The sequence below is a fragment of the Callorhinchus milii genome, unplaced genomic scaffold (assembly GCF_018977255.1).
Source record: "Callorhinchus milii isolate IMCB2004 unplaced genomic scaffold, IMCB_Cmil_1.0 Scaffold9, whole genome shotgun sequence".
NCBI classification, from domain to species: Eukaryota; Metazoa; Chordata; class Chondrichthyes; order Chimaeriformes; family Callorhinchidae; genus Callorhinchus; species Callorhinchus milii.
This window is the reverse complement of record NW_024704750.1, coordinates 13,792,713-13,864,801: the sequence shown is the minus strand read 5'-3', so window position 1 is coordinate 13,864,801 and position 72,089 is coordinate 13,792,713. Positions and strand designations below refer to the sequence as shown.

Sequence of the window (72,089 nt, the reverse complement as noted above, 5' to 3'; positions counted from 1 at the left end):
TGCTGAATCTTTTGAAGAGCAATCCTTTCCATTGTAGCCATTTAGCACGTCTATTCAGCCAGACAAATTGCTGGAAATCAAAAGAATTTGGAATTGTTAAGTGATGAAATACATGCATCCCAGGAATTATTTCAGATATGTTGGGCCGACCACTTTTAATCTACTTTTTAGTCGACCAATCGTCAACTCTTGTGTAAAATTATTACTGTGTGACATCTTGTGTTTGATTTCTGTTGTAATCCTGCTCCTTTCTAACAACTGATTTTCTCTCTCCCTCACCGTCTATTTTTATAAAAATTAATAATAGTAATAATAATCCTTGCATTTGATATAGCGCTTTTCACATCTTCTCAATGTCTCAAAGCGCTTCACAGAATAGACTGTAAAGTGAATTGACCGCATATTTGTGGGCGAAACGCGGCAGCCAATTGCACACAGCAGTGTCCCACAAACAGTCGTAGATTGAAAATGACCAATTTATTATTGTTTTTTGTTTTTTTTGTTTTTGGAAGGATTATTATTAGGTGTGTGAAGTAAGGAAACTTGCCCAAGGTTTTGCCCTGCCTGGAATTGAACTCAGGTGTCTCGCTTGCAAGGCAAATGCTCTAACCACTGAGCTACAGGATTCCATTCGTGCGTTTTATTTTATTATTTCTCCAGTGCTTCCCCCTCATGCTTCCACCTTCAAGTCGGACCAGGCGGTCAGCGTTTGCAGAGCTGCTATCAACACAGCTCCATATCCATCAACGGGAAGGGGGTGGGATGGTGTTTCAGTGGGACAGAGCGAGTTTTACTGAATTTTTTTCTGTTCAGCAGTATGGTTCCTGCTGCATTTGCAGTAGATACAGCAGAAAACTAAAGTGCACAGTATCACACACACCTTTGCTCATTTACACACACCCTTGGCCTTCGACATCAGCTTACATGCTTACAGCAAACATAAGAAGTGTAAATGAAATCACTGAGCAAAATTAGTCATTACCAAATATGGTCCAATCAAAGTTGTTTTTAGAGAGACTGTTGTAATTTATACTCCCAAAAAAGGGCTTGGGAATCTTACACGTTCAATAACAGGACTTTCTTTTCTGCACATCCCCCTGCCCCCCCCCCCCCTCCCTCCTAAATTATACCAATTTTAATCAACGTGAGTCATAGACTGTACCGAAATTCAACTTCTAGGACTAAACAAAATGTCAGGCCTCTTATGGGTAGGACTACGATGATGCAACTTTAAAGCAAAATACCTCTTCAGAAAGTCTGGTAGCCTTTATAATTATTCACTGGGATGTTATATCTTTAACCAAGGACATTATTCAAGCATATGTTTCTACAGACTGTTTACTGCCTAACCAATTGGCAAATCAATTACATTGCAAGTACCGTTGATCAGACCACTGCACAGAACAAACTGATCAAACAGTTCTCAGTAGTAAACAAATATGGATTTCAATAGCGTATTGATGCATCAATTAGCAATTGTGAGCTTTGATACTCATTCTACTATTATTCCTATACTGCAACATTGATTCAGCCTCATTGGATGGTTTCATCTCTATTCTGCGCTGTATAGTTTATTGAAGAATTGCTACTGTGTCAGTCTTGGTCTAGAAAATAAATCACTATCATTCACTGATCAGAAACGTTATTATTTAATGCTAGTGCTTTATATTTATTTCATTAAGTTATCATCCTGGCTCAGTTGGTAGCATTCTTGCCTCTGGGTCAGAAGGTTGACGGTTTAAGGCCCATATCAGGATGTTGAACTCACACAGGTTTGGCAAAGTGTGGGAGAGGGGAAAACGGAACACAAATTCAATTAATGTCAGCCCCTTGTTGCCATTTTTGATCACTCAAGTGGGGCTGAGTAATTTGCTCACAGCAATGTCCGCAAACAACCATGAAATTATCAATTTTATTTGGGGGATTGTTGGCCAGACGCCGGGAGAAACTTCTCTTTTCAAATAAAGCCGTGGGATCTTTAATGCCCACCAGGCAGGCAGACTGGACCTTGGTTTAAGATCAAATCCAAAATCTGGCACCTACAACAATGTAACACACCCCCAGCACTGCATTGGGGTGTTAGTGTAGACTATGAGTTCCAAATCAACAACCTTCTGCTCGGAGACGAGAGTGCTACCGACTGAGTCAGACTGTCGTGCAATGATTTACCAGGCAACGTTTGAGAGGATGACTCTAAGAAACATAAAAGAACTGCAGAAGACATGGAATTGCATGAATATTGTCAGCAAGGATTTACAAAGAGATTGCAAACAAATGCATGAAATGTATAATCCCTTGCAAACTGTTCTGTGCCTCTTCCCTCGCATCCCATCCCAGTAGGATTTAAATCTTTTTGTGAATGAGACTAGAAAAAGCAAATTAAGCTTGTTAAGGTCCTGTTAAAACCTACAGCAGCAATTCTGCACTGATGCGATAGCAAATCTGAATGTGCATTGTTTACTCTTGGGATGACCTGGGGAAAATGAGTTTCACAGAGGTTAATTCTGTGGTTTAAGCAGGATGAGGTTGGAGTTTTAAACTGAGAAGACAGCGATAAACGCTAGGGCTCTGTCCTCGGTCCCCTCCTCTTCAACTTCTACATGCTCCCCCTTGGTGACGTCATCCGCAGACATTGGGTAAATTTCCACATGTATGCGGATGACACCCAACTCTACCTCTCTGCCTCCACCCTGAACTCCAGGACTACTGAAGTCCTGACCGACTGCCTGTCTGACATCAAGTCCTGGATGCGGGCCAACTTTCTCCAACTCAACATCAGCAAGACTGAGGCCCTCCTGATTGGCTCGCGCCAGTGCCTCCTCACCTCAGGCGCTGGCAACATCAGCCTCTATGGCTGCACACTCAACCTCACTAAGCCAGTCAGGAACCTGGGTGTCTTGTTTGACCCTGAACTGTCTTTTTTCCCCCACATCTGCGCCATGACCGGCACTGACTACTTCCACCTCCGCAACATTGCCAGACTCTGCCACTGCCTCAACCCTCAGGCTGCCGAAACCATCACCCATGCATTTGTCACCTCAAGGCTCGATTACGGGAACTCATCGGCCTTCCCAACTCTTCCCTTCCCAGGCTGCAGAGCATCCAAACATCTGCAGCTTGTGTACTCTCAGGCACCAAGCTCCACGACCCCATCACTCCCAACCCTCACCCGGCTCCACTGGCTCCCCATCCCCCAGAGGATCGAGTTCAAGATCCTCGTCCTCACCTTTAAGCCCATCAAGCCCATCCATGGCCTTCCCCCTCCTACCTCTCTGACCTGCTGACTTCCTACCAACCTGCCCGCTCCCTCCGTTCATCGGGCTCCGGTCTGCTGCATGTCTCCCTCCCGACTTGCCCTACCATCGGTGGCCGGGCTTTCAGCCTCTCTGCCCCCACACTCTGGAACTCCATCCCACGGTCCCTTCACCTCGCTTTCTCCCTTGCCTCCTTCAAGACCGGTCTCAAGACTCTTCTCTTCGACTGTGCCTTTGGTCACCCTCCCGCCTCTCTGCCTTCCCTCACCCCTACCGCACCCCTCCCCCATGCTCGACCCTGACATCTGACTGTTCAGCGTTTTGGGACGTCCTCCTGATGTGAAAGGTGCTCTATAAATGTAANTTTTTTCTTGTTGTAATGTTCTGGTGCCCAGAAGTGGCTTGTATTAAAGTGCGGGCTTTTCTTTTTAAAAAAAACTAAGCATGGAATCATAAGGGCAACAGATCCATCTGCTCTGTCAACATAAGCCTTCAATACATCAGCAAGTTTTGTGATTCAGAAACTAGAGGAAGGGTAGACTATACACAGATCAAACAGACCCTTATTTTTTTCTCCTTGTATCTATAGGCAAGTTCCCTTATTCCACATGCCCCTCTTTACCTAGCAGTAAGTAGGAACCTGGTTGTTCGTCAATTGACTGATCACTAATCGGGGGTAATAATTCAAAAAAAAAGTTTTTTAAATAATAATTTGGTCACTCAATCCACAACTGTTTGTGGGACACCACTGTGCGCAATTGACTGCCGCATTTCACCCACACATTATACAGTCAATTAATTTTACAGTATATTCTGTGTAGGGTTTTGAGACATCTCAATGACTTGAAAAGCCGCTATATCAAATGCAAGGATTATTATTATAGCATGGAGAACTTTAGACTTTATTAGTTTTCAACAAAGGGTATTAGTTCATCTGTTCCACATCTTGGAGAGATTTGGATTCGGCTAACAGCTCAGTTAGTATGCGCAGCTCTGGAATACTTGATGGAACCAAAGATCACTATCAATGGAAATGATATACTATTGCTGGCAAACCTTTAAATAAGAAGCTTCCCATGTACATTGACATATCCTTGCTTGGATGGGATACAGATTAATCGGAAGCTGTTTTTTCTCAAAGTACTATAAATGACACTGATGGAGGATGTTATCTTTCTTTGTGTGAAATATGGGAGAACTGCTCATGCCCCAGTTACACCTCAGTTTCAAGGGCGTTGCTTAAAGTTCATTTCAGCCATATACTAAGAATGAGCTACTGAATAAGTCCAGTCTGTAAAATAGGGCTGAGCAAATTTCAAAGGACTGGATTCTGTTCCATCGTTCTGCCATTGTCTGTGCGCTAAACAAAATGGTTAATACCTGCCTGTGGCAAAATAACAAAGTGAGCATAGTACAAATAATATATTTAAATAGAAAGAAAAGGAAGGCTGCATCCATTCAACAAGTTGCTCTTATATATAATGCCTTTCAAAGAGAATGATATGTCTCGAAGCACTTCACAACAACAATGGGGATAACCGAACAGAAAGGAAAGAAGATTGTCCAGGTATCTGAGAATATTACCAGTTTTGGTTCATAAATCCACCACAGAGTTGATTTTAATGTGGGAAATACAGATTGGGCAACCCATAATAATTTACAGTCTAATGGAAACATCAAAGAGTATTCTACAGTTTATCGTTCAGGCAGATTACAACTTGCATTTGATATAGCGCCGTATCACGTCTGAAAGCACTTCACAGAATGTAATGTAAAGTGGATTGACCTTGTATTTTGCAGGCAAAACTCAGCAGTACACAGCAGTATCCCACAAACAGTTGTGGATTGAGTGAAATGTTTCCTCAACTCTGTTCTAAAAGGCTGACCCTTAATTTTAAGACTGTGACCCCTAGTTATAGATTCTCCTACCAGGGGAAACAATCCCTCAGTGTCTACTTTATCCAGCTCTTTAAGAATCTTATACGTTTCAATAGGATCTCCCCTAATTCTTCTGTACTCTAGAGAATACAGCCCTAGTTTATTGGAGTCCTGTAGCTCAGTGGTTAGAGCACTCGCTTTGCAAGCGAGAGACCTGAGTTCAATTCCAGGCAGGGCGAAACCTTGGGCAAGTTTCCTTACTCCACACGCCTAATAATAATCCCTCCAAAACCAAAAACAATAATAAATTGGTCATTTTTAATCTACGACTGTTTGTGGGACATTGCTGTGCGCAATTGGCTGCCGCGTTCGCCCACAAATATAGTCAATTCACTTTACAGTGTCTTCTGTGAAGCGCTTTGGGACGTCCTCCCGACGTGAAAAGCGCTATATCAAATGCAAGGATTATTATTATTATTATTCAGCCTATCTTCATAGGTCAGTCCCGTCATCCCAGAAACTAACCTAGTGAATCTATGCTGCACCCCCTCTAAGTTGCCTTTAAGTATGTCCCTCTAAGTATGTCCTTTTTTAAATAAAGAGACCAATACTGCACACAATACTCTAGGTGCTCTAGGTATATTTCAGATATAATAAATCAACAAGCCTACTGGTTTTGTGTTAGAAATTACTATTGTGTTGGAAATGAGTAAATATTGACCCAACTTCAGTACTATTTAGTCATTGATACAAGGTTATATGTCCTTACTCTCCTATTACATCCAGAAGATGATATAAAGTTTTGTTGTGCAAGATGTTGTACATTTGCCTAAAAAATACAGTCACTGCACTTCATCAAATGAAAAGGATTATTGTTATAATTTATTTTATGTAGGATGTATCATTTGCATACAGAGTCAATACATATTATTAATCATCAATGTTGATTCCAGAGATTGCAGGCAAAACAGTAGCAGCCACAGCAACAGTTCTGTAGCTAAAACAAGGATGAGCAAAAAAGGTGCACTGAGCATATATGGCAAGCATTTCCCAAAAGAGTAGTAGCGACCCCAGCATACTCCAGAAAGGTTAAACAAATATTACCTAAGCTTATCTTACAAGGTAACAGTTTAAACTGGGTTGAATACATGTTCTTCAAACAGAACCCTTTAACATGAAAGCATCACATGTTATTAAATAATGTAGTTCTTTCATTTTAGAAAGAAGAGGATGTCAGTATTCAGTATCAGTACTGAAGTGGTTGCTGGCTACACATTATTTGCTGCACATTTCTCACATATCAAATGGTTACTGAATTTGTCGAATAATCTGAATGTGGACTGAAAATATAACCTATCCCTAATATTAGTTGGCAAGGAAACCACAGCTTTCAGAAACAATATCATGCAAAGTGCATTAACGGGTTAGGAGAGCCAGTTTAAATACATTGTTCAGAAGAAAGCGCCTTTGTTTACTGGTTAAACAACCTGTTCAGAATTACCAGGAGTAAACAACGAGAGGAATATTGCAGGCCAAGGGCCAGGCTAAAAAACCTGTATCTGTTGTTTCCAATAAAGACGTGACAATGGGATTTCCCATTATAAACAGGTAGGGAAAACATTACTGCTTTTAGCAGCCAGCAAGTGGTAGACCTCATTGTATGCATTGGAATACATCAATGCATGTAATAAGGCAATGCTTTGATATGTTTCTAATGTATTTGAAAACAACAGAAATTCATCAAAGTTGAACCTTGGGAATATCAGCAGGGGAAGACATATGGTTGACTGTAATGGTTGATCTGTACAATGATAAGTCACAAGCAACTACAGATACAATAGTTAGTTTTCTGAGGTCATCCTGGCTCTCAGCTGTCATGCATTATTGTTCTGCGTGCATAAATATGAGGAGTGGCTCAAGAGGGAGCGGTTACAGCGGTGAAGCTTTGGATAATTGCAGTAAGCTACAAAGGGCTGGTAGATGTACAGTAAACTCATAAGGATTAATTTTGCTTAATGCTCTTTTACTTTGTTCATGTCCAACAGAGCTCTTCTGCAGACCGCAGTGCCAGGAGCTGCGGTTGAAGCAGAATACATCAACATATTTAAGAGGAAACCTAATGCGTACATGAGGAAGAAGGAAATAGGAAGATATGGATGGGGGAATATAAGGGTTGGAGGCTTATTTGGGTTACAAATACCAGCATTGACTAGTTGAGCCGAATGCCTGTTTCCATGCTGTAATTAGCCTTCCATTCATTCCATACCAAGTATTGACAATGATGTTAAAATGTATTTTGTTTATCACTTCTCATAATCCCTTACGTGATCTTGAAATGCAATTTTAGATTTGTTTCTACAGCTAATCTCAGAAAAGTACTTTTACAAACAGGCAAATAAATGCTCCAAGATGTCTTCCCGACGTGAAAGGCACCATATAAACGTAAATTGTATTGTATAAGACGCTCGATCGAGTTATTGCAAATCTATCAGCAATAACTTTTGTGCATTTACACTTGCTGCTAAATTAAGGAGACTCCAATTTATAAAACTGTTTTCATCTCTTTATTTAAATTTCTGTCATCTGCAATCAGAATTGCAAACTATCTGTTGAAAGGGATCTTGTTGCTAATTATAGCTACAGATTAGACAGAAACCCCGTCCCACTGTTGGCAGGTTTTACATATGTCAAGTTGCGCATTGCCACTTCTGCAGAAAAAAATGCACAAGGGTTTCATTGACTATTTTGAACGCAAGAGAACAACCATGTTCACCTCGCCTTGAGTTTGAATTTTATTTGTGGAGTTATCAGTCTTCACATCCCACCAACTGAATGCCGGAGTGAGAGGACAGAATGGGTTTGCCAAGCTTTCCCAGAGCTGCATGGTTGGCATGCAGTTCACAGTTGCCTTGTAGCTCTCCAAGCCTGGACACAAACATAAACTGACTGTAAGTGTAAGAGGGCTTCAGGCTCGGCAGTGACGATAACTGAGGCTGATTTTGTTTATAACAACAAAGGCACCAGATAGTGTGTGATGGTAAGAGGGAGTTACAAGACAGTAACAGTTCAAATGATGCAGTGAACTTTAAAGGTGAAGGAACTGTGCTTTACATAAGGTGTCGCAACCCACAAATTGTTTTATTTTTAACGCTATCTTTAGCTATACCTTTTCGTGCAATATGTTTAAATATCCCGTGGCTTCTAATTGAGGCATGTGACAGATCACAAGAGAGGTTTGGATGAAAAGGGTTTTTGGATCATTTGATCTCATCCATCCTTCTCACCTGATCATCTTCCCATTGCAGCATCAAGCTGTTTCTTAATTGAGTCCAGGCACCTAACAGTTTTCTTTGTAAACTCTATCCTATTTCACATTAAATTACCCCCATAAGCACTCCGAGATGTTGTTCTATTTGACACTGTATATAAATGTAAGTTGTTGTTGTTGGCTCCGCCACTGTCAGACCCCACCACTGTTAAGCGCTCTGAGACACTACCCTGCGTGGAGGGCGCTATATAAGTGCAAGTTGTTGTTGTTGAAGTTGTTGTTGCATAAAGCCTCGTCAGAGCCAGCTCTTTTCAAGCCTTATATTTGAAATTCGTTTTCAGTGACGTCAGTGAAAACCTATTACAAATACAGTATGTTCCTTGGCATATCACAAAGCTGCTAGATAGTTCTCAATTACTTAGCTTATGTGTCTTAATGAGATTCCAGGTTATTCATCACCTTGTGTACTGCAAGGTACATTTTAGTCACTGCATAAAATTAACACGAGTTTGGTTTTCCGACAACATGAACTCATTAGTTGTCATGCCACTTACATTAAAAGTCGCGGGACAATAGCAAGAACATTCAGCATTTATAGATGTCTCTTATGCTGGCATCTGAGATAACGAATTGCATTGGGAGGTTAGTTAAAATGATGAAGAAATCTATGCATTTGCAAAATGAAAGAGGTTGGAATACCTCGGTTAGTTTGATAAAGGGAACCTGAACCGAATGTTAATTCTGAGGAAACGTCACAGCCAAAACACAAGCTCATCTTGCTCTTTCAGGTGCTGTCCGACCTGCTGTCCAGCAATTTTTGCTTCTGCAAGGCTCTGGCAGCTAACAGGAGTCAGTATTCCGTTCACGTATCATTCCGCATTATTCTCACTGCTTGAGTTGCAGATGAAAATCACTTGAATTGCCAGCCCAGCCAGTGTTTGCACTTCATCCAATTGAACCGCATTTTCAGAGAGAGAGAAAAAAATACTTGCATTTGCTCCTGCATCTTATTGTGTGAATAGATCCATCTGACGATATTCAGCAGCTTGTTTCATTGCCTTTACAGAAACGTTCATTCTACATCAGATTATAATAGCTTTATATTTGCATTTCATATACCAGTATTTTAGTTCCTAAAGTGCAAGGCACGAATTGTACAGTAACCTGCAATTTACATATCAAAAATTTAATTCACAAATACCAGTACTGACAACCCATTTATCAAAGAGAGTGATCCAATGTGACCTTTCATCTAAGATTTTATCCCCTTTCCCTCCCCAAAAGTCAAGATCAAGACGCTTTGTTTAATCCTTAGATGCTGTAGTCTTTTACACCCATCCTTTTCACTGAGAGGAATAAATACTTTAATCAGCTGTGACTCATGCCTTATGTAAGCATGTGGGTGGTGATAAGTGTAGTGAACTTGTTTGCTCTGCNAAAAATCAATCCATTCCTCCATCTCTCCACAAGCAGCTTGTAGCTGAACAATGTCCCTGAAATTATCCGACTTCTAAAATGGAACTTGTATTATTAATAATAACCCTGTCCAACATTTCCATTCTCGCCCAGCACGTATTGTGTTATGTTACTTCCTATCCAATAAAACATATGCACCATCCAATGGGGTTGTGTGTCACATGCTAACACTTTAAAGGCATGGAATTGTTAGTCAATTGGGAGTCTAAAATAAAATAAAAATTTAAATTTATGTAGTGCCTTTGATGTCCCAAGGCACTTAACACTCCTGGCTTGACACTCGAGCTGCGGGTGGGAGCCGAGGAAGGTGGGGAAGGAAAAAATGACCGAAAGCGCAGTCAAAGTGGTAGGACTTGAGATGGACTTTGAACGAAGTGAAGGAGGGAACGAGACAGAAGGACTCCAGGAAGGAGTTCCAGAGAATGTGGGCAGAAAGGCTGAAAGCCCACCCGCCAGTGGTGGGGTAAGTAGGGCAAGGGACATGAAGCAGTAAATACCGTTTCCAGCTGGTATCCGTATGTCCATGCCTCTGTCACCTCTCGGCTGGACTACTCTAACGCCCTCCTCACCGGTCTCCCATCCACTACCATCCATAAAATCCAAATCATTAAAAACTCTGCCGCTCGCTTTCTAACCCGCACAAAATTCTGCTCCTCGCTCACCCCAGTCCTTGCCAGACTGCACTGGCTGCCTATCCCAGAGAGGATCGATTTCAAGATCTTCACCCTTGTATTCAAGTCCCTGCATTTCTCTGCACCCCCCTACCTCTCTGACCTCTCTCCTCACAAAAGTACCCGTTGCCTTCGTTCCTCCGGGTCTGGCCTCCTCCTCGTCCCCCGAGACCTCTGCTCCACCCGCGGCGGCCGTGCCTTCAGCCACTATGCCCCGAGGCTCTGGAACTGCCTTCCTCACTCCTTTCATCTCGTTCCCTCCCTTCCCATTTTCAGGTCTCTGCTGAAGACCTTTCTTTTCGACCACACCTTTGGTCACCTTCCCCCCCCCCCCCCCCCGGCTCGGTCCTGGGATCTGTTACTGTAAAGCGCTCTGAGACGCCGTCCGACGTGGAGGGCGCTATATAAATCCAAGTTGTTGTTGTTATGTCCCTTTGACCCATGGGAACTCTACTCTGAAGCAATCTATTGCTAGTGTGAAGTTCCTGAGGGTTGGGGGAACCTGTACATGGTTTCTAGCAGGCATTACTATTTGAGGCTTTCTATTCAGGATACCACATTTTCAACCCCTGTACCGCTTTTTAATTTGCATGATTTCAGAATATCTATCCATTTATTTATATCTACTAGTCGAGATGATAAGGCTGTATAAAAATGCAGGTTCCTTCCTTTTTATATCACCCACAAAATATACAGTCAATTCACTTTATAGTTTGTTCTATGAAGTGCTTTTAGACGTCGCAAAGACATGATAAGGACCTGTATCAAATGTAAGGATCTTTATTATTATTATGGTTGTATAGGCAGATCTCCCATCTCTAGTCTCATTTCACATCTTAATCCAGAACAAAAGGATCTTAATTTTAAAATTGGAGTTAGGCCATTTTGGAATGAAATCAGGAAGCACTTTTTCACACAAAGTGAAAATCTGGAACTCTCTACCCCAAAAGACTGTGGATGCTGGATCCATTCACATTTTCGAGACCGAGGTAGATTTTTTTTGTTAGGTAAGGGTATCAAGCGATATGGAGCAAAGGCGGATAAGTGGAGTTGAGGCACAGATCAGCCATAATCTAATAGAGGGGCTGAATGACCTGTTTCTGTTCTTATGTTCTTTGCAGTTTGGGTAGCAGTTCTAAATTCCAAGAGCTTTGGTTTACAATATCATCTGAAGTCTTCAATAAGATTGAAAAGAAAATATGTGGACAATGGAAATATGAAATGAAAACAGCAACTGTTTTGAAATCTTAAGCCTTTTTTTAAGCACCTGAAACAGAAAGATAGGTTAACATTTCAGGCATAAACTTCACCAGATCTACTAAGTTTGCTGCCTGGTGATCACTTCCAAGTATCTATTATTCTCTGTGTAAAGTGCAATTCAAGATCACTTATGTATTGCCATTTAAAACTTGCTCTGGATCACCTGTTCCTCTGCAGGACTTTAACCAATCACTCATGAAGATTTCATCTTACTAATAATAATATATGTCTTTTATCTCCTGTCAAAGGCATGTTCTCACTTCCTTTAAGGTATCCATTAACTATCCTTCTACCATATCAATTGTCTAAGACTTTTGTGACTGTGTGAAATGATGAATAGTCAGATACCAGCAGCAATCCCATCGGCTGTCAATGAGAGATTCTATCTGGGTGTTAACTCCATTGTGGCTAAGATAAATTTTCACTTTGTCACTATTTAGGAGCACTGAATTTCACTGCACATAGAGCTCCTCAAAGTTTTCCAAGTCAACCTTTGTTGACCTAGAAAATACACAGCTTTTCATTTTAGTCAGTCTGTCCCATACGGAAAGCCATCACCATGCTTAAGAGTCTCCAAACTATACCTTTGAATAGGTGCCTTCCAAGTTTTTACCGTGTTTACTTGCCACTTTCACATGCACAGGGTACCAACAATCAATTTTGCATAGGATTTTGCCTTGAAAAATATTTTCTAATCTAATGAACATTTCAATTTGATCTCCATCATCATTGTGAAGCAATTTGAGCCATTCATCCAACGTGAAAGGTGCTATCATAAATTTCTGTTCTAGCTTATGTTGCTCAGCTTAATCCAATTGAAACTTAAAATGATAGTCTAAAGCTTTCTATTTGGTTTCCATACAGTAAGTTACCCATTCATTTGTGAAATTGTCAGCTGTCCAATTTGCAGAAACAAAATATGTTAATGTAATATTTAACTCGTATTATTGGACAGTAATGAGAATGAAAATGTTACCTGATCAGATTAGAAACTGGAAATGGCAATCAGTCCATTTAGTGCAGTTCATTACAGACTCCTGTTCAACAAATCTACACCCATCATTCCTAAGGTAAAAGCTTAGCAATTCATTAAAAAAATTTACTACTGTATGGATAAATGGGAGCACTTATATAAAAGCTAGGCATTTCAGAGGACAACAATACAAAACTACTGATCAAATGCTTACAATAGTTTAAGTTTATATAATGCCTTCACACCGGGAAGACATTTCAAAGCACAGCTGACTGGGTGTGCGAGCTGGGGATGGGGGAGTTAAGGAAGGAGAAGGGAAAGGTGCCTGAAAGCATGATCAAGAAGGAAGGCCTTAAAAAGAAAGACTTTTTAAGTGAGGAAGGAGGGACCAAGGAAGAGTTCCAGAGAGTGGGGGCAGAATGCTACCTCATGTGAAGGATGCTATATAAATTCTAGTTGTGGTTGTAATCAACTGAAAACTTAACCGCAGATGGTGGGACAGATTGACAGGGAATGCATTCACAGCTGGAACAGTAGGTTGGCAGGAGTTCACAAAGACAGGGTGGAGTAAAACACTGTAGGGATTTGAATTTGAGGATCTTGAATTGAAGATGGGATGCCAGTGAAGCCAAGCGAGGGTAGGGATGATGGGCTTACAGAGTCTACCATCCAGGAGAGGACATGAGCTGCAGAGTTGCAGGATTGATACACATTACAAAGTAAAATCTTGTTAATGTAAATCTCTCATTATTATTCCTTTCCAATGTAAACCCAGCAGGAGCTCTGTTCAAGCCCACAATGGCTTGGTTGAAAGTTCACTAAGATTGAATTCCCTGGTAAGATAATGTATTTGTGGTGTAAAAATCTGACTACTGGTAAAAGCTAAGGTCAAACATTTGTCGGCAGTCATTCTATCCAAATCTAGACCTGCATTATTATCATTTTAGAGCATGCCGAATTGACAATTTAAGACTTTGTTAAATTCTGAACACTGAAATGTTAAGAAAAGTTTAGACCCAGGTGGAATTTCTTCTCCTTGAAGAGAAATTCCATCTGGGTCTAGATTTACTCCGCGCCTTGGGACATCCTTCTCATGTGAAAGGCGCTATATAAATGCAAATTGTTGTTGTACACTATTTTCTTAGCTTTTTAGTGCATCCAAATTATTGAATTTAGTCTTAGCATTTGGCCCAGTGCCCATTGGCAAAAGAGTGAATGCTTAGACCCAGTTTCTTATGTTGATCATGATCCACTGTCTTTGACAAGGCTTGAAGATATCCAAGGCGATAACAAATGAGTTGCCAAAGTGTTTAAAAATAGAATTCCAGAGTATGTAACATTGACAAAATGATCACTACAAAAGGGAAGGCTCATTGATTAATAAAATACATTGATCACAGACTAGTCCAGAGTTTTCAAGGCCATGGATGATTTGAGTTGACATCAACTTCCATGATTCTGGAGGGTACAAAAGACAGGCAGCTTGATAGGTACAGTGGATTGTCGTCTAAATGTAAATGATGGAATCAAAGGGACAAAACAGCTCAATTATATAATGGTTCATATTTCAATAAATTTTCATTTTAAATGTTGAAACAGCTTTACTTCTTGAAGTGGAAATCGAATTTGACCACGTTGAGTGGACTTTGCTAGCATTATGCACAGTGCATGTCCCTTGTTCTCGAGTATTGCCAGTCTTTTATAATAAATATTAATTGCCTCAGTTCAATTTTTAATCATAAATTCATATTTATATTTTACAAGGTTTTACTTTTTAAAACTGTATATTCAACAGATACCTTGGCTAAATCGTACCATTAATTGCACTTATTTGAGACTATGAATTAATAATGTTTCATACGCACTCTTTCAAGTAAATGAGAAGAAAAAAAAATCTGCTATCTCTTGATTTCTCCTTTCAAGGTCAATGTTCATTATATTTTTATGGTGAAAGATTTCCTCTTTTGTTTGTTTTGTACGTGAAATGAGTGAGGAAGTCGTTTTGATTAATACAAATCTGGCTTTCAATTAAAACTGGCGTAGAGTAGAAGCTGCAAGTTCATCTCAAGGCCATACAGAGTCTATTGTTTATTGGCATTGCAGCCTTTTGAGACCCAGTTTCTTTCTCGGGCAGTTGAAACAAGTGGTTGTCAAGGGAAAAGGGATTATTTTTCAACCCGATTTGTAAATGAGTCATTCACTGATAATCATCCTGCTATATGTTTTGCTGACAGAAACACATTCTCCTCTCAGACAACGTGGTTTACAAATTACTTACGTGACTTGAGACCAAGTGCTCTTTGTAACGCGCATTGATTTACAGTGCAGTGGATGATAATAATAAGAATTGACCACAGCTTCCTTTATAAAACTGCAGTAATGCACCAGTAAAATTGTTGTGCTTAGTTTGCATGAAAAAAAGGGAATATATCATTGCAGCAATAATAATTGTTATTGGATGGAATGTAATTCACACATACCATCCCTTTGCGATTTTTTAAAAACCTGCTGTTGAAAGTGTAAACTGTTTATTTCATTTTTTGTGAAAAAAAGAGAATATAAATACAGTCTACAAATTTTTTTGGTGTCTGAACCTGGAACATTTTGAAGACAGTCAAATGCAGGCAGGTTATGTGAGCAAAGCAGACATTCTACAAAGCTGTTGCCTTGTACAGAACACCTTCAATCAACATAATTCAGAAGGCAGTGAAGATAGTGGCAATCTGTCTGTCTTTTTTCTTTAGCACATTAAATTCTGGGTAAAACAAGCCAATCACCAAAAAAAAATGTACTTATGCATTTTGAACTTTGACATCAATTACAATTCATGCTCTCAGTGAAATAATCATAGTGTATTTTTAGTAACACTTACATCCATAGAGCAATTTTAATTAAAAAAAACATTTTATAAACAAGCCACTGTCTGGGCCTTTCTGAAAAAATATTTAATTATCAAATTCAGAACATCTGTGGCAAGCTCTCCACAATTAGTTAGTTAATTTGCTGTACTCATGACTTAACAGTGTGCGACAAGGCTAATTGACCAATGACTGGTAAATGGAGTGACTTTGCTAGGCGAGTGCATTTTATTCACTGCCGGTCAGTGAATTTACCAGCCTCGGGAATCTGAGCTTCCAATGATAGATCATTCTGGGCTCACACCACCAATGTAATGCAATCAGCAGAGAATGCACTTTACCCACCAGAGCTGGTGTGTTGACTGTCCATCCTGTCTTTGGAAGAAAAAAATAACTTGCATTTTTATAGTGCAGAAGAAAAACTTCTCAAAGAGTTTCATAAGTAATTACTGTCAAGTGCAGGTAAATGGTAAGAATCCAATTAAAATTTAGCCCTTGACTTTAACTAATGCTATTTTTACTTTGGACACATAAAAATAACATAACATTTTTTAAGGTTACATTTTTTTTGCACTGTTCTGTACAGTCTCGCAACTGTTCTATACAGTCTCCATTGAATATCTTCCAGCCGTCCAGCGCAAAGTTCCTCAAATAACCTGCACAGCATTGCTCAGATGTCCCAGGCAAACGCCCAGTACAGTGTCTCTTACACATCTCATATATTCTTCCAGTGCAATGTATCTTGCACATCAGATGGGCAAAGATGTAAAGGCAAGTTACTTTTTGTTTTACACAAAAAAATAATTATTGTCATGGGAAATAATGAGAATGGCCAGGGAAAGAAAATTGATGAAAACACATAAAAATTTTAAGACCACATTAGCAATACTAATAAAAAAAACTACATTTGAGAAGTAAATATCCAAAGTCTGCACATTTATTATTCATAGATGATGAATTCAGGTCACTCGTGCAATATATTTCAGTTTGACTGGATGGCAAACTTCAAGGTAACAGTGAAAAATAACTATGACTAATTGTATCAGTCATTTGTATCTGTCTTTTCAGTCCATTACAGGTAGATGCTGAGAGTCATCACATAAGCCTCAGGTTTATTATTAACCCCATAAGAGTGGTACATGGCATTGACTATATATTTATATGGTTGTGATATGCAGCATAGGCAGCATGGAATCTAACCATCAATATTTATCTCTACCATCAGTCATACAATGTATCAGTGTATTAAAAATGGAGATCAATTTCCTTGCTGTGAGAAATAACTACACTCAGCTAAACATTCCTCTTATTTATTTCATTCAGTAATAGAAGTTTTAGTTCTTTGAGATTGAAGAAACTAAGAAAGAAATCAAAGTCCCAAAATACCACCTGTTCTTAACCTATAAAATTTAATATCATGCAAAATTGGGAAAATTGCTTATTTTATACAAGTGAGTGGTTATTCCAATGGTTTATTCTCCAAGATAGAGTTCCTGGCTCTACTTTCTAATTGTACATCGGAATTCACAATAACATTGAATGCTCTTAGTTAACTCAGGCGCTTCTGGAACCATTTCCCAAATGGTAGTTGTGAAAAGCACTTCAAATTGATCCAATCTGTCTGCTTAATGTGCCTTGTCAGAATTTCTCCAGTTTGTTAGGCCTGCAATTAACTGGCTCAAAAAAGGTACAGCTTAGCGTGACTAAGGTTGTGGCGACTCAAACAAAAACAAAAGCCTCGATTTGTAGAAGTGAAAGAATTGGGGACTTACACAACTTTTATTCAAAATCTGGATTCAGCCAACCATCCACATTTCTGCTGGTTTCAGGGTATTTTTCACTTCAGATATACACTTATACAATGGGAACAACAAGAGAACTGCTGGATCTCACTTTATTGTGACCTTTAAAAAGCGCCATTGGAAGCCAAAAGGATAAGTCTTGGACACGTTTCAAGTTCTGCAGGTCTTCAGAAGTTTTTTTAAAAAAGTATGAACTAAAGCGACAAAATGCCAATTCCCATTAGCGTTCATGCTTGCGAAAGTAAAGCAAACCAAATTATTTATCAACTTCTATTTCATTCCTATCATTTTGTCACTTTGGTTTACAGTGTCATTCATGCAGTTTAGAGCTGATTTCTGGATAACTAATTCTTTACTTTTAGCAGCAATTAATGGCCAACGTCTCCTCAGAAGTTGCTAGCAATACAATTATAGAAACTGTCAGATACAAATTATACTGGAAAGGTTTTCTGGTATACAGTTGCAGTTTTAAATGGTCAGCTCGTCTCTGATTAAATAAATTGCCTCTTCTGCATGCAGGATTTATCTATAAAGCGTTTTAATGTGTCACCAATAGAATCGGCTAATCTTTCACTTGCCTCCCAACCTTCCTATTCACTATGTAATGAATGTGCTTCAGCCAGGCTCTTTGTTTTGAACCCATCCGTTATAGCCTGGTTTGCTGAATAACATTCTGATTGTTACGGATTTAACATGTTGAGTTTCCATTAATTAGTCGAAATAAGCTGTTTCGTGTTACAAAAATCTATTTGTCATGGAGGAATTTGGGGTTTCTTTTTTATATATGTGTTGTGACTTTTCAGTGTAAACCACAGTATTTTTGTGACTCTTGAAATCGACCTGTTTTTCATGGCTCCACCAGTAAAAGAGCACAACCTAATTCTGCTTCCAGGCTATCCTCAACGCTCCCATTCACTTGCTATTAGGAATATAGAAAAACGGGGACAAGAGGTCATTCAACCATCAAGGCTGTTCCAACAGTTTAAGAGATGTCGACAGATTTTTATATCCTAATACCCTGCCCTTTCACCACGCCTTTTAATACTTCTACTACCCAAGTATCTATCTATCAATCTATCAGTCAATCAATCTATGTATCTATCTTTTAAACATCCCTATTGACATCTTCACAACTCTTTGTGTGAAGAAATGCTTCCTGCCCACAGTTAGTTCTAATATTGAGCTTGTGGATCACCCTACCAAAGGGAGGAGTTGTCCACTATCTTTCCTGTCAATTCCTTTCATTATTTGAAATACCTCAGTTCTTTGCTTTGCTATTTTTGATCGTGGACAGTAACAGCATTTCTGTATAGTTTAGCAAGATAGCAGAATAATCAGTATCATGTATAGCAGGAGCCAAATGTAGGTTTGAAGATCAGGAATATAATTGAGCAGAAATCACATAGCAAATGGATAGTTTTCAAAACAGGCTTAGGGTCTGACCAACGTGCCCAAGTCCCAAACCAAACCAGTTAATAATCAAACAGGTGGAGGGCACTGCCCAGCCGGGATATCTATCTCTAATTTATCCTTTACCTCCTCTCACGCTGGAGAATAACCCATAGAGAAACATGTAGAGAATGAGGAAACATATAATCTTTTATACAAAAGTAATGTTTATTCAAAAGCTACGTTGCATACTTGACATACAGGACTGATCAGGCAGATGGGCTGCAGCTGGAAACAGATTTCTTTATGAAGTGCAAAGTTTGTTCTTATCTAGAATTTTGGTACTTTGGAAATAAATAATAATCCTTGCAAATAAAAGGGATAAAGTGTACACTGAGCGAACTAAGAGGAAATAAATAACCTTTAATGTACACCTTCTTTCCACCCACACCTGTTATATCTCTAAAGGGCACTTACGTTTCACTCAGACTCCTTCAGCTACTGTCATGTGTTCCTCTTAGGAACCTTAGCGGGCGCTAGAAAAGTGCATCTAGTTAATAGATTTGAAGGTCAGTCAGTCTTGTAACTGAAAGCTAAAATTACAGAACCACAAAGTAAATAATCCACTTCAGCTCAACACCCACTTGTTAAGAGATTCAAATGTTCTTTCATTTCATGTGGAAGATTGTCGTGCCAAGGGGAGAAAAATTTCAGGAAGGGACTTTCAGCTTGGAGGTAAACATCGGCAAGTACAGTTCTAAAATTTCAGCAGAAGCAGCCCTACACAGGTAGATGCATCGAAAAATAATATCATTGATAAATATTGCTCATCTTCGGAAATACAAAAAGCAAGTCACAAATGGAGAGTCTGTAATTCATCCAATTTAACCACATAAATGAGGTTTGCCCACAAGACATACAGTCAATTCACTTTACAGTATATTCTGTGAAGTATATTCTGTGAAGCCTTCAGCTCCCCTCTCGACTCTCTTCCCCCTCCTCGCTCCCTCCCTTCCCTCCCCTCACCCTGACCATTTCCCCCCTCCTCGCTCCCTCCCTTCCCTCCCCGCACCCTGACCATTTCCCCCCTGCTCGGGTCATGACCCAACTGTGCAGCGCCTTGGGACGTCCTCCTGACGTGAAAGGCGCTTTATAAATGGAATCTTGTTGTTGTTGTTGAAGTGCTTTGAGACATCTCGCAAACATGATGTCATTATATCAAATGCAAGGATTATTATTAATTCCTCAGTATGAAAGGAATCCATTCCTTGCAAGTTTATTTTCCCTTCCAGTAACATCCCCTCAAGGGTACAATATCCTCTTCTTACTTACAAATGCTTACTGGACTTTTAAATTCAATGTACTGTGAATCCTTACTCTGAGGCATCAGACTTTGGGGAACTCAATACGTATTCCATTGTGCAAAAGATCAGCAATAATGAAGTTATTCATTCAAAACAAATGAACATATTAGTACATTATTTTGTGTGTCTACATATTATGCAGTGATCCAGCCATTAACACTTCCAATTGTTGCATTCATTATCTATCTAACTTAATCTCTGCAGTAAAAAATTATATCTTGGAACAATGTCATCTAATTTGCAGTATTTCTTAATAGGAAATGTATAATTATTGAATTTTTAAAACATTGCATATGTTTGTAGAATGCATTAATGCATTTCTAAATCGTTATTGAAATTTTCAGCACATGGCTTGTTTTAGGAATTCAATAATTCCAGATTTTTCATTAAATGTGTAAAGAAATAGTGAAGCATAGAGTCCTGTAGCTCAGTTTGTGGAGTCCTGTAGTTCAGTGGTTAGAGCACAAGCCTCACAAGCGAGAGACCAGGGTTTGATTCCTGGCAGAGCGAAACCTTGGGCAAGTTTCCTTACTCCGCATGCCAGATAATAATCCCTCAAATAAAAAATAATATAAAATAATAATTTGGTCACTCAATCCACGACTGTTTGTGGGACACTGCTGTGTGCAATTGGCTGCCGCGTTTCGCCCACAAATATAAGTCAATTCACTTTACAGTACATTCTGTGAATCGCTTTGAAACGTCTCGAAGATGTGAAAAAGTGCAATATTAAATGTAAGGATTATTGTATATTATAAGTAGATGCAGATTACCTTCACATGAACAATCTCTTGAAACAGATCATTACCGAAAAACTGAGATGTGTCTTTAACGCTAAGAATAATCGTCGCATTTGATAATGCTTTTCATGTCAGGAGGGCGTTTCAAAACACTTCACAGAATTTACTATAAAATGTCGTGACTGGGTATTTTGTAGGTCAACTCGGCAGCCAATTTGCACGTAGCAGTATCCCGCAAACTGGCGTGAAGCGAATGACCATCTTTTTTATCTGGGGTGTTGTTATCCAGGACACTGGGAGAAACTCACTTCTCTTTTTGAATATTGCCATGGAATGGCTAACGTCAGTCAGAACCTCAGTTTAACATTTCATCTGAAGGACGGCAGCTGTGGCGATGCAGCGCTCCTCCAGCACTGCATTGGAGCATCAGCCTTCACTTCATGAATTGAAAGTCTCAACGTGGGGCTTATACCCCAAATCTTCTAACTCAGAGACCTGAGGCACGCTGACACATACAAACCATGCAAGTCACATTTCATCTTATTGCCATTCAGTTCCACTGAAATCTGTTTCGATTTTTCCCAATTACTTTATATGTTGTGTGATTAAAAAATAAACTTATTATCTGTTTACCATGAAACTTTAGACTTTAATAGCTTCAATATTAATTTTGATTGTGAATTTTTACTAGCTGATTTTATTTCCTGATTAAAAATATGAATCCAATCCTATTAACCAAAAAATTACTACAGTGAAGTTATTTTCTTTTGCTTTAATAAATAGCAATTAATGTCTCTTTAGACTGATGCTCTAAGCTGGCATTCGAGATGGTAACGATTACTTAATTAAACCAGCACAACACTTGATCAGTAGCTCACCTTATGAGGGATACTTTCCTGCTTATATAAGGTCACATTACACTGAATGCAATTATCTGCATGCATGTGTATAATTTCTCTGTGCTTATCTGTAATCTTGGCCCCTAAACTCACTCATAAGCAATGGTATAATATAAATCAATGTTCAGTGTTCAAATCAGCAGTATCCTGTCCACATATAAAAGTGTATAAACCACAAAAGTATGGAGAGACTGGATTTAAAACTAATGCCACCTTTCCCCACATGCACATGAATACACACATTAAGTATGAAATGGAGAGTGTATAAATAGTAAGTAATATAAACTGGAACCAATATTTTAGGGGATAAAAAATGGAAAAGGGTAGATCCTGTCAATAGGACACTTAGCATTAGCTTGATACCTCCCTTCCCCCCACTCCCCAAGGGAAATAGAAAATGTTTTCTTAGAAAAATATTTGGATGAATCCTTACCTTCTGGGCTTCTCTATTAACCACTGCATCCAAACAGTACAGAGAGATTAATTATATAACAAAATATTTTTTATCATAGGCTTGCAGTATATACAAGGTGCAGGCAGGTATCCTGCATAAGTATCCATAGATTTCCATCCCTTCATCTGTGCACTGCAACCGTCCAGGAGGAAATCAACTCCAGTTTTCAAGGGTATCAATGAAGAAACCACTTTCAAATACCGTCGGCTGACACTCCACTGCAGGACTGGTGAGGACCTGCATTGTTGGAGGTGCCATCTTTCAGATGAGATGTTAAACCGAGATCCAATCTGCATGTCAAGGTGGATGATAAAGATCTCATGGCACTGCTTGAAATAAGAAGGGAGTTTCTCCCAGTCATCAATCCCACAGATAACATTGATTATTAACTTCATAACTGTTTATGGGACATGGCTGTACACAAATTGACTGCCACGTAAATGAAAGCATATGAATGAGTTCCTAGCAAGAGCTATGGAATGGCAGGAGGGCTGGGAATGCGCTACCATGAAGGATATTTGAGGCCAGGTCATTGAACTTGTTTAAGACACAGCTTGATGTTGTGATAGGAGAACAGTAGGATGGATGAGTATTCTGGAAGGATGAAATCGAATGGGATGAAGGACTTTCTCATCCGAACCTCTCTTGTGATTGTGTGATTTGTTTTAAATAAAAAAGGATTGAAAGACAAAGTAAAGGATGTGGACAGAATCTTTTTAAACACCTTTGAGGTACCATTACTTGAGAATGGCTTAAACACTAGCAAGACAACTACAAACTGGTTAGCCAAACTACTGTGGTCAGGGAGGCCATAGATCACTACCAGACACTGTAATAATAGATTAAACAGAAGGACATTTATCTCAATGGAACATGATAAATGAGACTCAATATAGATTTAGACCACCTAAATCATGCCTGTCAACCGATTGTTTTTTTTAGGACACTTTTTTTTGACTTCCAAAAGGTTTTCGATACCATCTCATGGAGATGTCTTGGAAGTTAAAGGGCCATAAAATTAAGGACCAGATAACAAATTAGTTAGAAACGTGGTTACTAAACAGAAAATAGAGGTCGGTAATAAATAGAAAATTATAAAATTGAAAACGTGGTTGGGTGATTTATGGACCACCTGGAGAATAGTCCTGAGTAGTCCTGTTCAATATGGCCCTGGATGCACTTACAATTAGTGAAGCATTAACATTTAGAATAATAAAATAACAATCACAATCTTTGCATTAGATAAAGCACCTTTTACGTCAGGAGGACACCTCAAAGTGCACGATTTACTGTAAATTGCAGTGGCCAATTGAATCCATCTTTAGCAATGCAGTGGAGTAATTTATAATTGGAAACAAACTTAGGATCTACTTCAGAAGAATTCCGAAATAATGAAAAGCAGATCAATTGAATATGTACAATGCCTTGGTTGGATCATGCTTAGGAAATTGTGGCCAGTTTTAGTTGGGCTAATTATAGAATTATATAGATGCTCTGTAAATGGCATACACATAGCGTTTCTTTGACCATGCCATCGGCCACCCCCCTTCCCCTCCCTTTTCCCCCCTGACCCCAGCTCGGGTCTGAAATGCTGTACTCTGTCCAGCGCCTTGGGACGTCCTCCTGACGTGAAAGGCGCTATACAAATATAATCTTGTTGCTGCTGCTGTTGTTGTTTAGCCCACAAGATACACAGTCAATTCACTTTACAGTATATTCTGTGAAGCGCGTTGAGACACCTCAATGACGTGATAAGACGCTATATCAAAAGCAAGGATTATTAAAGATAACTAAGAATCCACATTGATTCTACCCCCAGAATATTTTCCAGCAATCATGATTTATTTTAAAGGTTGTAGACTACTGCAGCAAATTAACAATTGGCAATAAATCATACAATTGCCATCTGACATGGACTAATTCTTTAAATTCCTTTGAGGTTTTACTTAAAATACAACTCGGGAGCTCTTCATTGGCTCCCTACTTCAGTGATTAAAGCCAAAGCTACAGTAATGAGCAACAGTCCTCTGAGTAACCAAATATGCAATCATCTTTGGTCTGTTTAATTGCCATGTAAAATAAGAGCAAAACAAGTTTCAAACAAGTGAAAAGCTCAGAGGGCCAAAATATTAATACCGTTTACCTAGATTTGCCTAGGTTGCTATTTATTTAGATAGCTGTTTAATAGAGGGAGGAGTTTCTTCTGATGTCCCAGCCAACAATCCCCTCCACTCCACCTTATGTCCCTTACCTCCGGAACTCCCTGCTTCAAGCCCTCTGCTTCATCCCCACATTATCTATCTTTAAATCCTACCTTAAGACCTACCTCTTCGACTACACCTATAGTCACCCCCCATTCTCCCTTGATCAATGTCCAACCCCACCATTGCGCATTGCTTCAAGACACTATATAAATACAAGTTGTTGTTGTAAAAAGTTTATAAAGTTTTATTGATTCTCTAGCTGATATTCTCTCACTAATTTTGTCTAGTACCCGGTTGAGTATTAAGGGTAGGAAATTGTGGTGATAAGAATAAATAATATCATTGCATTTGGTAGAGCACCTTATCACATTGGAAGGATGTCTCAAAATGCTTCACAGCATTTATCGTGAAATGGAGTGATTTGTAGGCGAATGCAGCAGCCCAACTGTGCACAGCAATGTCCCACAAACAACCACAAAATAAATGGTTTTATTTTATTCTGGGGGAATGTAGATCAGGACACCAGGGGAAACTCCCTTCTCTTTTTGAATAGTGCCACGGGATCTTTAACATCCACCTGAACAGGCAGACGGTTTTAAGGTCTCATCTGAAGATTAGCACTTCTGACAATGCAGAACACCGAGCACTGCACTGGAGTGTTATCTTAGACTATGTGAGTTCAAGTCTCGACATGAGGGAAATTATATCCTGTATTGTACAGTGCTATTCCACCGTTGTAAACCTTTCCCCTTATGTCTGAGGACTGCTGGCGAGTATAGGGGAGGAGGAATTAAAAGAACAGATCATTTAAGGTTTTGTTGTTTTTATGATGGTATCCTTCCAGTTAGTTCAGTTCACTTCCATTATATTACTTGAAATCCTTTGCTTGGTATGTGTCTACATTTTGTTTTCTTTTAAGTTAATAGAGCTTGAAAACTAGCGAGAGCTTCAGCCTGGAGACGTAGCTTTTTGTATTGAGAAGGAAAGCAGTTTATTTAATGTCAGCAATTCACTAGCTCGCACAGTGAAAGGGTAAAGTCACTGACATGTCCTAGGCATCTTCGGATAATTCCCACAGGGAACTTACCTTTGTTTATGTTGCTGGAAATATTAACCTATTTAACAGTTGACGAGGAGGAGAATTGGCATTTTGCAAGATAATCTCCAGGTTCAGGAAATAAGTTTGCAGCCTAATAATTTTCATTTGCTTACATACACATCGACTATTTATGGTGCAGAGAAACACTGAATTTATTGCTCCCTACCTTCTCCTCCACCAACAACTACAGTAGTACCATTTAATTGAAACAAACACATTCAAATTACCAAACAAAAGCACAGACCCAAGCTCAGAAGCCAGTAGGTAAACAGACAGGTTAGATTTAATTACTCCATGTGTAGAGTGGTGCATAAATGGAATGGACAACCAGTCAGGTAGATTGTGACAAGAGGGGAGTTAGATCGTGATTTGGTGAAGAAATCAAGCAGCTAACTATATCAAGACCTAAGCTGTGTGATTTTTAGTGTACAGAACATACATCTGTAATTAACTAGTAGTAGCCCATTTAAAATGAAAAAAGCCTACTTTGATTTATATACTTAAATAGAGATCTGCTTTAGTCTCTTAATTATATTGCAAATAATAATAATAATAATCTTTGCATTTGATATAGTGCCTTTTATGTCCAAAGCACACTTCAAAGGGTTTCACAGGATTTCCTGTAAAGCGCAATGCCTATATATTTGTAAGTGAATGCAGCAGCCACAGAAATATGTGCACAGCAACATCCAGCAAACAGCCCTGATGTGAGTGACCAATTTTAACTGAGTGATTTTTGGCCAGGACATCAGTAGAACCTCCTTTCAGGTGTTTAGAGGAAGAAGCCTCACGTTTTTTTGTGCAAAGGCATCAAACTATGGTGTGAGATGCGGAGGTACGGACTGACGGTTGGAGGATAACCACAGATTAACCCTTCAAACTTGAAGAAAATAGACTCCAATGGCACTGACAGATGCGCACTGCAGCAGGAAGCTAATGCTAGGCAGATTGACTGAAAGACTTAGTCTGGGAGTATTTTCCTTCAATCATCCTATCTTCAACTCCCATGTACATTCCATTCCAAAGTCTATTATAGTTTATGTCATGTTCCCTTCCCACTGTGTGAAAATAGCACTGACAGAATTGGTTGTAAAAAATCGTTCAAAAAGCAATCCAGAGGTGATGACTGATGAGCAGATAAGAATGCAGATGTGATTGTAAAGTTTTCTTAAAGCTTTGCCTTCTTTACCTATTGACTGAAACGGGCATGTGAAGAGCTCCCCCTGGCAGGTCACTTACAGCAGTAACTCGAGCTCAAGATTGACTCTTGAATAAATTATGTGTCTGCAAATTAACTCTGGCTGCGCTGAATTTACAGGAATCTTATGTGGTTAGATAAGCAAAAGACTTGTCTGGTGTTTTTCCGCCTGGCTCAGTTGGTAGCACTTTCGCCTGAGTCAGAAGGCTGTGGGTTCAAGCCTCAAATCTGAATTTTGAGCGCACATAGTCTAGACTGTGCTGGGGGAGCACTACAAAGGTGTAGATGTCATTCTTCAGAACCAAGGCCCTGTGTGACTGTTCAGGTGGCTGTTAAAGATCCCATGACACTATTTTAAAAGAGAAGGGAGTTTCTCCCAGTGTCCTGGTCAATAATCCCCCAGATAAAATTGGTCACTAACTTCATGACTGTTTATGGGACACTTGCTGAGCGCAAATTAGCTGTCGTGTTCATGGTATAATTTACAGTAATTCTTGTGAAGCACTTTGAGAAGTCTCAACAATGTGATAATGCACTATATCAAATGCAAGGATCATTATTATTAATATCAATTAGGGCGAAGAGTCTGAAATATTGCAGGGTTTCCTATCTTCAACATTCTTACTTATTGGGCTCTTTCTCCATATAGTCCCACTGATGACTGCAATTGACACCCTTCCTACTGCAATCATTTTATTCTAGTCATCCATTCCAAAAGGAAGGTTAACATACTAAAACCTGTTGGACATATTGACCTGAAATAATTGTTGTCCAACACATTCCATCCTTGATTTGAAAGAATGCCTCAAAGCACTTAACAAATATTGCAGGGGGCACAGAGCAGGGAAATAAGAGATATAAAGATGATGACCGAAGGCATGGTCAAACAGATTTTCGAATCCAGTAATGTAGTGGTTAGTACGCTCTCACAAGCGAGAGGACCTGCGTTCGATTCCCGGGCAAAGCGAAACCTTAGACAAGTTTCCTTACTTTACACACCTCTCTTTTCCTAGCAGTACGTAGGATCCCGGTTGTTAGTTGATTGGAGGATCGCTTTCTGGGGGTAATAATCCCTCGAAAAGAAAAAAAAAATTTGGTCACTTAATCCGTGACTGTTTGTGGGATACTGTTGTGCGCAATTGGCTACCGCGTTTTGGCTACACTAAATATACAGTCAATTCACTTTACAATATATTCTATGAAGCTCTTTGAGATGTCTCAATGCTGTGATAAGGCGCTATATCCAATGCAAGTATTATTATTATTATTGGGGAGCATTCTGAAGGCAGGGAGTGAGAGGCAGTTCGACTAAACAGTTAGAATTTTATTTCAGGAGCATTTTGAAAGTGAAACATCAAAAGCTAACGTGCACCATGATGTAAGCAAGCCCACTGCTATTGAGATCCCATTATTTCATAGGTCTGAAATATACTGTGATAAGCACTCCATTATTACCACTGCCGAGTTCTGGGGAAAGTTATTTGTAAAACAATTTCATCTTTCTTCTGCAGCTTCCAGTCATCTGTTACACACCATTCAGCAGATTGCCAATTTTGATAAGTGAGCAGCAATTGTTTCCATGTTAGGTGTACATAAAATGGACAAATAAAGCTGCTCAATTTGAAATCAAGGCTATTTAATTTGCAATTTGGCGTTATATAGAACTCCACTGGAATAATACTGAAATGAAATGCAATTTTTTTTAACTCAGTAAATATCCAGCCACAATATCTAGCCATCTAATCTTTCACCATGCTAATTTAATATGTGAGAGAATACAGCATCATAGTAACAAAGGGGAAGGAATAGAACAGCAGTCACTGAGGTTTCAGTCAGAAGCAGTGATACCCTTGTCACAACCAGACCAGTCAGAGATGCCATTGTCACTGTGTTCTCTCTGTCAGCTCCCTTAGGTAGCTATCTGTTTTCACTTTATCCAAAAGTTAGGCAAGTTTCCTTGCTCCACACTCCTGTTTACCTAGCAGTAAGTAGGAACCTAGATGTTAGTTGATTGGCAGATCTCTTTATCGCTTTTCCAGGGGTAATAATCCCTTTTTTAAAAAAACTGTGATCACTCAATCCACAACTGTCTGTGGGACATTGCTGTGCGCAATTGGCTGCCGCGTTTCACCCACAAATATACGGTCAATTCACTGTACAGTATATTCTGTGAAGCAATTTGAGACGTCTCAAAGATATGATAAGGTACTATATCAAATGCAAGGATTATTATTATTTTTTATTAGATTTATCCATTCAAGTGTTCCTCCACACAGTGCCACCAACTCACCATTTGAAAAGCCACTGTGGATTTAGGTGAAGGGAGCTATTTCATGCTCATTGCCAAATGCGCTTCCCTATGTTAGACAAATTGTGAAAATGTCCCCTTTTTTAAAAAAGTCAGCAAGTGATTATCTCCGATGTGATATATTGTGAGAACATCAACCCAGAGTCCCCCTCATTGCTCACCATAAGACTGCAAAAACAGTCGCTATGCTTGCGAGTAAACTACTTTAAACCACTTTGAGGTTTAAGGTATTAAACAAACGCAACTTCTTCCAGTTTTACAGCTCGATGTTGGAGAATATGTATTTATGCTATCTTACTGAACAAAGATGATAAGTTAGAGTTGCTCCACCTGGAGTTCTGAATGTATCAGAATGTATTAAGCACCACCAGGATAGTTACTGGCAGCACATTGTGAGTGCAGTGTACTTGAAATCCTCTTGTAACCCATCCAGGAGTCTGTCCTTTTTTTGAAACGTAAAGTCTCCAATAATAGTTCTCGTCACACTGCTTGATAAGACGAATGTGACTAAATCCTGAGGGCTGCCTCTGTTTGCACTGTGCGCTTGTACACCATTAAACATAATGAAATGAGCAACACTTAAAAGCAGGAGATATATTTTCTGTTTGCTGTATTTATAGCAAAGCATAGTGGAGCAAATCATTTATGTCTGTTGCATGTCTCTCACCCCGTCAATGCTACAATCAGTGGCCAGAGCTTCAATGTCTACGGTCTTGAACTCTGAAACTGTCTCCCTCTGCCTCCCAGTCTCGTCCCCCTTTTCTGTCTGTTTTTAAATCCTTCCTAAACTCCTACCTCTTCAATCATACTTGCAGTCAACTCCCTTTCCCCCTTTCTTCTCCTCTCTTTCTTAGGATTTAACCCCATCTTTGTCAATCACTCTGGCATTGCTCTCTGTGAAGAACGCTATATATGAGAATATCACCCTCGGATGATATATAAATGCAAGTTGTTGTTCTATTTGCAACAGCTCTATATAATATCAGATGTGTAATGTAGAATACTTTAATGACAGCCCTTCTCCAGTATGTGAGCACAAGATTTTTATGCATGTTCCTTAATGCTTAAAATATCCTCTTTCTTTTCATTCTTCTGACATTGGAGATCATCATTTCCCAATTCTGATCAATCTGTTACATTCTGAAGAGTTACACTTTAGCTTTAACATTCTTACCTTCTGAATAAAAGGGAAACACATGTGAAAGGTAAGGCAAATGAAAGACTTCAGACTGAAAATATCTGCTTCCTTTCTCACTCCCTACTGACGATTCAAATGTGAAAACAACTAATAGTGATATTTGTGCAAGAATGTGATTCACAATGTAATGTTATGCGAATCACTACATTTCTATCGTAAATGCCTCTATAATGTTTCAAAGCAGTGCCTGTTTGCTTTTACTATACAAATAAAAATATTTTGGTTGCTTTCATGTTTATCCATCATAATTACTGGAATTTGCATGAAGCAACATGTTCCATTGATGTATTGTATCTTACGAAGTTCAGAGTCGTTTGCAAAACAGTACACTCCTGACAACTTGTCACTCCAAAGGAAGTGGACTCACTCTAAAGGAAATGAGTTGTCACGATTGACAAATTAGGCATATGTATACAGTACATAAATAAATACAGCCAAGATATTGACAGAATGATAACAATAAAAATCCTTGCAATTTGTGTCTATGTGTCTTTGTGTGTGTGTGTGCGTGTGTCTCTCTATGTGTGTGTGTCTTTCTCTATGTGTTTGTGAGTGTCTGTGTATGTGTGTGTATGTGTTTCTATGTGAGTATTGCTGTGTATGTGTGTCTCTCTCTGGGTCTGTGTGCATTGCTGCGCCCTGAGAGGCAGCATTAGTATTATTATTATTACAGAACTGTGGTGTCCTGTAGCTCGGTAGTTAGAGTACTCGCCTCGCAAACGTGAGACTTTGGACCGATTCCCGGCAGGGCAAAACGTTGGACAAGTTTCCTTACTCCACGTGCCAGTTTATCTAGTAGTAGTCCATTTGTTAGTCCATTAGCGGATGGCTTTTCCGGGTGTAATAATTCCTTAAAAAAATGTGGTCACTCAATCCACGACTGTTTGTGGGACATTGCTGTGCGCAATTGGCTGCCACGTTTCACCCCGTCAATTCATGTTACAGTATATTCTGTGAAGCGTTTTGGGACGTCTCGAAAACGTGATCAGGTGCTATATCAAATGCAAGGACTATTATTGTCATTATTATTATTATTATTGCTGCGAGTCACAGGTTACTTAAATGTCTCCATCGATACTGCACCGACACTAGTCGTTATCAATCAGTGCGGTATCGATGAAGGACATTAAAGTAACCTGAGAGCAGAAGAATGACTTGATCGATTTCGTTTTTTTTTAAATGTTGAGGATCTTTGATAAAAAGCAAAAAAAAAGGGGGGGAGAGAAATCATCACCACCTGCACATTGACAGTGAGTGCAGAGCAGGTCAGTGTGTGAGTGAACTCCGCTCTCACTGCGCGTGCGCGGCACCCAGCGCAGTGCCTTGTGGGTATTGTAGTTCATCGCGCCGAGAAGCGGCCCCGAGAAAAGAGCGTTGGGAGAGGCCGCTCCCCTCCCGACCCCGAGTGGGCACCGAGTGGGCACCGAGAGGCCGCCCGACCCCGAGTGGGCACCGAGAGGCCGCCCGACCCCGAGTGGGCACCGAGTGGGCACCGAGAGGCCGCCCCCCCCCGACCCCGAGTGGGCACCGAGAGGCCGCCCGACCCCGACCCCGAGTGGGCACCGAGAGGCCGCCCGACCCCGAGTGGGCACCGAGAGGCCGCCCCCCCCGACCCCGAGTGGGCACCGAGAGGCCGCCCCCGACTCCGCCCGAAGCTCGAACTGAACACAGGAAGCGGCCTCTATCGGTTCCTGAGCCGGTTTTATACGAGGAGCGGCCGCCGGTGACCAGGCCCGGATCCGGGTGTAAAGTGAGTACATGTGACTCGTGCGTATGTGCATATCTTATACGTGTGTGTAAAGCTATGTGTATATATGTTTGTACCGTAATTGTATGTCTGTATTTATGTATATACCGTGTATGTATATATATATATGTGTGTGTGTATATGTATACTCTATGTGTGTGTGTATGTATATATGTATGTTTATACCGTATATGTGTGTGTGTGCGTATATATGTATACTGTATGTGTGTATGTATGTATATACCGCGTGTGTGTGTATGTATATATGTATGTATATACCACGTGTGTGTGTATCTATATACCACATGTGTGTGTGTGTATGTATATATGTATGTATATACCACATGTGTGTATGTATGTACCGCATGTGTGTGTGTATGTATATATGTATGTATAACCACGTGTGTGTGTGTATGTATACACCACATATGTATGTGTGTATATATGTATGTATATTCCACATGTGTGTGTATGTATATATATGTAGTATAAACGCTGGTATGGGAAACTTGGGCCAAATGCTCTGTTTCTGTGCCATTCTGTAGAATTGTATGAAATTGTTTGTGGATGTTATGAGAATATCACCCTCGGATGATATTTTGGAGAGTAGCTTTACAACAGTCTTAATTCAGTGTTTAAAAATAGTTACTACAATTTTCAGTAAAATTCTGTGAAGTGCTTTGGTACTTTTTGGGCTCCCCAGTTTTAAATTTTACCATTTTTAATTCTGGTGAATTCTGTTGATCTGTATAGATTTCTTCACACTCTTAAAACACTAAATGAACATGTCTTACACACAGTTTTAGGTTAGATATCAGGTACCACACTGGGGAGAGGAAAGCTTTACCAGTGAATCCATCACTTACAATATAAATAATCCTTGCATTTGATATACCGCTTTTCACGTCTTCTAGATGTCTCAAAGCGCTTCACAGAATAGACTGTAAAGTGAATTGACTGTATATTTGTGGGCAAAATGCGGCAGCCAATTGCGCACCGCAGTGTCCCACAAACAGTCGTGGATTGAAATGAACAATTTTTTTTGGAGGGATTATTATCAAGCGTGTGGAGTAAGGAAACTTGCCCAAGGTTTCACCCTGCCGGAAATCAAACCCAGGTGTCTCGCTTGCAAAGCGAGTGCCCTAACCACTGAGCTACAGTACTCCACTTGTTTCCCTTCTGGTGGTGCATGCTGCAAAATGCATGTTTGAAAATTGGATATGGATATAATCAGGCTCAATTGTAATGTCCTTGATGGTTAAGTAGTCTTTTGATACCTTGCTTGCTGTCTTGCAGATATGGAGCACTTTCTGAAATCTTTCAGTCCTAATGTTGCAATACTGCAACCTAGCTTTTTACTGAAAGAAGTGTATTTTTTGTTGCATTGTTATGTCTTTTCTGTTGCATTTTGTGATTTTTGGTGTGCATCCTGTGATCGTTCTCTCCAAAGTCTGATTTGAATTTTGTGACAGAATAAGAAAAGTAATAAGAAAAAATACAGATGAATTTTGATGAAGATCTGATGCCCAGGCTGTTGCCTGTGGATGACTTTGATACCATTGAAGATTTTGACCCGAGTGTGCCACCCAGAACGCCCAGGAGTACTTAAAAAGAGTCCAGTAAGTACAAGTAGAAAAGTTGACTGAAATGTGACTGTCCAGCATTCAATGGAAGAAAAGTACAAGACTAGTGGAATGTATATTGCACAACTGGTCTCCTTTGATATTGGTGATGCGTTATGAGCCATCCTCCTAATGTGAAATCACTCTGAGATCCTAGGTCATGTGAAGGGCGCTGTTATATAAATGCATGATGGTATTGTTGTAAAGCGCTACACCAAATTCAAGCATGATTAATATGGTAACATTTGGAAGTATAAGATGACTGCGTATGGTTCAAATGTATATAGTTTTTTTATGTTTAGGCACCTACCTCATTCTGTGGAACTCTAGTTTAAGGCATAGTTTTAAGTTCATTCAGTGAACACCAGTGGTGAAATAGTAGCCTCAGTTTTTACCTTTTCAGTATTAAACTGTTAAATGGAATGTGTTTACATTTTTAATTAACTTGCTATTGACTATAGAGAGAGTAGGCAATGTCAATGTTTTATGCAGGTTCTAAGTATTCCTATAAATTTGTAACTACAGTGTAAAACAGAATTTGTTCACAATTAGTTTCACAGATAAAATCTATTCTTTAATTTATTTGTTTTGTCTCAATAGTACAGTATAAGTATTTCTGCATTATAGTAATTTACGAGTTACTACTGGTGCAGTAGTGACTGTTACATTAAGAATAGTACAGCAATGATTAAAGCTACATAGGGAATAATTGTATCTTTTCTTTGTGCTTTTTGTGTAATTATTGCAGGTGTAGTGTTCAATTATACCTTCCTTTTTGTACCCAGAATTGAAGCATCAAGATGTCCTGATGTAGTTGTGGCAAAAATTGACCCAAAGAAATTGCGAAGGAATCAAACAGTGAATGTATCAGTAAGTATACTAATGTGGCATTTTAGCAATAAGCTACTGATTCCAACAGTTTACCTGCCAAGGAGAAATTAAACCTATCTTTTAACAAGTACATTACATGAATCTAAGAAAGCAGTGTACTTACATGCACTCCTTAGTCTTATTGCAACCATGTGAAAGTATTGCTATGGTTTGATAAAATGTGCAGGTCAGAGAACCCCATTGAAAATAAGTGTTCTGAAATCTCTGTTTCTGTGAACTATCTCACCTCAATAACAATCTAATAAAGGAATTTGTCAATAGACTTTAAATGGTGTTGTTTTGGGCTCTTGAGTTACTATCAGAAATATTTTGGTCCCGTTGTCACAGAATTAGAATTTTGAATGTCTGGGTAAAATCCTGGATTTTTTCCTATTCATTCATTGTTAATGTATTCGTACACGATGAGTCTTTGGGTTTTATGAGAAGTGGTTATTTTCCTCATGTGAGTGTTATTATGCTTAAGTAACTTTAAAAACTATATTTGACAAGTGATTCCTGCCCATTTGTTTCCTGTTCTATTGTTCCAGGTAACAACATCATTGCCACAGCAAAATACGGACTCATTGCTTGTTATTTTCTTCCTCCTTTCACTCCTCACCCTCTCGGTTCCCACTCACTCCTCCTTTCTGCTCACTCCTCCCCCTCTTAACTCAAAGCACTGAGTCAATTTGAGGTATCATTCTGCAGGCAGCAGCAGTCTGTCAGTAACCTGGAGGAAGATTTTTTTCCCTCCTTATTTTGCAGAAATGCTATTTAAACCTCAAAGGCTTAAAGTACAGTGTAACTATTTCACAGTCTTGTCACGTGGTTGCATATTCTGGCTATTTATCATATTTCCATTTATATTTTAGCTTTCGGGATGTCAGCCTGCTCCTGTAGGATTGTCTCCTAGTCTCAGATGGCAACAACAACAAGTGGCCAATTTTTCAGTCCTTCGACGGGTAATTATTTTATTTATTTTTTTATCTCATTAATAAAAATATTTTTTAACGGTGCCACGTCTACAGAAATATTCACTGGTGCATGTCTAATGAAATCACCGAAAGAGTCCATCAAAGCAAAAAGCAGCAGTCATTTACCACTCATCAGATAATGTCAGATTTAAGATGGTATATAGCAAGTGCAAAGACAAGGATTATTATATCTGGCTTAATAAAGAAGCAAGTTAATTATTTTGAATGTGTGTGTTGAAGTCTGACTTATTGATTCATATCTTCCTTTTTGAGTATTCTATTTGGTCCTTTCTGCAGTAAAATTGCAGATAGTGTAATTCTAGGGTATGGTGTTTGAAGGTCTCATTGCACAATTCTTGCTGTAAAATATAGCTCGCTTAAGTATTTTATATGATGTTTGTAGTATCACATGCTGTGTCACACGGGACTGTACATTATTCCACCATGCAGCCTTATTCTGATTTGAATGGTGAATCCTTTTGGCGACATGTTTCCAATATCAATACCCACTGCACGGCCGTCTTAGTGTTGCTTGGTGTAGAGATAAGTCGGCCGTAAACTGAGCGGTTTATTTACTGTTCTGCTAAGTAATCGTAACAATTGATTTGGTCCACCTGTAGATTGGTTGGTTCGAGCGATATAAAGATGGCCTATTTATGACAATGACCTGCTGTTAGTATAACAGCAGGTTTCTTTCAAGTGTTCCTTACATCTTCATAGAATCATTAGAATTATACAGCACAGAAGGAGGCCATTCGGCCCATTGTGTCTGTGCTGGCTCTTTTAAAAGAGCTATCCAAATCAATCCCACTCCCCTGCTCTCTTCCCATAGCCCTGCAAACTTGTCCTCCCCAAATATTTATCTTGCTAGTGAATGTTGCATCTTGGGCTCTAATCCTATTTTTCCATTTGGCCACATCACATTTAAACCAGATGTTTAGGTTGCAACTTCTAGCAACAGTGTTCGAATAGAGATGACTGTTGTACCCCAGAATTTTTTTTTAATTTGCAAAAGACACAGATTAAAAGCATTTCACAAAGTAGTGCTGCTCCAACCCAAATTGCCTTTTTATTGAAACATTATTATTTCCCTTGCATTATACATTCTTTAGTTACAGCCGTTCTGTAACTCGCAGTATAGCTTAGGGTCAGCAGGGTTTTGTCTGTCACTTACAATCATAGCAGAATGCTCTTTCACCATTTTTAATTTCTTCTGACCTGTGTCATTGCTCTGTACCTGGTACCCGATTGTGCCCTGACCTTTCTTCACTCACTCTGTCTTGCTCCATTATGTCTCCCATCTCTACTGTACTCTTTTATCTCATCCATTCTATCTTTTACTTATTTTTTTCAACTGCCATTCAAACACAACTGTTTGTTTTATCTCCTGTTTTTATTCCTCTCTATTGCGCCTTCTCCCCAAATAATATACTCTCCCTCGCTTCTCTCCAAAGCTCTCGAGAGGTGCATCAATGCAACTTCTCTGCCTTCAGGGTCCAAATCCGTGACTGTCCAGCACCTTCCTCTCGACTTGAAAGGCGCTATACAAATTTAATGCCTCCAAACAGTAACTGCTGCCCCATTTTCGCCTTTGCACAAGTACTGACCAGACAGGGAACGTCCAGCAATGTTTTTGTTACTGCGCATCGTTTAGAAAAATGGAGTGTGTTATTGGTTTACAACTAAAAGGTTGAATTTAACAGTAATAAAATGATCCACTAATAAAGGTGCTCATTTGATCCTAACTAATAATCCTTCAGATAAACATTGGTCATTTCATGGCTGTTTGAGTGACATTGCAATGAGCAAATTGGCTGCCGCATTCATCTATAATACACAGTAACTACACTTCTTTTGTGATGAGTTTTGAAATATTCTTGACATTATAAGGAATCTATCAAATGCAAGAATCGTCATTAATAATAATAATCCTTGCATTTGATATAGCACTTTTCACGTGGGAGGACATCCCAAAGCGCTTTACAGAATATACTGTAAAGTGAATTGACTGTATATTTGTGGGCGAACGCGGCAGCTAATTGTGCACAGCAATGTCCCACAAACAGTCATGGATTGAAAATGACCAATTTATTATTGTTTTTTTTGTTTTTGGAGGGATTATTATTAGGCGTGTGGAGTAAGGAAGCTTGCCCAAGGTTTTGCCCTGCCTGGAATTGAACTCAGGTCTCTCACTTGCAAAGCGAGTGCTCTAACCACTGAGCTACAGGACTCCACATTAACTACTTGAGACCAATTAAAATAGGAAATGTAAATAAGGATAAAACAAATAAAAAGTAAAATCCATATAGACTTCAGGTCACTGCAAACACGTACGGGGAAGGCTTTTAATGTTTTAAAATTCAGTCAGTTGATTTGTTTTTTTTAATGCCTTACAGTGATCAAAGCTGTACAAGAGTTATGCAATGATTTCTGTATATTTATATACAGAAAAGACCATGAGATCAAAAGTGAAATTGGGCTAGCTGAATTTGGGGATCACGTACAGCTGAATTTGGGGATCTGGACTAAAGAGATTTGAAAGAATACACGGAGAAGGCTCACAAAGTCGATGTTTGTGAGCCATATCGGAATATCTGTCATCTCTTTGCGGGGGAAGGGTTAAAGCTCCGATGTTTGTTTTTAAACCAGAAATAATAGACCTTGATGTTGGAGTGCTTCTAGCTATTAATCTGTACTCATTGAAAGAGCACTGCAGTATCTTAAAATGATGACGAGGTGGTATGGGATTTCAGTGCTCAGCCCCAAACACTTTGAGATGCCCTCCTGATGTGAAAGGAGCTGTATAATGTAAATTGTATTGCTGAACTGCAATTGTATTGCAATTGGTGAGTGTTGGGCTGAAATAAAATTCTTAAAATGTTATGGCACCTGAATGGCCATTCTTGACAATTTTTTTTGTTCTTGTCACTCAGAGGATTCAGTACAATGCTGCTTCATTTCAGTATTTCACAACACATTCTCTTTTGTCTCTAGAGTATAGACAGATATAGGGACCACTGGAAGTCGCAGCCTCTAGACGCTAATGTATTGCTGGTAAGTGGTGTATGCCTTTCGAGCAATGAGTACAGATTAACAGCTTTTTTGTGGGTGAGCCGAAGAGTTTCATTGACTACAGCCATGACTGAACTATTGCCAGTGAACGATAATATCTGGAAAGACAATGATTGCTTAATTGAAAAAAACCAAATTACATGAAGACTTTTTTTTAAATCACTAATGTACTGTGGCAGATTAAGGACAGATTAATTACTATGTTTCGATTGGATTTTTTCAAAAATGGATTGGGTCTTTAAAATCGAGACCACATAAACAAACCAGCATTAACATAGTTATAAAATGATACAGCACGATAAAAGCTCTCATCAATTCTAAGTGTATTCAGCAGTCACAAAACATGCATATTTTTCTTCTTAATTTTAATCCTCAAGCATTCTTTTCTCACCATATTAAATGTCTGCTTACTGCATAAGGCAAAGGTTAAAGCTGAAATTTATACACTGGAATTCGTTTAATTGATTATCTGCATCTTATTAGTTACCAAAAACTATTGTTCAGCAGTATATTGCTGCCATCTAGTGACTCTCAACAAATTATCTCCTACAGCTCGTGATGCTTAAAATAGTTTTTCTAAGGACACATTGATTTCAAGCATATAAATCGACAGACTATTAAAGTCACATCTGCAACCGATTCTCATACTATAAACAGAAAACTATTTGAAACAAATTGAACTCTCTAATGTATTGTCAAAGGCCACAATCCCAACCAACGCCTTGACATGTCTTTTAATAGCTTTCTCTTGCCACCTTTTACTGGGAGACCAAGATTGTGAACAGCACCAGCACTGAATTCCATTGCAGTCAACATCCCACAGCTTCACAAGATGCTAGAAATACTAAACATAAGACATGGAGCAATAAGAACCTTAGACATGGAGCCTTTTGTCACCCCCATTCATTCCATAAACCATACTAAGCCTATTTTGTCTAAATCACTCCCTTATATTAAATGAATATTAAGATATGTCTGCTGCTGTTTTGCGGAACCCGGTTACACCTAAGGGCTTTGATGCTGCTGCTTCATGCAATGCATTGTGCAAAGAATGGCCTACTTGCAGCTAGCTTGAATCCTGTAACTGGTGTGAAATTTCCCATAATATATTCTGACAAGCTGATTTATCTTTGCCCCCTTACTCCTCTATCAAAGTGCCTTCTCTGGGTAAAAGGTTCACGGTTGCCAGCAGTCTACTACCTTGATCAAGTTGTAGTCCTTTATTCACGAGGACCAACATTTGACTCAATCATGGCAGGCATTGCAACCAAGCCCAATGTTGAAGCATCTTACTGGTGTAACTTTCCAACACTGGAAACTAATTGGGAGATGGAAATCTAGCTAATTTTTTTCCCTTTTTCCCCCTCGTCCATGGATTGGACAACAACTCCGTCAGCTGAAAAGGTTACGAAACAGACCAGGAATATAACCTGGAAGCTTTGTCTATATGGCTAGTGCAGCCTTTACCCACTGGGACTTGAATGTTTCCAACTGATTTCATTTTTAATAACTTAAATTTCGGTGGAGTGTTCTGTAGAACATAGATCTGCCAAAGAGATCTCGACTTTCTTGCAAGGCATTGAATGAAAAGCAATAAGATACTCCTGGTGGAGAAAATTGCTGTGTTATAAGCTTGGTTTCTCCAACATAGGGCTCTGAATGGATTGAGAGGATTTTTGAGTAAACCTTTAAAAATGTGCATCTTTTTTGCAATGCGAGAGATTCCTCTTTTAAAATGTTGAGACATTTTTCTGAATTAATTGAAATTCCTTGTTGGTCCTCAGCCAAGACCGGAGGATGAAGAAGGATGGAAAAAATTCTGTCTAGGGGAGAAATTATATTGCTGCTCATCTTTATCCCAGATCATCAACAAAACTGATTGCCCGGGAATTGACTATGTGCAGGTAAATCTTTGTTTTCATTGTTTTGTAATTAAAGATAGGGCAAACGGATATAAAATTCAAAAGGAAATTAGCTAGCTCTGTACAGCTGTCTTCAAGCTAATGTATAAGATGAAACATTTGAGCAAAAAAAGGAGTAAAGATCCTGAAGTGTAGCTATTTATTTGCTCTCATGCCTCCAATTCAAATAGGACTTGGTTTGTCTTAAATGTTTTTTCAGAAGGATGAAGGGATTTGAAAATGAGGGGGGAAGCAAAGGGTCTGGGAAAGGCGGGGAGACGTTCCAGGATGCAGGGGAAGAGAGGATCATGGATGGGGGGTATCAGAAATTCAGAGACTTTGGAGGTTCGGGGATGAGGGATGGGGGGATTAGGGGAAAGTGCAGGATAGGGAGGTATAGGTCAGGGAGCGGGGGCGCGAATGTTCAGGATGGAGGGATGAAGGGTTGGAGTTGGGGTTCAGAATTGCCTGTTTCATCATCATACTAATTTGCTAATTATGTTGTGTGATTAAACAAGGCAGACATTTGTGGACAGCTTTGCCAATCAATGCTACTTTTAGTGAATTCAACATCATAAATAATGCAAGGCAATTGTGCTTTTGTTTTTTTTAGCATTTCAGGAAACATACAACTGACCTTGATCTTATTAATGGCTCTAAGTTTTACCAGTGCTCATCAAGCTAACCAGCAGATGGGTCCAAATAATCCAGCACATCAGTCGAGTCCAATTTATGATTGAAAACTTCCAGATAAAATAGCTCTTTGATGAAGAGAGATAACGGGGCTAGCATCCCTCAACCCGACAGCTGCATGACCTTGACTATGCTGCCGATCTTGCACTGCTTGTCAAATGCAGAAGTGAATCAGGTGGCAGATTTGGATGCAGTTAGTTATTAAGGGCAAAAATATCGATTTGAAGGTCAGTATAAATTAAGATCGAGATCGTACAATTGAATGATCCGTTACCAGTGCTGTTTGAAAGCTGATGGTATTGAACATCAAGGGATATCCAACTAGTCTAATTGGGCAACAGTGTGTCTCGGGGTCAGTGAATAAAGTAGAAACCTGACTGTTGGACTGCATGCTGCTGAGGCTTCTGGTAAATTATTGAACATCTGGCACTAGCAACGCTTCAGCTTTTCAGCAAATCTGATCAGCCATTGCCAGCTGCTTACCGTTTTACTTTCTGGATCTAAGACCAGAATGTATGTCAAAAGCAAGACGACAGCCATCAGATGCTTTTGATATATTCTGTATAAGGCCGATCCTACAGACACAAGCCCATTGCGCTAAGAAGCTCTGCCATCCACCCACGTCAGGCAACCCAGGAGTACTGAAACTTATTCATCAGCATAAACTCAATGATTTGGCCAGTGTCAAAAAGGTTTCAATTTTTTTATGGCTGTTGACTTGATGAACCTGTCAGAAGTAGCTACAATAATGTAGCTATCAAAGGAAGTGATGGAAAACAATGCATTGCCATCGTGACTAAAGCTGTAATGTAGAGCTTTTTTCTGGTAAGTAATTTAAAATGAGGAAATGCTTGAAAGTATAGGGCAGATCAACATGAAATATAAAGAAATATAAGCTGTGTTAAATTACTGCTTTCCCCATTTTCTTGAGCAGTTCTTTCACTTGATTTCCATGTTCTTTGCTTAGGAAACAATTTGTCTATTTCCTTTTTCTTTTAAGACTTGAACCATAATAATGAATTTAATGCACCAAGTTTTAATTATTACAATGTCTGCTTCTCTTTCCAGATGGGATTTCCTCCTTTATTGAGTATTGTCAGCAGGATGAGTCAGGTATGTGCTTCTTTTGTTTTTAAAAAAAATAATGTGTCTCAACCATATTTCTGTGCATTTTTCAGTTTATTGCAAACTTTATACCGCAGTTATCAAACTGCCTACTGCAAAAATAGCCCAGCTCGTTCCTCCCTCTTTATCCATCTCTACTGAAAGTGGTACACAAAGCCTTTAAATAATGACAGTGCTCTCCTTCCCTCGCCCACACACATACACTAACCTTGCATAAGTGACATAAGTTTTTTTGTTAAAACCACACAAGGTGATCCCAGTTAAACCCAACTTTGCTGCACACACATTGTCAACAGAGGCTACTCAACAATAAGCAGAAGTAACATTTTGATGTAGTTTAATTTCTCAAGTCTAGGGTCACTGAGAAGTTGTAAGATCCACATTGCTGATCCAGTACAGGCCAGGTTGAACTAAGGGCTTTTATGATCTGTATGGCTCAGTACTACATCCTGTGAGCATTGAAACGTGCAATTGTACAAACCTACTATCCTTGTGATGAATAACCACAAAGCAGCTATTTGTTTTCCATCTTGGGTGGTGGGCTCGACTTTTGGTGGGAATTTAAATGAGTTGCCATTAATATCCACTCATACATTGTATATACCATTCTATTGATAGTACAGTAGCAGGAGTGCACGCAAGGGTTTATATTACATAGATTTTAGCTATTTTTCTCATGTATCAAAGTCTGCACAATATTCTGTCAATCGCAGTGCTAAATTTATAATGGTGAGCCCCATTAAATGTGACCTGGGATGTATTGCATGAGGGAGTGTTCAATATCGTGGTTAATGATTGTTGTTAATATTAAATAATTTTCATTGCATTTTGTGATGTTCTGACTGCATAACAGTGGTAACAAACACTCCTAGAATTTCTTAATGAGTGTCTGCTCCAAATTGCAATATTTTATTAACATTTTAATCCTCATCTGAAATATTTTACAATGGTTCTGTTAAAGCTCTTGCAATTAGTTTCAACTAGAAGTGAAACTGATATTAGGAGCAATGTTCCTTATAGAATGGAGCACTTTAGGTAGATGCTTGTTTGTGTGCTAAACAACTAAAAGTTTCTAAATTGCTTTCAGTCTACAATTTTGGTCGTATTGGAATATCTGGTTAACTGGTTTGGTGATAAGGAGTTTCACCCTGAACTAGTAAGTGAATATTTTAGTAAAATGGCATTTTAAGGTTTTATTTGTTATCTTGTTTATTGTTACGAACGAATATTTTTGCTAAATATTCAATGTCTTTTTATTTTTAACACGTTTTCCCTATTACCCCCTCTTCTGAAGGAATTAAATTCTGTTCCTTTTACACAGCGAGAGTGTCAGATTCTGGTCACCCAAGTGACTGTTATTTAGGTACGAGTCTCAGCCAATGAGTTACTGCAGGGTGAGCTGAGCCCAATCCTCCCTTCACTCATCACGCCTCGCAAGTGAGAGACCTAGGTTCTATTTCCAGCAATGCAAAATGTTGTGAATGTTTCCTTACTCCACACACCCCTGTTTACTGAGCAGTAGGTAGGAACCTGGTTGTTGGTTGTTAGTCAATTGGCTGATCGCTTTTCCAGAGATGATGATAATACCAAACAAAAAACAAATAATAATAATTTGGTCACTTAATGCACGACTGTTTGTGGGACACTGCTGTGTGCAATTGGCTGCCGTGTTTCCTCCACAAATATACAGTCAATTCACTTTACAGTATATTCTGTGAAGCGCTTTGAGACATCTAGAAGACGTGAAAGACGTGGAGTCCTGTAACTCAGTGGTTAGAGTACTCGCTTTGCAAGTGAGAGACCTGAGTTCAGTTCCAGGCAGGGTGAAACCTTGGGCAAGTTTCCTTACTCCACACGCCTAATAATAATCCCTCCAAAACCCAAAACAATAATAAATTGGTCATTTTCAATCTACGACTGTTTGTGAGACATTGCTGTGCGCAATTGGCTGCCGCGTTCGCCCACAAATATACTGTCAATTCACTTTACAGTGTGTTCTGTGAAGCGCTTTGGGACGTCCTCCCGACGTGAAAAGCACTATATCAAATGCAAGGATTATTATTATCACCACAAATGACTTTGCAGCAGAAGTGATCATAGATGGAAGCCCTCATTTGTCCCGCTGTAAAACAATTGTAGCAATTCAATTGCTTTCCTGATCAGCCAAGCATAGCTGGCTTGTAACATACTGATCTGTATGACTTAGTAATGTACATTTTTATGTTAGCTTTTGACATGGTGATGCTTTTATTCACTAACCTAGCCACAATTTTTCTTATAATCTTAAAATGTAGGTGTAGCAAAATACATTTATTTTAAAGTGCTACTTCAGCATCAAGAAAGTTATTTTCCCTTGAAAGTAAGGTGAGGTAATCATTATTTGCCTCCTCCCATCCACTCTCTTCTTTAGTTTGTTGCATTGGTTTAAAAAAGTATATAATTTCCTGGAGAGCCAAAGGCTCTGTGAGTGAATAATTGTTGCGTATATTTTTATGGTAGCTTTTTGATATTCAATTTTTCTTCTAGGGTAGATGGTTATATGGCCTGCTGGCCTGCTTAGAAAAACCACTACTGCCCGAGGCACATTCTCTTCTTCGACAGCTGGCTAGAAGGTGCTCTGAAGTTCGTGCTAAACTCGTAAGCCAATTACTCTGTTAAACGGCGTGTAAAATGCCTGCAATTTTAACAGCTGTGTTCTGTCTATTCATCCTCTTTGCTCCATCTTGTGGCTGAAGTAAATAATTTTCACATAGACGTGTGAGTCAAAGCCTTATTTACCTCTGAATAAACATTGTTTTCTTAAAATGGCCGATATGTACCAAGTCAAAATGTCTTGCTCTAACGCAAAGACTTGTATCCAATTTTAGAAAGGGTTAGCTCAGCGCTGTTTTTTTAAAAAAAACACTATTTTAAGTTTCCCTAGCCATAGATGGGTAGCAGGATGCCTGCAAGATTGTTACTCTGAAACCAGCAAAAAGGTACACAAGATGATCCCAGGATGATACTCCCTTTGATCTGCACTTCCCAGTGAGGAAGCATCCAGCCTCTCCAGTATTCCTTCCCATTGCGCATGCCAGATTGGGAAATTGACACATGTTGTATGGGGAGTACAGTAAAAACTTGACTTTTATTAGTCCAGGTACTGCAATTACTATACAAGTTATTTTATAGATTACTAGTCAATACCATCAGATATAGGAAAGTAGCAGCTAGAAGAGTGAAACCAAGGCACTATTCCAGAGTTGCTGACAACAATTAATGAAAGCTTGAAAATCATTTTCTCTCTTTGTTTTCTAGGAAAATCCAGAGGACGCAGGACTATCAGCATTGAATTTACTCATTTGTTTAGTTGCCAGGTATTTGACAACGTTCTTTTTACTCCCATCTCTCCACGTACAATAATCTGGCATTGATGATAGAGTTGGTAATATTGTGATTTATCCAATTTTAAGCACAGGAATAATTTTTTTAAACCCTGCTACTGCTGCCATTTTAAATATGAAAAAACGAGGGGAACCTCCAGTTTTGAGGCAACAAGCTCTAGGCACAAGCATGGGTCAAACTGTCCAGGCTGGTGAATAGTTTAATCCTAGACCAGGATAGTGTTTGGTACACTTGATGTTACAAGTATTGTATTTTACTTTATTTGGTTTATTTATGTTTTTGATGGTTTGATTGTGCTTTATTTTTCAGGTATTTTGAACAGAGTGACTTGGCGGATAATAATTGACCTGGTTGGAAGATTTCAAGAACCAGAGCTGAATCTATCATTTTAAATCTGGTCTTGTGCTTAACTTTTTTTACACACAAGTTCACTCATTTTTATTTCCTTGACACAAATTTAAACATCTTTCCTCAATAACAGGTTTCAGAATATTAAACTGTCCAGAAGAAGGAGGTACAAATCCACAAAATGACTATTTAGAAGTAACTGACATCAGTATTAGAATGACTGATTTTTGATTTAAGTACTATTTTTACATGAAGTGGTCTGGATCTGATTTCAGTGTCAAATTTTTTTTAAGAAATAAACTTATTTTAAAAAAATTCGACTGAATATTGAATTGAGTGTATGTCACGTGTTGCCTATACATTACAGTTACTACACTTTGCAGTAAATCCTGTGAAGTGCTTTGATCCATCACCCCGGTATGAAATGTTTTATGAAATACAAGTCTTTTTTAAAATTTCGTAATTTTAGGATTTGTAATTGAATCTGGTAACTTGTTAAAAGCCAAGGAATTAAATAATTATGTTTAAGATTCTGTGTTCACCAATAATGCTCAGTTAAAGTAATGTAGTATAAAATAATGCAGTATTTGATTTAAAACAAATGGTTAGGAGTTTTATATTGTCTTGATCTGCGTAATGCATGGAGGAAGAGAGAAAATTAAATGAAGTGATTTGATGAAATGTTCTTCTAAAGTATCTAAACTCTGAATTGATGCTAAATTTTATTATGATGTCTCAACACTAATGTTCCAAAAATGTGGTCCTTTAGGAGTATGGGATTTCATATTACAAAATAGTATACAATTCATCATTGATTAGCACTGTTGCCACATTTAATATTCCAATCACATAATTGATATGAAGTTGTCCTTGTTTCAAGAGCTCAGATCCTGCCACTGATGAGGTCAAATATCCCTGTTTACACCACATTAGCAGTAAGACTAACAGAAGAAATGGTAAGTCACCAACGTTTGATTGTTTGACTCTTACCCAATAATTTATACCATAGAGTTTGCAGCTCAAATAATGCTTCATAGCAATACTATGAACAGCTTTTTGCCCACAAATGTTTTGTACTAGCATAATTTGTAGATTAGCATGATTTGTGTATTGAATTTATATTTTAATAATTTAATAATCCTTGCATTTGAGATGTCCTCCTGACAGAAAGGGCCTATACCAAATGCAAGGATTATTTAATATGTAATTTTTATGTTTAGGTAGTGCCTCAATTATACTGTAAAATATAGTGACCGTAGGTTAATTTGGGAGCCAATTTGAGTACAGCAATGTCCCAACAAATAGCCATGAAGAGATTGATCATTTTGTTCTGGGGAAATATTAAATGCTGAGAATGTTGTTTGGCATGAAGAATTGAAATACTTATTTCATGAAGCTTGATAAAATCTTCAGTTAACTACGAAGTATGTAACAATGTATAAAATAGCCCAGTATAGTTTAATTGATATGGTAACATTGTTATCCAGCATCTGATTTATTTTTCTATTGCTGTCTATCAAAGTATTTCAGTGATAAATAGCTTTCCCTTTGGTCCCTAATTGCACTTGATTCAGATGTCTCGCGTGTAATCAGGAATGCTGTTTGAATTTACTCGGAACAAAAATATAATCGCATTCTTAGTTCAACATTTAACTTTTTAATCTATTTACCCAATTGAATAGCACACATACATACATTTACTTTGCCCTGAGGCTTTTTATAATGATCGCTCTACAGCACAGTATCTGGTTAAATCCCTTCAAAGACTGCAGGAGAGTTTCTGTATTCAAGTACATTAACAATTTAAATGCCGTGAATTACCAATGTTCCGTACATCCAATTTTCCATGAAGGAGCAATTCGGATTAGAGCATGCAGGATTTGAGAATTGCATTCAGTGCTGCATTTTGACCTATGCAGACATGATTTTAATACAATATTAGCCACACATTACAAGCCCCCAATCAGGTTGAACTGGAGTATATTCATTTACTCTTAAAATGACTGTCACCACTTCACAAATCTCCCTTACCTCTCTTGAGTATCCTGGGATCCAAAGGGATTTATTAGTATTCAGCCTCTTCGATCCCTGCCTTGTCAAAGTCCCTCTACTGTGCTGTAGAGGATGTCAAAGTCTTTTAAGTTCACATAAAGATGTGTTGGATGTTTAAAGCTTTATTTTCCCCGAAAAACGTTGTTCAATATTATTTCTTGTTTATCATCATTAAAAAAAATTCTGATCAAACACTCAATGTGGAGTGATGCTAAGATCCTGGAAATGTCTTTGGAATGTAGATCAAGTGGTTACATTTTCTTCAACCAGCTGTTGATTGGAGAGAAATTCTGGCAAACTTCTCAAGTAATTAAATACTTAGGGCAAACCAAACTAACAATTCCACGTGGGGCCAAAGATGCTCCGCGTAATAAATCGATTGGAAAATAATGTTAAGTCAGAGAGCAATATTTGAGACATCTGGATGAAAACACAGGATTGTTCTGGGAAAATAAATTATTGGAATGTTTCAAAGTAGTATATTAAGTCATTATTCAATTAAGTATTCTAGCACTGTGCTCAAATATTGTATAATAATTAAACCAAATTCTTCCAGCCTTATTTAATAAAGGAAACCTTAAAATGCCAGTCATGCTATTTGTTTTCAGACCTCAAATGGTACAAGTATTAAAAAAAAAAGCTGCTTGGCACTGTTCTGGAGGTTTATATTTGAAGATCAATTGTCCAATATTTTAATGTAAAAAATAACAGCACCCAATTTTCATTTCTCATGTTTTATTGATCATTGCTTCAATTCACTATATTCAGCAAAACATTACATTAACACTTCAAAATAAATAACAGTATCCACTTTGTCCAGTACATGTTGGTGTGCTAATACATTAAGCTGGTGAACATCCACTGTACTGAGCAAAGAAAGACTATAAATCAGTGATTAGTTAAATATTCAGAATGCTTTCAGTATTCTTTGAAATGTATTTGGACAATTCTGATCCAATCAGAATTACTGTTTGCAATTATTGTCCCTTTTGCTGAAATCACAAATATTTTCAATAATCCTCCTCAACATATCTTATTGTCACTCATCATTAATGCCAGTCCTCTCTCCGTTCCAACAGACACACAAATTATCCTGTTTGTTAGATGCAAGCGTTACAGCCCCCTCTAAATGAAGGCAGTATCCCCACAAATCCTGGTACTGCAAAAATGAACAATGCACTCAGTGATAAATTATTTTAAAGTCATTTCATGAGTAATATTTATCCCAAGGAATCATCACTGACAAAATCCTATTAGTAGCATTTGCTTATACATATGGTCACTTGAGATGGCTAGCAAAGTGCAAACAGGAGCCCATTATTTTATTCTGGTTGGATGAGCACAAGCATGCAACACTGACTACACGTTGCAAATTAAAATGAAGGGATAGATATTGCCAGTTATTAGATTTCAGAAAATGTGCTCTTTTGTTCCCCTTAAAATAATTAATACCAACTGACTGCAGGATTTGCAACATGGAATTTTAACATCCTCGATGCCCCAAGTTAAACAAATCGTCAAACATAGTTATAAATCAGTTCTTATCCAATTCTCCCTTCTCCCAAATATTCACATGCAGAGTTATACACATGCCTGGTCACAAAAAGGAATGAATCAATGAATTCTGCCCATTTAGATGTACATGTGAAAAATTTCCATGGGTCAATAATTTTAAATTTAATGTGACCTGTATATTTTCAGTCAGAGAAAAATTGTGTAGAAGGCAGTGAAATGGAATTGCACCCCAAGAAAAATCAGTTGAAAGAAGTGGGTTTCTCGCCCCTTAAAAGTGCAAAACAGCATCTTAAAATGAGACCTTTTTAAAGAAAGAAATGGTTCCCTAAACATATACCACCAAATGTTGATTGCATGCTGAAAACCAACAGTCCAAATTCTATTTCACTAACATAAGGCAAAGCTTTAATCTGCCAATTATGTTATTACTCTAGTGGTCCACACACACCCATTGTGTAAAGCATCCATTTCTAAAATCTCAACAATTCTCAAACCTAAGTTTATAGCTAAAGAGGTGATTTTGTTTTTAAAAATACAAACATTAAAAATAAACAAAATATGATATACTGTAATGCTGTTTTATGGAATATTATGAAATACTTTCATGGTTTTAAATATGTTTTCAAGAATACTTCATTTGTGCTTACAGACATCTTCTACAACTTTTGTATCATTACTTGGAATTTGCCTGCAAAAAAAACAATATCCACGTTTATAATCAAAACACAGAAACAGGTGACATTTCAAGCATTCAGTTAAATTTCAAATTAAGTTTTGCAACTGAATATAAATGCAAATGCAATAAGATTTGAATGTTTGTAGCAAACAATATAAATGTTCCTATTCGTTTATTAACTTTCAGAAGAAAAAGAAAAATTCATTGCACATGGTAACTAGGGATAATGGAGGACTCCCAAGCTGAGTGTTGGCAGTTTGAGTCAAACTGTAGATCAAGTCCCTTTGTATTATGTGTGCTCCACTATTGCCACTGCTGCCACTGGCAGCTAACATCATACAATGTTGTAGTTCAGCTGTTATATAAGGGCATGTTAAATTATAAAGCAAACTGTTTTTATCATTTTGCCAACCTCCCAGTCAAAAAGGCAAGCACTGTGCTGTCAGACAGCTCCAGTACTGTATCTGCAGGGTGGAGGGAAACTGGAGAAAGCTGGCAAGACTAGTTAACATGTTGGAGAGTTGATCTGAAAGCCAGATTGACAACCCATATGGAGAGACATTTAGCCCTTGCCAGCTTGCTTTTTAACTGATGGAAAATAGTGACAAGTAAAAGAAACTCATCAATTGTAAAGAAGTCTTTACAGATTATAAAAGGGAAGAATTAAAAATACTTATGTTCAGCATTTAAGTTAATAGAACCAACTGATGCAGCTTCAGATTTTTTTAATGGGCTACTCACTTTGTTACCTGCTTGACTCACACATTTTGAAATTTGGAGAGATTTCTCACTCCCCCCCCCCGTCATTTAGAATATGCTGAGCACTTTCCACTTCCTCATTTCACAGGCTCCACAAACAATACCCTCCTTTTGCACTCACCACCTCACTTACTTGTCATGGCTCCACATGGGTTTAAGGAACCTAATTTAGAAATGAGGCACTCTTCTCCCTGCCTGCCTGCCCCTAAGCCTGGCTGTTTCAACAAGCATGAGGGCATAATTACTGAGGTAAAAGACTATTCTTCATGACTCTCCCTCGGTTTGATACTATTTATTCTGTGGTGTTGCTCAGGTTACTACTATGACGGAGGCTTTATAATAATAATCCTTGCATTGATATAGCGCTTTTCACGTCTTCGAGAGGTCTCAAAGCACTTCACAGAATAGACTGTAAAGTGAATTGATCGTATATTTGTGGGTGAAACACGGCAGCCAATTGCGCGCAGCAGTGTCCCACAAACTGTCGTGGATTGAAAATGACCAATTTATTATTGTTTTGCTTTTGGAAGGATTATTATTAGGCGTGTGGAGTAAAGAAACTTGCCCAAGGTTTCGCCCTGCCTGGAATTGAACCCAGGTGTCTCGCTTGCAAGGTGAGTACTCTAACCACTGAGCTACAGGTCTAGGTCTTTCTTTCTAGGTCTTCGCTGCCAACTCTGTGCTCATTCCTATTGGGCCCCAATAATTCTAACATGACACCTTTTAAAAATAAACATGCACATAACTTACATGCAGGCATTGCTGCAACTTCCACTGTCACAATACTCTTAATTCCCAGGTTCGATAAGGCACCTCTCACCAGCCCACAAGTAAATGCCAAATACTAGAAGAAAAACACATTTCATGTTATGATGCAGAAAAACACAAACAGAGGGAGGCCATTCAGTCTATCGGTTGTTAATTACCCTCTGGGTAAAGGAAAACTTCTTGGTATCTGTTTTTAAGTTGTTCTTTACAACTCTAAGCCCATTTCCTCTTGTTAAATTGTCTTGGTACATCCTAAAGTACTGTTCCAGTTTTAGTTTTTCAATTTAATTTACGTTTGATAAACCTCTATAAAGGCCCTCTCTGAGACATTTCTCAAAACTGAAGAGTGGTGAATGATTGAGAAGGCAACAATTGCCATATAAAACCACTATAGCATTGGCTGGCATTTTCAAAGACATTGGTGAGTAAATACAATTTTCAGTTCATTCTGCTTGCACTTCTATTTTTCCCTGAACATTTTTTTCCAATTTATTAACAAACACAATAAAAAAAACTTAATTTCTAAAGGGCACACATCTCCTGCATTCACAATAATTTACCAAGCCGATTCAAAGGATTGCAGATTTCTGATTAGTTTTTTTTTAGCACCATTAACTCTGGATTGTGAGCAGTGAGTCATAAACTTGTAAAATGACAAAAAATATAATTATAAATTCTTCAAGGTTCAACTGTTACTATGTTTCTCTACTAGTGCCATATGATTTACTGCACTAGTTGAAAAGAGCATTGTACAGAATTGGTACTGTTACATGTGATGCATTAATTTAGGAAACATACTGGCTGCAGTTCTGATCTCAGAGAAAACCCCACATATTTTATCAGTTCTTCTGCACCATTATATTATTCACCAAGGCAGCTACAACTAGAACATCCTGGATGTTGCCCATATTTAGTGAATGAGCACATACTTCATTATCTACTTAACTATTAATGAATTCACTTTCACATCCTCCCAAGCTATTTTAAGCAATCCGAACTAGTAATTCGATTATGGGAATTGGTATAGTTTCTCCATTGGTCAAGAGTAATATTTGCTATGACAACAGCATATAATAAATAAATAAATAATTCTTGCAGCGCTTTAATTCACAGGATGTACTGTAAAGAGTAGTGGCTCTATATTTTGTAGGTGAATACGGACTTAAATGTATGAAAACTACAGATTTATCATTGTATTATATATTCTATATATAGTACATAAAATGAATATACGCATATGTTATATGGCATGCACTACCTACAGATTTAACACAAGTTAGTAAGGGAGAACTGCAGATTTCAAAAAGAGGGGCCACAGCATCTATGTTAAGTACACCACCACAAAGCTGAGGGTTTAATCTTTTTCAATAGTTTCTCAATCCCAAGTACCTTGTTTCTGCATACAGTTAATGTTCAATATCAAAGCAGCACACCTCTCTGACCTTCAATAAATGTTACATCAGTTCAGAAGGGTATTTTTATATTTTTCAAAATTTTAAATTTTGGGTTGATCTTAAAAGTAAGTTGTTTGACTGAAACCGTGGTATTCCTGTAGATGATATGCATTTTCTTTCTGCCTGTGCATCTGATGCTCAGTGTAGGTTTGTTTTGTTCCATCTACTGCTGACCTCTACAGGCCATACCAGGCTAAAACATCACTGCATTGCAGTACTGCTGTAATGATTTAGATGCAGTCGTAAAGTGGAATATAAACTCAAGAGTAAAGAGTACATTTAACTGAGGTTATTGAAACAAATGGCATTTCATTTCTGGATTATTTACTTAAAAAGTGATTTCCTTCTTTGCCAGGTCCCCAAAAAACTTTTTTTCAGAGCAGGTACACAAACTAACAAATATATACTCATCAACTTGGGAAGTCCTCCCAACATGTACAATTGTAATTTTCTATTGTATTTTATAAAGTGCATTATTATGCCTTAAACCCTCACTTCCACCCTAAAGGAGTGGGGGGGAGAATTATTTTAGCTTGTTCTATCAGCTAAGATGGAACACTTACATTTTCAAATGATTTGATTATTTTGTCTCTACTCGCAAGAAAATCAAAGATGTACCTTAGGTGCATGTTCCAAGTATTGCTTCCCTCCAGACATCGGAGTCAGGAGCCGGAACTTGTTGTCTTGGAGCACATAAATACCCTGCAACATTTCAAAGGAAGGCAATTGATCAAAAGGTTAAAAAGATCTGGGTGAATCACAATAGTAGTATATTTTAATCATATTGTATCAGTAATTAATTAAAACTACAAATAGAAATTAAGAATGCTTCCTACTAGATTAAACCAAACAAATTCTCATGGTTTGACGTTCGCTTACATAACACAGTTACTGCATTTTACAGTATATCCTGTGAAGTGCTTTGCAACGTGAAAGGCACTATTACCAAAGGAATTATTATAAGTCATATATATTTATACCTCCTTTTACAAAATGGCTTCTCAAGTTCTTCATTTTAATTTTTTAAATCAACAAAGGCTCGCATTTTTAAGGCACATGGAGTTAATCAACAACTAATGTAGTTACATTTCTAACCATTACCTGATGGTTGGTCCGAAGGTTATCAATCTGCTTTTTGAACACACTGGTCCAGAAATCTTTACAGATGAACTTCATGACATCCAGTTCATCTTTGAATCGTGCGGTATCTTTTGTAAACCTTTGATGAAACCGAACAACACTGAACATCCAACTATTTTATATTAATTGCAAATAATCAAGGTCTAAGCTTTTACCTATGCAACAGTCAAAAATGAATAATAATCCTTGCACTTGATATAGCACACTTTTCACAGGAGCAGATGCATGTACAGTACAGCAGGTTAGCCACAAATCTACTGAAGTTATTCCAAGTTCAAAATACTTCAGCGAGGGAGTCTCATCTTTAGAAGTATGATATATTAAACTTTTAAAGCATTCCACAACTTTGGAAGACAAACTGCAACATGACAGAAGAAACCAAAGCAATTTGTGTCTTTCAATAAGGTACAAGCCACAATGACTGCCCCATTTTTAGTATATGATAAAGAAAGCGGTTCCAATCATCTAACACAAATAAGTAAGACGTAATGGAAGTGAATGCTACTGACTACTATTATAGTAACAACAGTAGCAATATAGTAACAACTGACAAACTAACATAGAAGAATAATACAAATATACTCTTGTGTGAGGGGGGAGGAGGAGTTCAACAAATGTACACTGGATATTAATTAGATTGCTGATATTACAACCTGCCACTGTTTATCTTTATTTCCTTTCCACCAAGAATTTCTCATTTACAAGAATAGCACTTTTGTCTTCAACAGGGACTGGATTGGGACTCTTTAAGATGTTTAACTACAAAATCCAGAAACATTTAAAATTTCGACCAAATGTTTAATTTAAATTGCATTGTATTAATAATTGCAATTTAAAACACTTTCCCAAAGTATGCGTTTCCAGTGTTTTGAGCTGCACTTTAAACCAAACCATTACAATACAGATCAGAATACAGATCAAAGAAAGAACAGTAAACAAATGTGATATCAAAACCAATTCTTCAAAAACTATCATTGCTTGTTACCTTTCTATTAATCCTTGTCCTACTCTGAATCCCATGTTCTCCAACTTTGTGACGCATCTTCCACTTTCCTAAGATAAAATGAAACCTTTAGCTGATAAGAAACTGTTGACCAGAGCCAAAGTACAGAACATGTTCAGTTGTATTCCACACCTGCCAGTCATGAGCCCTTCTATCAGAACTCAGCAAGCAGAATTAAGAAACATTTTAAAACAAGAGGCAATCTGCTGTGACCTCGGTGGAAGTCAAGAGCTGTCTATTTAAGCTAACCTAGGGTGCCTGCTAAAAGAGTCAGATTTTAGAAGAAGCCTGTTTCAGTGGTTTGCTTTGCAGACTCCGCCGAATACAGAACTCAATTTTTAAAAAATGAGTAGTTAAGTTTAAGTCAAGTTAAATATTAACAGATATCAGTCTGCATACATCATATTGATTTAGGTTCAATACTTTACTCTTTGCTTTTACATGAACGACCAAGAGCTGCACTCTTGAATTCATTCACCAAGTTACAAGAATCACAAATAACACAGCTTTGTTCATTTCAATTTAAAGCTCCCAGACACCTTAATCTTTAACAAGATGTTCCTTACAAAATGTGTATCACCACATATAGGAGTTGATTTAAGCATTCCGAGATTCTATCCTGCATGAAAGGCGCATAATAAATGCAAGTTGTTGTTGTTGAGTCCACTGAAAAAAGGAGGCAGTGTTAAATTCTGATAGAATACAATTGAAAGTATCTGAGGTCCTAACTGAAAACCTTAAGAAACTAAAGATTTTTCTCAATTTCCCTAATAACCAAAGTATGGAAATGGAGCTATTTTGTAAAGTGCAGTGACATCTTTTTAACAAATTCCAGCTATGCCATTACAAAACTTTATCATCAAGACATAGTTGATTGAACATTTGTGACAGTTCAGTGAAAAAAATAAAAGCAGGCGAGTTATAGTTCGGTCACAAGCACTGTCAGTTTGACTTAAAGGTGCTGTGGTCTCAAGATTAATTGAAAATGATTTGTGCATAAACAACATGCCACACTGTACACTGCTTTAGAATAAGACTGACAACAACGGCAACAAAATTAGCCTGAAACAGAATATTGTACGAAGTGAATCATAATTAATGCCTTAGAATTAGGAAATAGGAAAGTAATTGCAAAGTGATTTCCGGCCATAATCTTTGGTGTTCAGAGACCTGTGAGATGCATTCCATGGTATAAAGCTAAGTTTTAACTTGTTTATGGTTTTAACTCCAATTCAATTCCCACCAGTATTTATACTACAGAAGGCTAAAACTGATGTATAATGCTACCAAACCCATCTTCTCAAGATGGCCTTAGAATTTGGATTCCAATTGATCTATTCTCAGATTGTGATGCTTAATTCCACTTTGTGCAACAAATTGCCATGGAAGTAATTGACCACCAAATGTGTAGTTTTAAGAAAGAACAAATCTAATCCTATTCATTTTACTGCTAGGAGCAACATCACTTGGCTATCAGCAGTATAAACTAGCCATGAAAGTCCTCAACCTGCAGCTCTTTCATAGCGTATAATAAACTGAATTACAATTTTTGTCTTTTGTTTAGTTTGATCAAACAAACCGTAATTTGTGTTTTTCTGCCAGGTGGCAAAGAAGGAGTTTATTTTCACAATAATCTAAACATTTCCAAAACACTATAATGTCTTTGTGGTTGGTTGGGCTTGATGGTTGAACAAAAAACGTAATAGAAAGATGTAATAGAAAAATAAAGGATTTATAACCAATATATTTCAAATGATGCTCGCCACTGGGAAAACTTTTTTGGGCAATAGTTCAGATCTACCCAGCACAAAAGGCAATATCATCTTGTAGCAAGTATTTTTGAGAATACATCACTACAGAAATAGAAAATAAATGTCAAATAAATATCTTGACTTCATAATGCTTTTTTTTAAAACAAAAGTGAAACCATTAACATATCTCTGTCTTAGCAGCCAAGTGTTCTTTCTTCCTGTTGACATTAAGGGGAAGTAGCACATCACCACACCAATTAACCACAACCCTGATTTTTTTAAGAAGCTTATATTTAGAAATCAGCTATCCAACATTTAAATATAATTTGACAACAAGGTAACATTTGCACTAATGTACAATATATTCAGTTGCTTCTTACAAATACGTTTTACAATAGACAGAACAAATTTCCACAGTAATGGATTTACTGTAAATGTATCAATTGTTCCTCATTTTGGCAGAAGGGATGTATTATTTTGGTCACAGTTCTGTACCTTCTTCTATTAAAAGTGGAAGTGTGAGTGTTTACGAAAGGCACTTAGCTTAGCCCTGCCATAAACAGGCGGAGGTAGATTCAGTCGACAAAACAGAATTTAAATACAGTGATAGGGGGGAGTTGGGGGGGGTCAACTCAAGCAGCTTTAATCTAAAGGAAACTCTTCTCAACAGGAGCTTAAATTTCGGCTTCTACATGTATTTGCACTTAAACAACCTCCTTCCTAATTCCGATTGAACGGTTTTCAGCCAAGTCACTTAAGTTTACGAGCGACAGAATGTCATTTTCAAAACGTCCAGACCTTTGCTGCGGGTGGTACAAACTGAAGCAGAGAGCTGACATCAGCCGTGCAATCCTTCAAACGAAACAAATAATAATAATAATCCTTGCATTTGATCCAGCCACATTACCACATCATTACGTCTCAAAGAGCTTCACAAAATATATATAATAATATATATATATAGTGAATTGACTTGTGCATTTTGTGGGCGAAAGGAAGCGAAGCAAAATGAAAAGGGAGGGAGAAGTGAAAGAGAAAGTTATTTACACCCAAACACTAAATCCCTGAGTATCTGTGGGTGAAGCTGAAGACTGGAGAGACATGAAAAGCAGAGAGACCCGCCGTCTGCTTCAGTCCATCAGTGCTTCTCTCCACGGGACAGGCCCGAGTGTAACCCCCGGGACAGGCTCGGGTGTAACCCCCGGGACAGGTTGGTGTAACCCCCGGGACAGGCCGGGGTGTAATCCCCGGGACAGGCCCGATCCTTACCATGTCTCCCTGCTCCGCCGCCTTGTACATGTAAGAGACCATCTCCATGTGCAGGAACTGGAAGAGAGCCTCGTCTGCCATGTCCTGTTTGTTCATCCCGCGGACATCAGTGTGTGTGTGTGTGTGGAGGGGGGCGCTGCGGCCGAGGAGGGAAGGCTGGGGCCTGGACAGGCAGCGGGTCGGTGGTGAGGAAGCCGCTGACAACGGCAGACACTCAGCCACAGACAACTCACCCTCACCCCCCCCCACACCCCCAGACTGACAGCTCTGATCCCGGGAGCCGTTACCCCGGCAACGCCGGGAGCTGTCACGCCCCTTCCGGTCCCGGTTGAAAGGGTATCTATCAGAGGCTCTGAAGAAGACCATTCAGTTGCTGGCGTTGAACTGACTGCGCCTCCAACATAACAATGATGATAATGATAATAATAATGATAATAATCCTTGCATTTGATAGAGCGCTTTTCGCGTCTTCTCGACGTCTCAAAGCGCTTCACGGAATATGCTGTCAAGTGAATCGACCGTGTATTTGTGGGCGAAACGACAATCATAATAATAATCATGTGGTCAAGGACCATCCCGACTGAATTATTTTATTAGCTGTTAGGACACTTTAAAATTAGACTGGTGTATGCTCGGTGCACACTGCCAAACAGTCATCTTTTCAGGCCAAAAAAACTGATCTTATCATTTATTCACCTATTAAAAAAATGCACACAATCACAGCACTTCATAATATATCCTGCGAAGTAATTTGAGACGTCTCAATGACACGTTGAGGTGTTTTACCAAGTGCAAGGATTATTACAATACAATTAGCCCAATATCAATAATTCAAGCAAGACTAGAAATTTTGAAGCAATTATCCCATTTGTTGTACATTGCTCTGAATGCCATTCACTCCTTCAATCATCTAATAGCAATAATAAATTGCAAGGTGCAGGAATACCAGGAGTTGCATCACCTCAGTCTTATTTTATGTCAAAATAAGCACTGGGTTGGAAAACTTCACGCTATCCATGTTGTCTCATTCATTAACATCTAAGCAAATAGCCCTCAAACATTAAATGTCAAAGCATTTAATTAAAACTTTGAAGCCGGTAAAGTGCTCCTGACAAGAGAAAGCTCTTACACTATATATCAGGAATGTAATAGTTAGCTTTATTACATTTGAACTGCTCAACTTTAAAGTAAATACTGTTGCGATCATGTCAATAGCCTATGTTAATGCAATATAATTTATAAAACTGTAAAGATATGATTATCAGATTGTGGGACTGAATCTGGTCTTTTGTCAGTCATATGAGTGAAATTAAATGGAAATTGACAGTGTGTATGCAACAGTAATTTCCATACAGTATATTTTCAAAACACAAAAAGAAGCCTAACCATTAGTGTTCATGAAGAGAATTGTAGGAATATTACTTATTAACTGGAGATTTAAGGAACTCATTTATAACAATATTCACAACAAAAATCTGCTGTGAATTCCACGTTTGGTCATATCATTATAGACAACTCCTTATTATTAAGTATTCAGTTGGGAAGATTTCCTCTATTAAATACAACAATCATAATTTGGTCGATCAGTCCGCAACCGTTTGTGGGCCACTGCTGTGCGCAATTGGCTGCCGCGTTTCGCCCACGAAATACACAGTCGAATCACTTTATGGGGTATCTTGCGAAGCCCTTTGGGACGTCGCAATGACGTGATCGGGCACTGTATCAAATAATAATACTAATACAAATAATGCAGGGATTATCACGATTGTTATTATCGTATTACTTTTTAGGTGTTTATCTAGATCCCTTTTGAAAGCTAAACAATGCATTCTGCCTCACAAGCAGTCAGTCGCCCAGTCAGTCAGTCAGTCAGTCAGTCGCCCAGTCAGTCAGTCAGTCAGTCAGTCGCCCAGTCAGTCAGTCAGTCGCCCAGTCAGTCAGACCACAGCCCAACCCAGTGCTGTACTTGGCTTCTTCGTGTCTACTTGTCTCGCCTCTCAACTTACCTTGAACGGAGTATCGCTCCTCGGCATTGGTCGGCTTCCATTGTGACGGATGAGCGCCGACCAGCACGTTGCTGTGCTCTGCCGACCGCCTCATGCCCCAGCGTGCTCTGCGCGTGCGCGGAGCCGGGGTAGTGGTGGGGGGTGGGGGCTGGACTGGTGAGGAGGAGGAGGAGGAGGAGGAAAAAGATGGCGGTGGTTGTGAGGGCTTTGCAGGATGAGCTGGAGAAGGCGAAAGAAAGTTTGAAGAACGTGGACGAGAATATCCGCAAGCTGACCGGGCGTGACCCGAACGATGTCAGGTGAGCGCCGCGGGAGGGAGGGAGGGAGGGAGGGAGCCAGGCCGCTCACCCCCCACCTCACCGCCTGCAGGAGGAGAGAGGACGAGGCGAGGGAAGGGGGAGTTGTGCCGCCCCGCGCTCTGTGTCTGTCTGTCTGTCTGTCTGTCTCTCCTCTCTCTCTCTCTCCGGCGCCTTTAATCTGGGTCGTGGAGGGAGCGGGGCCCCGGCGCCTCTCTCACACACACAGCCCTCGGCAAAGAGCCTTCCCTCACATGCCGCTCTTTCACCCCCACCCCCAGGCTGGCGCCTGCCGCGCTAGGCCTTCCCACACGCTGCTGCCGAGCGCTCGGGTGTCCTCAGTGGCCGCCTGGGTCAGCCAGGGGTGGGGTTGGTACTTTACCCCCTCCCTCCAGGCTGAGGAGTGAAGAATATCTCATAGTCCACAGGTCGACGGTTTGGTGGAAAGCGACTGCTCGAAGCTCATATTTTAAACCGTGTGATGGTGATAAAGAGAATTAGGGGGAAAAAAAAAGTTCCCCCCCCTCTCCCCTTCCCTTTTGGTATTCATTGCTTCCGCAGATATTTCCTCTCTGCAATTCTCTCGGTGTATTTCGTCCGTAATAACGTGACCAAACGCGGAATTCACGGCAGCTTTATTGTTGTAAATGTTGGTTAGAAACGACTGACGTAAATCTCCGGTTGTTAATATGTCCGCGATTCTCCTCCTTGGACATCTTGACGGTCGAGCCTCATTTCGTGTTTCCAAAAATAATTGTTTCGGTTGTGAAGGATGTGTGTCGTTCGTTAGAAACCACCAGCTAAAATGGTTTAGCTCCACTTGGATGTGAAACAACGCCTTGGCTCATGATTTTCAGCACGTGTGTTGTATGCATATGTGTGTGCAAACTGTGAGCAACCCCCCACAACCTGCATCTTGGGGTCTGGATAATGATAAATCTATCATTTGGCTTCACCTGAACTCGCATCGACTGCTTTGAAATGAGGCGCATCCTGGGTTTCATTTTGTACCTCAGCCGCCTGTTGAATTCAGGGGTGTTGCATTGAATGGTTGGGTTGATGTTGAATCTTGCACTTTTTAAATTTAGGAAATGGCGTAGCAAAGTGTGTGCTTTTAAAAACCTTGGTGGAGTGCTTGATGGTTTTAACGTAAGGCGTATATTTGTCTTGAAATGCAGACCTGGTCAAGCGAGGCGGCTATCCATCCCAGGCCCCGGAGGAGGTAGGGGGCGTGGAATTGGATTACTTCGGTAAGAATAAAATTGTTTGGGCTTCTATACATTCATTGTTTGCCTATTTAGCGTCTTATGAACTGTGAATTAGACAAAGTATTCGATATGTTTGACCTTGCTTATTTTTTCAAAATTTGTTATAAAGGTTAACTTTTTTAATGTACAAATTATAGCATAAGAAAACCTAAAAAGTAAAGTGATGCATTTTCAATTAAAACAATGATTAGCCGATAAATCAGTATTTGAAAAAGAGACAGATTTATCTTTCTAGTATGACCTTTCCTGATCGGAAGCTGAATCATTGTACGATACTCCTCATTACACTATTTTGTAATTTTTATCCTGTTAGATTTGAATACTAACTAGTGTATCAGGATTATTGCTCAACGTGAAAGGTCCTATCTAAATGCAATTTGTTATTGTTGGTGTATTCTGGAAAAGCTGAGAATTTTATTTTGCCTTGGAAAGGAAAATAATGTGAATGTGGTAGCATTAGTTGACTTGTTATTGCTATCTTACTAGACGTGGACTCTCAGATAGCGGAGGAGGACCCCCAGCTAAGCAGAGAGATTTGGAAGGGGCCATCAGCAGGTATGTGTATGTGGAATCGGTGCAGATAGGGGGTGATGGGGTCATGGGTGTAGTGCAGTGTTGGAGAAGATGCAAATGGCAAAGGTCTGGATGATATGGAGATCTGGAGGCAGACTGTTGCATGGCCTGTTTGGAAAATGTTTGAATGAGAACTGATTGGTAATCTGTATCTTCTTTAAACAGGCTGGGCGAACGTCGGTCTAGGAGAGAGTCACGTCAGGACAGCGACGCGGAGGATGATGATGATACAAAAAAGGTACAGCGTGTTTGTGTGACCGATGCTTGAGACTAGGTGGCGTTGGGCGCAAATCACGTTTGGTTTATTTAACCCTTTTGAGGTTTTAAAAATCCTCTGGAAATAGGTAAGACTTGGATAAACTAGTATCAGATAGGTCCAGATTAATCAAAGCCAATAGTTATCCAAGCAGGGCAAATTCCATATTGTACATATACAGGCTTTTTTTAAATTAGGTTTTGCACTGAATTGGATTTGTTATCTTTGCAGCCAGCGTTGCAGTCTTCTGTTGTTGCTACCTCCAAAGAAAGAACCCGCCGAGACCTTATACAAGATCAAACCATGGATGAAAAGGGAAAAGAAAGGTAACCGTTTATCTCTGGCTTCCCTTGGAATAGGTTAAGAAAGTACACCATGAAACTTTCATAATTAAAATCCACTTGGTGCAGTTTTGATGTAGCGGTCACTCAACTGATTAATTTGTACAGTTATTGGAAGAAATGCTGCATATGCAGGAGTTGAATATTGTATGTGCGATACTGGTTAAAACTATGGTGTAAGGAAAGTTGCCTCTCAAGTTTACAGTCAGCAAATAAATAATTGAAAGCAAGAGACCTATTAGAAACTTGTTATTTTCTCAATTATTACTACAATTGGGTGTTGCAACTATTAATTTGATTTAGGCATCAGTCATGGCAGGTTCTATAGTGTCGCAACTTCAAACCGCTGTTTTCTTATTGTTTCTTCCAGAACCTTTGACCAGTGGAATTTGACCCTGATAATTGCAACAGTTGTGAAGTTTCTTTTCTATGCATGCTGTAAATGTTAAAAATCCCTCAAAACCGTTAGTATTTATCAAGTTCCTGTTACTTGCAAAAAGCAGGAAAGGCAGTCTACAGTAGTTGTAATCGTTAGCCAAAACGTAGAGGAGGGCGATCCCATCTTTTGGCTGCTGAGGAGCAGATTTGAGAAAAATCCGCGGGCTGCATAAGCAGTATTTTTGTGATTCCCTTTCAGCAATACAGCCTGTAAAAATCATATAGCAATGCTTTGTTTTAAATTGGGTAACTATTACTTAATTTCATTACATTTTAATTGCAGTGCAAACTTTTTGGGGTCAGTTAGTGTCTGGCACATGCGGAAACTCATGACCATACTTAAAGAGTATCCAAACCAAGCTGAGGTTTCCATGCATCCCACAGACAGAGAGAAATACAAGCAATAGATTGTTGGAATGGAATGTGCACTCTCTCCCTGGAGGGACACATCTTGCTTACCTAATTCCGGAAAGTGTTGGGTGCAATGTTACGCCTGAACTGCAATTTTATAATAATATCCTTGCATTCTATATAGCGCCTTATCATGTCTTCGAGACATCTCAAATCGGTTCACAGAATTTACAACAACAACAAGATTTCATTTATAGAGCGCCTTTCACGTCGGGAGGACGTCCCAAGGCGCTGGACAGTTGGGTCAGGAGCAGGGGGGAAATGATCAGGGTGAGGGGAGGGGAGGGAAGGGAGGGAGCGAGGAGGGGGTAGAGAGTTGAGAGGGGAGCTGAAGGCACGGTCAAAGAGAAGGGTCTTGAGACTGACCTTGAAGGAGGAAAGGGAGGAAGCAAGGCGAAGGCACTGGGGGATGGAGTTCCAGAGCCTGGGGGCTGAGAGGCTGAAGCCCGGCCACCGATAGTAGGGCGGTTGGGGCGGGGGATGTGGAGCAGACCGGAGCCAGAGGTACGGGCAGGTAAGCAGGGGAATAGTAGGTCGGAGAGGTAGGAGGGAGCAAGGCCGTGAATGGCCTTGTAGGTGAGGATGAGGATCTTGAATTCGATCTTGAATTTTACTGTAAAGTGGATTTACTGTGTATTTTTTGGGCGAATCATGACAGCCAATTGTGCACAGCAGTGTCCCACAAACAATCGTGGATTGAGTGACCAAATTATATTTTTATTTTTGGAGAGTTTATTGCTCACGATGCCTGTTTTCATTCAAATCACTGTTCAGCCCCGCTCCATGCATGCCCTTTCACCATGCCTGAAAAAAGACTAGAGCAGCATTATATGAATGTTTAGAAGGTTCCTGCTCACTATTCAGTGACTGCTACTAAAATCCCAAGTGAGAACTGAGTTTGACTATGATCTGCCCCATGTCAAGTGAGGAAGATAGCTATCTAAGCTTTTATGTTAAGAAATAACCATTTGAGTGAGGTGTTGGAGGTTGCTGAGACTTGTAACAACAATAAATTGCATTTCTATGGTGACTTTCACTTCAGGGGGATATCCCAAGGCGCAAGAAGGCCAGCGATTTGGACCCGAGCAGGGAATTGGGATCAGGAGGGATGGAGGGTAGGGGTAGAAGGGTGGCCAAACGCACGATCGAAGAGGAGGGTCTTGAGACGTGACTTGAAGGAGGCAAGGGAGGAAGCAAGGTGAAGGGACTGGGTGGAATTCCAAAGGGTTGGGGCAGAGAGGCTGAAGATGGTGTGGTGGGCCGGCATGGAGCGGGCCTCAGCCTGCTGAGTGGAGGATGATATGGTGTTAGTGGGTCACAGAAGTAGCAAGTCCATGGAGGGCTTTAAAGCCAATATTCAACCAGATTTTGCACTTTTAAGAGATGAAGTTCTGAATTTTGCAGAGCTCTGGTCACTTGAATCAGCCTATTCCTAAAACAGCCAATTGGAAAATGTCTTAATTGTTTGTTCTATTTCACTTAATAGGAATCGGCGGATGTTTGGCCTTTTGATGGGTACTCTGCAGAAATTCAAGCAGGAATCTAATGTTGCAACTGAACGGGTATTTTATTTTTGTTGTGCTGTTCTTTATGTATCATCCATCACCAGTTTCAAGATCAATTTGTGGCAACATGAGATTGCTGACTATAATCTCTGCACATGAGAGAAACACATAAATCAGTTTAGAAACTTGACATGATCGCTTTTCTGTACAACAAATTTAAATACTTGGTAACTTTTAAACTTGCTATCTACACACTTTGAGCATCAGCTTTCCTCTTAATTCCCAATAAGATCTTTACACATAATCTGTATCGCATCCGCACTGGAGGCAAAAGAATGCTCTCAAAGCCTTTAGGGTAAAAGTTCATTACTAGAGTTTGTGCTGTTGTTTAGTTGTACCTTGATATAAAAGATGTGCTGTTGGTCAAACAATGTTCCCGTCGTAATGTTGGATATATAACATTGTATACAACCACAAGATTACATTTGTATAGCGCCTTTCACGTCGGGAGGATGTCCCAAGGCGCTGGACAGAGTACAGCATTTCAGACCCGAGCTGGGGTTGGGGGGGGTAAGGGAGGGAAAGGGGGATGGCCGATGGAATGGTCGAAGAGGAGGCTCTTGACACCGGACTTAAAGGAGGCTAAGGAGGGGGCGAGGCGGAGTAACTGGGGAATGGAATTCCAGAGGTTGGGGGCAGAGTGGCTGAAGGCTCTCCCGTCAATGGTGTGGTCGGGGGACATGGAGCAGGCCAGAACCAGCTGAGCGGAGGGAACGAGCGGGTTGGTAGGGGGTTAGGATGTCGCAGAGGTAGGGTGGGGTGAGGCCATGGAGGGCTTTGTATGTGAGGACCAGGATCTTGAACTGGATCCTCTGAAGGATAGAGAGCCAGTGGAGTCAGGCGAGAGCGGGGGAGATGGGGTTACGGAGTTTGGTGCGGGAGAGGACACGGGCTGCAGAGCTCTGGATTATCTGCAGCCTGTGGAGGGAGGAGTTGGGAAGGCCGACAAGCAGGGCGTTTGCATAGTCGAGCCTGGAGGTGATGAAGGCTTGAACAGGAGTTTCAGCAGCCTGAGGGGTGAGGTAGTGGCATAGTCGGGTGATGTTACGGAGGTGAGGGAAGGCAGAGCGGGTCATGGCTTGAATGTGGGGGAGAAAAGACAGTTGAGGGTCGAACAAGACACCTAGGTTCCTGACTGGCTTGGTGAGTTGCAGTGTGCAACCATGGAGGTTGATGTATATGGATAAATGTTTTCATTATTTCCGTTGTCCAACTATAAACCAAGGGTGGATAATTGTTTATTTTTTTAACACTTTAATCCATTTATTTTTGGTTTGCTGTTGACTTTCACGCCGAATAAATCCAAATTGTTGTGGTCTGTAGTGGTATTTGGGTTCATGTAACTTGCTCCTGAATCCATAGCTCTGTCCCATTACTAATAGCATAGGTTTCCTTGATTTCTCTGACGTGTTGTGAATGATTTGTTGTTGCTCCCCATTATAGTGATTCTGAATGACTTTTTCCTGATCCTACCAAATTATTCAAGGTTAATAGGCATATATCAGATCAAAGGATTTCAGCTGCATGTACAGTGGTTCGCAGAATGATTTTTATGGTACATGAAAGCCTTGTTGAGTATGTTTTCAAAAGATTACCAGTTTAGATTTGCCAGATACTGTGAGGTATGTTTATGCAATTAGGAATAATTGTTCTGTATTCTGTAACTTTTCGCAATTTTTTTTAAAACAGCAAAAAAGACGCCAGGAAATTGAGCAAAAACTTGAAGTACAAGCAGAACAAGAGCGTAAACAAGTAGAGAATGAGAGGAGAGAATTGTTTGAAGAACGCCGCACAAAACAAACTGAACTAAGACTTTTGGAACAAAAAGTGGAATTGGCCCATTTGGTAGGGATTTTATTTGTGTATTGAAGCTAGGTTTAAAATCGTGCTTTACAACCTTTATATGTACCTTAGTAATTCTTAAATGCTTTTTCCTCACACAGCAAGAAGGATGGAATGAGCATAACTTAAAAATAATCAAATATATAAGAACAAAGACAAAGCCTCACCTATTTTATATTCCTGGCAAACACTGTCCGGCTACTCAAAAGCTTCTAGATGACTCCCAAAAGAAGATGAATGGTAGGTTTTGTTCAATTTTCTTAGAAAGAAACTGCAGTAGATGTTTCAAGACTGCTCATTCATTTCATTGGTTGTTCATGGGACCTCATTGACAGTTTCCTATGAAGCATAAGTCAGTACACTTGCCAGTAAATTGCTGTGAAGTACTTTGAAATATTTTGTCACTTTAAATATGCAAGTATTAGTTTGCATTTGGATTCAATACTGGTTGGCAGGGTGGCAAAACAAGTTGAGTGTAAAGTGGCAAAGATATTATCTGATATATCAAGCAGAAAACACTTTGGATTTGCAGGCAGGAACCAGCAGCAGGCTGGAACCGATGTGCATTTACTTTATGTAGAGGCCAAAATGTAAATGATCAGTTATAATAATGGACTTTGTTGGACTACATAGTACAAGGCATTTGTCAGATAACCAGTGTTTGATACTCCATAATGCATCACTTCTTTATAATGTGGAAACTGTATGACTTATAATTCCACTGAATGACAGCACATTGAAGGTCTAATATCCAGCAGAGCTCTTAAATATTTGAGTAACATTGTTTAATGATAAAATACTAGAATACTGCAGATACAGTAAATTCCTGTCAAGTGTGCCTGGCTCGTTACAATCTTGATACTTGGCATTGATTTTTAGTTGAAATTTAAAACGTAAAACATGGCCCAGGTCAATCTGCTGAGTATCTGTAACACAGGTCAAGTAAGAAATCGAGCAGGAGGTAGTGGATGGGAATGTGGTATAAGTCTACAATATTTGTAAACCTATAATAAGCAAACAAGTACCTGAGAATACAATACAGTATGCTGTAATTGTAATTTTTTTTAAAAGAGATCAAAGTCGAACCGGACTCCAGGTTGATAATTGCAGGAAAGTGAATTGTCACTAGCAAAGGATTATGTTGGCTACACTAAGTGAGTGAATCTCAGGGGTGATGGTGTTCAGATTCTGCAAATTCCTTTTCTTGCCCTCCCCAAACTGTTGTGTGCATTAATGGATCATGAACTCTGAATTCCTTTCCTGAATGTCCTTTATGGCATTTTTAGCAAGAGGTCCCATAACTGTGTAGGTTTTTTGATGAGGAGAAATCCAAAATTGCAAGTCCCTCCAGAGGAGCAAAGAACAGTCCCGCTTCTGAAGAAAAGTAATGCATTTTGCTGAAGTGGAAAACGCTATTTCTCAACATCTTTCAATAAGTCACTAGACTTCATTTGGTTTCATGATTTGTTTTTTTTTCGAGAGAAAATAAACTGTAAATGCGCCATTCTTGGCTAAACTTTTTTCCCTTTTGAATCTACAGCAATTTTTGAACAGAGACGTCTGGAGTTTGCAGATCAGATTAACAGAATGGAAGTTAGACCTAGACGTCAGTCACTGAAGGAGAGAGAACAGCCAGAGTTGCAGAATGAAGAGCGACAGAACGAGGAAAAGGAGGGTAAGGTGGCTCACCGTGAGGAGATTGAGGAAGTAGGTAACAAGAACAATGAGGTAGAAATGGAGGCAGAAGAGGAAGTGGAAGTGGGTGCAGCTCAGAGTGATGCAGGGAAACAGCAGCAGGAAAAACCTCAGGAAGATGAGGCTGAGGAAGAGGAGGAGGTGGAGGAAGGGGAGAGCAACAGTCAGCCAGAGAGTATGCCTGTCGATGAGGAAAAGGAAGTTAGTCAGAGTGTAGAGAATGATCAGGAAATGGCTGAGGAGACAGAGAAGGTTCAGGAGGAGACAGTGGTTGAAATCTGTAAGGAGCCAGAGCCTGAACCTGAGCTCGAGCAAATACCGGAATCCGAGCCCAGGCCTGAACCTGAGCTTGAATGTCCTGTTAAGCCTGAGACCGAGCAAGAGAATGTGGTCAGCACTGAGCCTATGGATTTGCAAGTGGAGCAGGTGAAAGTGTCACCCAGGAAAAGTGTAAGCAGGAGTAAGAGCGGTAGCAGGAGTAAGAGCAGAGGCCGTGACAAGACCAAGAGTAAGAGCAAGAGTAGGAGTCGGAGCAGCTCTAGCTCCAGCTCGAGCAGTAGTTCTAGCACTAGCAGCAGTGGGAGTAGCTCGAGCAGTGGGAGCAGCAGCAGAAGCAGCTCTAGCTCTAGCAGTAGCAGCGGCAGCAGCAGTAGGGATAGCAGTAGTAGCAGCAGCAGTAGTGAAAGTCGAAGCCGAAGTCGGGGGCAGAGCAGGGACAGGAAGCGTAGGAGGAGTTCAGAGAGAAAACGCAGAGTTGTTTCGAGTGCAGACAAGGACCGTAAGTCATCAAAAAACAGTAGTAGCAAAGAGGTAAAAGGATCGAGGGAAAAGGGGTCACGTACAGATAGAAAGAGGTCTGTGTCAGAAAACCGTTCAGGAAAAAGGTCGTCGCGTAATGAAAGAGATCATAAATTGGACAGAAAAGACAAAAAGCACTAATTCACAGAAGACTGTACTTTAGAAAGGCAGTTTGTACAACTTGGTGATGACATACCTGACAGGTGGAGGGATGTTCTCTTTCAGCTGGAGGATAAATCCACCTTAAGTCTTGCATGCTGTATAGTACTTTTATTGGAAACCCTTGAGACTGTTAAATGATTGCCATGAGTCCCCGTACTTTTACATTGTTTTGTAAGAAATTTTCTCTGATTACTATTAAAAGTGTATTCTGAAGATGGAATTGTATGGAAAATAGTGTACTGAGCTTGTTTGAAGGATTAGCCTTCCTCCCTTTTCAGTGTTTTTAAACTTGTTGTATTTGACCAATAATGATACCTCTTCTGTACAGTTGAAATTCCAGGGGGTTGGGGGGGAGGGAAATGGCACCTGAACATTATGTGTTACTTCTTGGCGTAAAGACGGTTGTCACCGACTATGTACTATACAGTTTCTTTATGTAGAATTAAATGTACATTTCAAAAACAGTAAAACCGTGTTCCTATTGTCCACTAAATGTTTTCTGTATACGTTTGATTGCAGTTTATAAAACGGTGAGTAATCCATCTGAAAACTCTGTTCAAAATGACTAATTTGCATTATTAATGTATTCTACCCAGACAAGTTAAATAACACTTCCTCAACAATTTATGGCTAAATAAAATGCCTGACGTGCTGTTAAGCGATACAGACCAGATCCAAGGTGCAACCCTGGTCTTCTGCATTATCTGAAAGCAATAAAAGGGAAAAGAGGTGCTGTCATCCTGATTCCTGTGCGATGGCTTCACTAACCCTGCAGCACAAGCCAGATGAAAAGTGAAATTATTTCCTGGCCGGTCTTAGGAACATCAGTGTGAATGTATCCTGTTTTTCTGATATCCACCATCCTTGCATTCAGGGAAGATTGCTGCATTGAGACTACAGAGTTGCTACTTCTCGTAATCATAAGAGGTGACGTGGCAGTATTCCAGATTCATGCACCTTGATGTATTTATTGGATTCAGTTGCATTTTTAGAATCTGTAAACTAGGCATATTCCATTGAGTGACAGCAGATTGAAGATCTAATATCCAGCAGGGCTCTTAAATATTTGATTAACTTTGTTTAAAGATAATATACCAAGATGGAAGGTATTTTTATTCCTGTCAAACCTTTTCCTACGAAAAAGATCCGGAAGATTGCAAATTCCACTGGACAGCCAAACTATTGCTACTTGGTGCCATCCTGTGATACAGGATTTTGTGTACCCCTTGGTTTTCAATTAATTGTTTCAGCCTGAGCTGGGTTTTGGTTAATTTGCATTGAACTAAAGTTAAACAATTTTCAGGATTCAAATAAATGCATATAACAACTTGTATTCAATAAGCACCCTTTGCGTAGGATAGCATTTTGGAGAGCTGCACGCTGGCGGAAGTGAACATAGGAACAAGTGTAGGCCAATCAGCCCTTCAAGCCTGTTCTGCCATTCTGCAAGATTATGGTTGATTTGTACCTCAACGACAAGAAGAAGATTACATTTGTATAGCGCCTTTCACGTCGTGAGGACATCCCAAGGCGCTGGACAGTGTACAGCATTTCGGACCCGAGCTGCAGTCATGGGGGGGAGAGGAAAGGGGGTTGGCCAATGGCACGGTCGAAAAGGAGGGTCTTGAGGCGAGACTTGAAGGAGGCTAAGGAGGGGGCGAGGCGGAGTGATTACTATAGGTGCAGTCTTAAAGAGGTAAGTCAAGGTGGATAGAGAGTGGGTGAGGCAGGGAGTTTTGGAGGTTAGGGGTATAATGGATGAAAGCACAAACACTGAGGAGTTGGACGTACAGGAAGCCTGAGCCAGCTGAGTAAAGGGGGTTGGCAGGGGAATGGACTTTGGGCACGTCAGAGGTAAGGAGTTGCCAGGGCATGAAGGAATTTGTATATGAGGGTGAGGATCTTAAAATCGATCCTTATTGAGAGAGCCAGTGGATTGGGGTGAGAAGTTTTGGATGAGCTGGATATGGTGGTTTGTGGAACTGGGGAGTTTGAGAAGTCAAATTCCGGGAAGGGGGGTGG

The 72,089-nt window shown here is 39.4% G+C and overlaps 3 protein-coding genes across 3 annotated transcripts; 2 read left to right on the top strand and 1 right to left on the bottom strand.

The window, feature by feature from the left end:
• Nucleotides 1-31,917: 31,917 nt before the first annotated feature.
• On the top strand, nt 31,918-46,345 carry gemin2 (gem (nuclear organelle) associated protein 2). The gene is given in 12 exon segments (XM_007893327.2): nt 31,918-32,043; nt 33,513-33,635; nt 33,638-33,659; nt 34,448-34,532; nt 35,405-35,494; nt 38,501-38,560; nt 40,363-40,482; nt 42,241-42,285; nt 43,385-43,453; nt 44,824-44,934; nt 45,595-45,653; nt 45,991-46,345. Coding segments are annotated over 11 exon segments (792 nt in total). The 5' UTR covers nt 31,918-32,043; nt 33,513-33,541; the 3' UTR covers nt 46,028-46,345.
• A 2,454-nt stretch (nt 46,346-48,799) lies between these two features.
• Nucleotides 48,800-58,686, bottom strand: LOC103178526 (trafficking protein particle complex subunit 6B). The gene is made up of 6 exons (XM_007893329.2): nt 58,417-58,686; nt 55,379-55,446; nt 54,355-54,472; nt 53,872-53,955; nt 51,782-51,875; nt 48,800-50,284 (listed from the first exon to the last, which is right to left on the bottom strand). The coding sequence occupies exons 1-6, from the start codon at nt 58,510-58,512 to the stop codon at nt 50,253-50,255; spliced, it is 492 nt and encodes a 163-aa protein (XP_007891520.1). The 5' UTR covers nt 58,513-58,686; the 3' UTR covers nt 48,800-50,252.
• A 1,872-nt stretch (nt 58,687-60,558) lies between these two features.
• pnn (pinin, desmosome associated protein) lies at nt 60,559-70,537 on the top strand. Its single transcript, XM_007893330.2, has 9 exons — nt 60,559-60,721; nt 61,897-61,968; nt 62,473-62,541; nt 62,725-62,797; nt 63,047-63,141; nt 65,492-65,567; nt 67,260-67,415; nt 67,514-67,652; nt 68,953-70,537. The coding sequence occupies exons 1-9, from the start codon at nt 60,609-60,611 to the stop codon at nt 70,044-70,046; spliced, it is 1,887 nt and encodes a 628-aa protein (XP_007891521.1). The 5' UTR covers nt 60,559-60,608; the 3' UTR covers nt 70,047-70,537.
• The last annotated feature ends 1,552 nt before the right edge of the window (nt 70,538-72,089 follow it).

Excerpts from the sequence above, each read along its gene's own strand:
- LOC103178526 (XM_007893329.2), bottom strand. The coding sequence starts at position 58,512 with ATGAACAAACAGGACATGGCAGACGAGGCTCTCTTCCAGTTCCTGCAC. Across the intron at positions 53,956-54,354 it reads ACCTTCGGACCAACCATCAG|GGTATTTATGTGCTCCAAGA; the intron begins GTAATGGTTAGA and ends GAAATGTTGCAG. Across the intron at positions 51,876-53,871 it reads ACTTGGAACATGCACCTAAG|TATTTGGCATTTACTTGTGG; the intron begins GTACATCTTTGA and ends TTTTTCTTCTAG.
- pnn (XM_007893330.2), top strand. The coding sequence starts at position 60,609 with ATGGCGGTGGTTGTGAGGGCTTTGCAGGATGAGCTGGAGAAGGCGAAA. Across the intron at positions 60,722-61,896 it reads CGTGACCCGAACGATGTCAG|ACCTGGTCAAGCGAGGCGGC; the intron begins GTGAGCGCCGCG and ends CTTGAAATGCAG. Across the intron at positions 61,969-62,472 it reads CGTGGAATTGGATTACTTCG|ACGTGGACTCTCAGATAGCG; the intron begins GTAAGAATAAAA and ends CTATCTTACTAG.